The sequence below is a fragment of the Glycine soja genome, chromosome 9 (genome assembly GCF_004193775.1).
Source record: "Glycine soja cultivar W05 chromosome 9, ASM419377v2, whole genome shotgun sequence".
NCBI lineage: Eukaryota > Viridiplantae > Streptophyta > Magnoliopsida > Fabales > Fabaceae > Glycine > Glycine soja.
The window spans coordinates 27,027,783-27,099,871 of record NC_041010.1 but is presented as its reverse complement, the minus strand read 5'-3'; the positions used below and the strand labels follow the sequence as shown (position 1 = coordinate 27,099,871).

Genomic DNA, 72,089 nt, shown 5'->3' with positions numbered 1-72,089 from the left:
TGGCATCAGCGATTAACTGAGCCACGTGAATGCTCATCCGCGTCAGGATGGCGTACACCAGCTGACACTTCGGCAGGGGGAGGTCAGAATTATGGTCGCTGGGCTGGATGTTGCTGAGCAGCAAAGTCATCCAGATCTGAGTCAGGGTGGTCATGTTGGTGCGCATGATCCGCACCCGTCTCCCGGCAACAGTCCGAGCAAAATCTTGCCCCGGTATACATAGCAAATGGGCAATGGCCTCCTCATCGAACCCATCAGACCGGTTCCTCCTCTGGCCATACTCGCACTCCTAACCCTCTTCCAGCACTAAAGGGTATCCCAGGAACTGGCCGATAGCATCTGAATCAAACGGGATCCACTAACCCCTCACCCAGGACCTCATATCTCGCACGCCCTCCTCTGTAGGCCAAGCATTGGCATAAAATTCGAGGACTATGTCGGGATCGAACTTGGCTATGGGGGTGACTAGTGATGCCCACCGCCGACGAACTATCTCCTCCTGGAAATCGGTATACTCATCATCCCTGAGCTGGACGCGTCGCTCCCGGAGAAATGACCATCCCTTGATGGCCTCGAAGCGCTGCTGGTGTTCAGCGCTCCTAAAGCGATGACTGTCATACTCGGGAGCGGAACTGGTTCCTTCGGCCGCTTTATCCTTCCTGGATCTCTTTGAGGCAAGTTTCCTCGGGGCCATCTCTTGTGGGGAGTGAATTAAAGCGTGAAAAGGGAAGCAAAAACTCAACAATGGAAGCTTGGGGGCTGCTGTTCCCGTAGTTCCCGTGAGCTTGGGGGTTTTTGAAGTGAGGGGGAAGAGTTTTGGGTGAAGAAAATGTTTCCCCTCCACCTCTTTATATTTTCGTACAGGGGTTGCTCGCCCAGGCGAGCTCAGCTCACCCAGGCGAGCTCAGCTCACCCAGGCGAGCTAACCTGTACTTTTTTTTTTTTTGAGGGAAGCCTTAACCATGTCTCCTCCTTCCTTATTATGGGTTAGCGTTTTGCCTACTTGAATCCACTTAAGTTAGAATTAGGCGCCAATTACTTTATTTAAAACAAATAATAGTAAAAGAAACTGCGAATGCAAAGGATACTGGGCTGCCTTGCAGCGACGTTCTCCGCTTGTTTAGCGTCGGGAAGGGGCAACGATTGGTCGGTCGCGACCCTATCTCCACTTGTATCCGTTCCTATGTACCTGTAAGTAGGAAACAAAAAATCCAATGGCCAATCGTGTCTGGTCATCGTCTTACCTTGGTTGGTTTCCGCAGTCAACTTGTCTCGAATTCTAACCGTGACCTAAGAAGGCCCTATCCCTGTTACCACAAAATATGCATGTGTATGTGCATGTATGAATGTTCCTAATGCGATGACTTTCTTAGTGAAGGCTGGTTAGATTCGATTTTAGATAAGCATTTGGGGCACCCCATACACCGAGCGAAGAGGGCTCAAATTATAACAAATCTAAAACACAAGGTTTGAAACCAAAGGGACGACTGAAACCTCACCCATCTTTTCTTTTCAAAGAAACGAGACAAATACAGTGAATGGGAATCCCTAGAGGAAACCAAGAAGAACGAGAAAAACTCAGAAATAAAAACATGCTACGGTCCTCTCGATTGCCCCAGATTTCAAGCGTAATATCGTTTAACTACATCGGAGTTCATGGGCGAGGGCAACTCCTCTCCATCCATGTGGGTGAGTACTAGAGCACCCCCAGAAAAAGCTCTTTTCACCACGAAAGGTCCTTCATAATTTGGGGCCCACTTGCCTCGATTATCTTTAATAGCATGGGACATTTTCTTCAGCACGAGGTCCCCCTCGTTGAACTTGCGCGAGCATACCTTCTTGTCGAATGCGTTCTTTATCCTTCGTTGATACAAACGCCCATGGCTCATGGCGGCCAAACGCTTACCTTCAATAAGGTTAAGTTGGTCGTAGCGTGCTTGAGCCCATTCTGACTCTTCTAGGCCTGACTCCGCCATTATCCTCTAAGAAGGAACCTCTACCTCAAATGGGAGCACTGCTTCCATCCCATAAACCAAGGAATACGGCGTTGCCCCAGTAGAAGTTCGTACCGAGGTTCTGTATCCGTGTAGGGCGAAAGGCAACATCTCATGCCAATCTTTGTATGACACTGTCATCTTCTGAACAATCTTCTTAATATTTTTATTCGCAGCCTCTACAGCCCCATTCATCTTTGGCCGATAAGGGGTAGAGTTATGATGCTGGATCTTGAAGTCCTCGCACATTTCCTGCATCATCTTGTTGTTCAGATTGGTGCCATTGTCAGTAATGATCTTCCTGGGGAGTCCGTATCGACAAATCAGCTCCTTCTTTATGAATCTAACTACCACATTCCTTGTGACATTAGTATAAGAAGCTGCTTCGACCCATTTGGTGAAGTAATCTATCGCCACAAGAATGAAGCGGTGACCATTCGACGCTTTGGGTTCGATGGCCCCAATGACATCTATTCCCCACATAGAAAAAGGCCAAGGGGCAGACATAACATTCAGAGGATGTGGCGGAACATTGACATTGTCCGCGTATGCCTGACATTTATGACATTTCCTGACATGAGCGCAGCAATCGCTTTCCATGGTGAGCCAATAATAACCGGCCCTAAGGATTTTTCTGGCCATAGCATGCCCATTGGCATGTGTCCCAAAGGAACCCTCGTGGATCTCCTCAATCATGAAGTTCGCCTCTTTGGCATCTACGCATCGTAGGAGGGTCATGTCGTGGTTTCGTTTGTACAGGATGGTACCACTTACAAAGAAACCAGTAGCCAATCTCCTCAACGTCCTTTTGTCATTGTCAGAAATCCCTGGTGGTTATTCTTTGTTCTCGACATACTACTTGATGTCGAAATACCACGGTTTCCCATCCCGCTCTTCCTCTATTGCATAACAATATGCCGGCCTGCCTTGAGATTTGAATTCGATGTACGGCAGATCCCCGTGTGGGGCAAGTTGAAACATGGATGCCAGGGTGGCTAGTGCATCAGCCATTTGGTTCTCTTCCCGAGGTATGTGGTGGAAGGAAATGTTGTCAAAGTACTTGGCTAACCTCAAGATGTGAGTTTGATAGGGTATTAACTTTGGATCCCTAGTTTCCCATTCTCCTTTCAACTGGCGTATCACCAAAGCTGAGTCTCCATACACCTTGAGTAATTTTACATCAAAATCAATGGCCGCCTGAACCCCGAGGGCGCATGCTTCGTACTCGGCCATATTGTTGGTACAATCAAAACCTAGCCTAGCCGTGAAAGGAATACACTGATCATCCGGGGATACAAGGACTGCCCCTACTCCGTGGCCCAAAGCATTGGATGCCCCATCGAAGCAAACAATCCATTTGTCTATGTCCTCGTGCGTCCGCTTCTCTTCAAACAGGGCCATGATATCTTCATCTGGGAACTCGGGGTGCATCGGCCGATAATCCTGGAGGGGTTGCTGGGCCAAATAATCCGCTAAGGCACTTCCCTTTACCGCCTTTTGGGTGACGTAAACGATATCGAATTCAGATAATAGTACCTGCCACCTAGCGATTCGTCCCGTGAGGGCCGGTTTTTCAAAGATGTATTTCACGGGATCCATTTTGGAAATAAGCCACGTGGTATGGCTGAGCATGTACTGCCTAAGCCGATGTGATGCCCATACCAGAGCACAACACGTCCTTTCCAGCATTGAGTAATTCATCTCACATGCGGTAAACTTCTTGCTCAGATAGTAGACGGCTTGCTCCTTTTTCCCAGAATCATCATGCTGACCCAACACGCACCCCATAGACTCGTCCAACACGGTCATGTACAGGAAAAGAGGTCTTCCTGTTACAGGTGGCATGAGCACCGGGGGATTTGCGAGACTCTGTTTGATCTTCTCGAAGGCCTCTTGGCAGTCACTGTTCCACAGGACCGCCTGGTTCTTACGTAAAAGCTTAAAAATGGGCTCACAGGTAGGGGTGAGTTGCGAGATAAATCTCGCGATATAATTCAACCTGCCCAAAAACCCCCGAACCTGCTTCTCTGTGCGTGGTTCCGGCATTTCAAGGATGGCCTTCACTTTCTCGGGATCTATCTTTATCCCTTTCTGACTTACGATAAATCCTAGCAGCTTCCCCGACTTTACTCCAAAGGTGCATTTGGTTGGGTTTAGTTTTAATTGGTATTTCCGCAACCTTCCAAACAGCTTACGCAAATTGACAAGGTGTTCATCCTCAGTCCGAGACTTGGCAATCATGTCATCTACGTAGACCTCTATTTCCTTATGCATCATGTCATGGAACAACGCCACCATGGCACGCTGATAGGTTGCCCCAGCATTTTTCAACCTGAAGGCCATCACTTTATAGCAGAATGTCCCCCATAGGGTGACGAAAGTGGTCTTCTCTACATCTTCGGGTGCCATCTTTATTTGATTATACCCCGAGAAACCATCCATAAATGAGAAAAAGGCGAATTTGGCTGTATTATCTACCAATATGTCAATGTGTGGCAGGGGAAAATTGTCTTTTGGACTGGCTCGGTTCAAGTCCCGGTAGTCTACACACATTCGAACCTTGCCGTCCTTTTTCGGGACTGGGACAATGTTGGCCACCCACTCCGGGTAGCGCGCCACAACTAAGAATCTTGCATCAAATTGCTTCCTTACTTCTTCTTTAATTTTTAAATACATCTCGGGTTTCATTCTTCGTAACTTTTGCTTAACCGGAGAAGACCCAGGATTCAAAGGCAACTTATGCTGCACAATGCCGGAATCCAGACCGAGCATGTCTTGATACGACCATGCAAAGACATCTTGATACTCTTCAAGAAGGGTTATCAAGCCTTGACGGATAGGCGCGGTCATACCGGTTCCTACCTTTACTTCTTTCTTTTCCTCCGTGGTCCCCAAGTTTACCAATTCGGTTTCTTCTTGGTAAGGCTTCATTTCACGTTCTTCCTGAGCGACCAACCTCTCCAACTCTGGTGACAGGACATCCTCTTCCTCTTCCTCGTTTTTGGCTTATATCTCAATCGAAATCGATTGTCAAACCCTCGTTGTTAGGATCCTCAAAGAATCGACCCTCATATCTATACCAAACAAGGCAAAAGAAACAAAAAACATGCAAAATGATATGAGAAAGGGTGGTACTGCAAGAACAGATGAAACAAGATCTCTTTATTTATTTAATAAGGTAGGTTTCACAAAACAAAAGAGAACGGAAATCTATAGGCTCTAATTACATTGAATCAGCGGTATAGACTTCTGACTGGCTTATCACGTGCCAGTCCCCCACTTGGGAATCGGGGTGGCATGGTTGCACAAAACTTGGTGGGTCTTGAGGGAACTCCTCTTCTATTGCGGCCACCTCCTCCTCGGACACCATTCCAGCGCTGGTGAAACACTGGCTAATACGGCCGGGCCATACCCTATCCGCTCGAAATCTTGACGGCACGTTCCTCCTCCTCGCATCCCGGGTTCATACCCTAATCCATACTTGTATGGATTCCCCTTGATATCGACCATGTCGGCATTCCCGAGGCAGTCCTTGCCTAGACCCATTCCGGGCTCAAATCCATTCCTGAGCATAACGCGCGCCACCATTATGGCCGCCTTGGAGAGAGAAGGTAGCGACGGACTTGGTTCCACAAAGGCACAGCTCACGACCTCAAAGGATTGGAAAGCCATTTCCAATGATTCTTCCGCCGCTTCTACGTACGGTGTGGAGGAGGGGCAGCTCACTAACATATCCTCTTCACCCGACACTATCACTAAAAGTCCACCCACTGCTAACTTCAATTTCTGGTGAAGCGTTGAAGGGACCACTCCCAGGGCATGAATCCACGGTCTTCCCAAGAGGCAGCTATAGGCGGGATTTATATCCATTACTTGAAACACCACATTGCAAGTGTGGGGGCCTATCTGAATGGGAATGTCGATTTCCCCTATTACTTCCCGCCGAGTACCATCAAAGGCTCGCACCACCATCGAGCTCGGTTTTAAACGTGACGCACTAAAATGAAGCTTTTCCAAAGTGGTCTTCGGCATTACATTTAAACTCGATCCATTGTCGATAAGTACCTTTGCAACAACGTGGTCCATACATCTCACCGACACATCTAAAGCCTTGTTGTGTCCTCTCCCCTCAACGGGAATCTCTTCTTCCGCAAACGCGATGTAGTTGTTGGCGGTTATATGATTAACGATGCCTTCGAAACCCTCCACTGAGATATCATGTGCTACATGGGCATCGTTAAGGACCTTCATCAGCAGCGCACGATGAGGCTCGGAGTTTATGAGTAGTTCAAGCAAAGAGATCCTTGCTGGAGTTTTGTTCAGTTGCTCGACTACCTTAAACTCGCTTTGTTGGATGAGGCGGAGGAACTCATGGGCCTCTTCCAAAGTCACTGTTTTTCCTTGAAGACTTTCTTTCTTTTTGGCCCCTTTTCCCACTGGAGGATCTACTTCTTTCGAGGGGGTGGCTATATCTGTGGGCCCTGGGACCATGGGCGCTTTCCCTTTAGAGGGCAATTCCGCCGGGTGAGGGGAAGCGAACACTCGACCACTGCGGGTTACGCCACTGAGGCCGGTGATGTTGGTTACCTTAGCTGATAGGGAGTCAACTTCGGTTGCAACTCTTTCGCTGGACGCGGGAGGGGTATACTTCCACGGAACGGCCTTATTACTTTGATATGCAAATGGTGTTGGCTTGGGTGCCGTCCGGGGGTATATGGGTGTGGAGCCGGTCCCTTTCCTAGTAAAACATATTACTAGGGCCTTGGGGGTTAGAGGAACCTTCTTCTCTTCCGACTGCATGCAAATTTGTGGTTCTTCCCTCCCTCCTATGGACACTTCAAGCTGCCCGTAATCCATGAGCCGCTGAAGCAATTCTTCCACCACGGGACAGGTTTCCATGTCATGCGACTCCCCGAGGTGAAACAAACATTCATCCCTTTCGTCTCCACCTCGGGAGACCATGCACGCCGTTTGCAGTGATTGATAAATGAAGCGTCTAGAAGTAACCACCTCTCCTAACCTCTTTGCCCGCGATGGCCCGTCCTTTTCGACGGCGTTCACGCTAGCCCCTTCCGGACTAGCTAGCGGGTTGTTTTTAACATTTGGGCCTTCCTCCTGAAACGCTAGCCAACCGACACTAATCAGGTGCTGCACTTTATACTTGAACGGGATGCAGGAGTCAATATTATGTCTGGGAACTCCACTATGGTACACACACTTGGCACCCGGGTCGTACCACTTGGGGTAGGGTGGCTGGAAGACCTTCCCGGGTATGGCCACCACCAAATGATTCTCCAATAATGAAGGCCATAACTCAGAGTATGCCATGGGAATAGGGGAAAAGTTATCTTTTCGAGGGCGGGTGCTGTGCATATTTATAGCTCGCGCCGGGGGCTGTATTATTAATTGGCCGGGGTGCGGCTGGAGCTGTGCGTTGGGCCGACACTCTTTCTGCTGCGGGTGGTCCTTTTACTTGAGTCGGGAGGGAATTCCCGGCTCGGATTAAAAAATTTGGGGGATTGGGCTGGTATGAGCTTTGGATATTTTGGGGTGCTTTCATCCATGTTGGGGCGGTGGTGACCGCGTGGGCGTCTCCTTCCTTTTTCCTCGCGCCCACTACTGGGGCTTTTCTATTGTTGTTGGGGGCCATATTGGCAACATATTCGAACTTGCCTTTTCGTAGTCCAAATTCAATCCTTTCTCCGACGAAGACGAGATCCGCAAAGTTAGCTGGCATGTAGCCTATCAGCTTTTCATAGTAGAACGTGGGTAACGTATCTACCATAATTGTGATCATCTCCCTCTCCGTCATGGGCGGTACGACTTGGGCTGCAAGATCTCTCCATCTTTGGGCATATTCCTTAATGGACTCATGCTCTTGTTTAGTCATACCCTGAAGCTGGTTCCGATCGGGAGCCATGTCCGTATTGTACTGGTATTGCCTAATGAAGGTAGTTGCCAAGTCCTTCCATGATCGGATCTGGGAAGCTTCCAGATTGGTATACCATGCCACTGCTGCTCCGGCCAAGCTGTCTTGAAAGAAATGGACCAACAACTTTTCGTCCGCGGAATACGCCCCCATCTTTCGGCAATACATCCGGAGATGCCCTTTTGGACATGTCGTCCCTTTGTACTTATCAAAGTCTGGTACTTTGAACTTGGGAGGAATGACGATATTGGGCACGAGACATAAATCCGCTAAGTCCGAGAACGGGTAATTGCCAAGGCCCTCGACTGCTCTTTAACCTTTCTTCAAGCGCCTCCATCTTCCCCTTATCTTCCACGAAGGGAACAGATTCTTTTACAGGTGTGGGTGAAGCCGGGGTATGGCGGACTATGTTCGGTTGGGGTAGTTCATGGGGGGACGGATCTTTGAGGTGGAGCAGGGGGCCAAGATGGGTATCTCCTTCCTCTTGCCCGGGATAGTTTTCATAAGGCGGGAGTTGCCCCTCAAAAGTAGGGGCTTGGCTTAAATCTTCCGGGGCGGCACGGGGAGTGAAGTCCGGAGGCAAGCCATAAGGATAAGCTTGCGGACTATACCTTCGACCAAACACGGCCGTGTTTCTGTCTCGGCCCGGATTTAAAGTGGGTTGCAGTACCGGCTCCGCTTCCCTAACCGTACTGGAGGCAGTTGCCGTGACTTTATCCTCTATGGTATTTTGGATTTTTAACATGACCTCCGAGATGGAAGCCATTTGATCTTTTAAGGCCGATAGATCGGCCTTCATCTGTTCCTGCACGCCTTCTTCATTATCCATTTTTCTGGATCGAGGGTTATAGGGGTGCCTTGGTGTTTTCTTAGTTATGGATGAATTCCTAAAGAAATAACAACGGTGAGTATGCCACCAAAACATGAGTATGCAAATGGATGACCGGAGCACTTGGATCCACCCCAAGGTTTTTAGATAACGTGATGAGTTCAGAACTTCTCATTTTATAAAAAGAACAAAGCTTTCATCTAGCCAAGATTATACAAAGGTGTTACAAGAGAACCTAACGATTCCTAACTATATGGGCCATCAAATCTATCATGTGTTGACAGTAATTGATTAGCCCATGAATCTCCTCGGGGGCCGTACACACTTCGGCCATGGCTTTTGCTTTGGCTAAGAGACGCGGGAGGTCTTGACTTCCATTCAAGGTCAAGGCGAACCTATCCATCCACATAGTCGCTTCTTGATGCAATGCATCAATCACCCTCCCTCTTGCTTCTTTTTCGGCATACACTTGTGCAAAATCCTCCACTAGCTTTTGTTCATGGGCCATAGACTGGTTCAATTCTTCCTTGTATTGCCCTATGATAGCTAGCATGCTTTGCTCCGTGGCTTCCAAGTGTTGAGCCAAACTCCTTTTGGACCTCGCGCAAGCAACTAACTCTTCTTTTAAAATCATGCCATGCACCCGTGACCGATCTCTCTCCTCTCTTCGGAGCTTGAGCTCATTGTTGCTACCCCATAATGCTCCTCGGAATTTCTCTTGGCCATATTCCTCCTTGCGGGCCTTTTTAGTTTTCTTGTTCGAGGGCTCTTGCAGTGGCCGCGTTTTCCTCTTGTAACTCGGTGCACTCCTTCCGGATGTGTGTAGCAGCTGATTTGAAACTTCTCTTGGCGAATCTTGCCTTCCCTAGCTGTAATTTTAGAGCTCGGACTTCTTCATCTTCCTCCGAAGCTTCGAAGTTCTCCTCATCGATAAAATTTCAATTTGGAGAGCCAATCTAACCCTCGCGTATGAATTCTTAGCCATCCATGATAACTCCGATGACGCCATTCCGGATGCCTCTAAGCTCCTTGTCTTTCTTCAACGGACTCCTCCACGCCTTGTGGATTCTTTGTATAACTTTGAGACCCTTGCGCGCCTAGATCCCTCACAAGGAAAGGCGAGAGACTTTCTTCGGTTGGCGCTCCCCTCATGGGATACCCTAGCTGTCTTATGGCGAGTGCGGGATATAATTAATACAACCCCTAGTCCTATCAGTGGAACATTAGGGTAGTCCCCACACGAGAAAAGAACTCCTTCCTTGCCTTCCTTCCAACGAGGAAACCAATTGATCACGCTGCCCCTATCCTAGCCAAATGTTGTCCCAATCGACTCTTCCTTTTTCGGCGCATGAGCGATAGCTTTGAAGTGGACACGGGTGTCTCGTGTCTTGTCGCCTCGTTGTTAGGATCCTCAAAGAATCGACCCTCATATCTATACAAACAAGGCAAAAAACAAAAAAACATGCAAAATGATATGAGAAAGGGTGGTACTGCAAGAACAGATGAAACAAGATCTCTTATTTATTTAATAAGGTAGGTTTCACAAAACAAAAGAGAACGGAAATCTATAGGCTCTAATTACATTGAATCAGCGGTATAGACTTCTGACTGCTTATCACGTGCCAGTCCCCCACTTGGGAATCGGGTGGCATGGTTGCACAAAACTTGGTGGGTCTTGAGGAACTCCTCTCTCTATTGCGGCCACCTCCTCCTCGGACACCATCTCAGCGCTGGTGAAACACTGGCTAATACGGCCGGGCCATACCCTATCCGCTCGAAATCTTGACGGCACGTTCCTCCTCCTCGGCATCCCGGGTTCATACCCTAATCCATACTTGTATGGATTCCCCTTGATATCGACCATGTCGGCATTCCCGAGGCAGTCCTTGCCTAGACCATTCCGGGCTCAAATCCATTCCTGAGCATAAACGCGCGCCACCATTATGGCCGCCCTTGGAGAGAGAAGGTAGCGACGGACTTGGTTCCACAAAGGCACAGCTCAACGACCTCAAAGGATTGGAAAGCCATTTCCAATGATTCTTCCGCCGCTTCTACGTACGGTGTGTGGAGGAGGGGAGCTCACTAACATATCCTCTTCACCCGACACTATCACTAAAAGTCCACCCACTGCTAACTTCATTTCTGGTGAGCGTGAAGGGACCACTCCCAGGGCATGAATCCACGGTCTTCCCAAGAGCAGCTATAGGCGGGATTTTATCCATTACTTGAAACACCACATTGCAAGTGGGGGCCTATTCTGAATGGGAATGTCGATTTCCCCTATTACTTCCCGCCGAGTACCATCAAAGGCTCGCACACCATCTGGAGCTCGTTTTTTAAACGTGACGCACTAAATGAAGCTTTTCCAAAGTGGTCTTCGGCATTACATTTAAACTCGATCCATTGTCGATAAGTACCTTTGCAACAACGTGGTCCATACATCTCACCGACACATCTAAAGCCTTGTTGTGTCCTCTCCCCTCAACGGGAATCTCTTCTTCCGCAAACGCGATGTAGTTGTTGGCGGTTATATGATTAACGATGCCTTCGAAACCCTCCACTGAGATATCATGTGCTACATGGGCATCGTTAAGGGACCTTCATTCAGCAGCGCACGATGAGGCTCGGAGTTTATGAGTAGTTCAAGCAAAGAGATCCTTGCTGGAGTTTTGTTCAGTTGCTCGACTACCTTAAACTCGCTTTGTTGGATGAGGCGGAGGAACTCATGGGCCTCTTCCAAAGTCACTGTTTTTCCTTGAAGACTTTCTTTCTTTTTGGCCCTTTTCCCACTGGAGGATTACTTCTTTCGAGGGGGTGCTATATCTGTGGGCCCTGGGACCATGGGCGCTTCCCTTTAGAGGGCAATTCCGCCGGTGTAGGGGAAGCGAACACTCGACCACTGCGGGTTACGCCACTGAGGCCGGTGATGTTGTTACCTTAGCTGATAGGGAGTAACTTCGGTTGCAACTCTTTCGCTGGACGCGGGAGGGGTATACATTCCACGAACGGCCTTATTACTTTGATATGCAAATGGTGTTGGCTTGGGTGCCGTCCGGGGTATATGGGTGTGGAGCCGGTCCTTTCCTAGTAAAACATATTACTAGGCCTTGGGGTTAGAGGAACCTTCTTCTCTTCCGACTGCATGCAAATTTGTGGTTCTTCCCTCCCTCCTATGGACACTTCAAGCTGCCCGTAATCCATGAGCCGCTGAAGCAATTCTTCCACCACGGGACAGGTTTCCATGTCATGCGACTCCCCGAGGTGAAACAAACATTCATCCCTTTCGTCTCCACCTCGGGAGACATGCACGCCGTTTGCAGTGATTGATAAATGAAGCGTCTAGAAGTAACCACCTCTCCTAACCTCTTTGCCCGCGATGGCCCGTCCTTTTCGACGGCGTTCACGCTAGCCCCTTCCGGACTAGCTAGCGGGTTGTTTTTAACATTTGGGCCTTCCTCCTGAAACGCTAGCCAACCGACACTAATCAGGTGCTGCACTTTATACTTGAACGGGATGCAGGAGTCAATATTATGTCTGGGAACTCCACTATGTACACACACTTGGCACCCGGGTCGTACAAATTGGGGTAGGGTGGCTGGAAAGACCTTCCCGGTATATGCCACCACAAATGATTCTCCAATAATGAAGGCCATAACTCAGAAGTATGCCATGGGATAGGGAAAATTATCTTTTCGAGGCGGGTGGCTGTGGCATATTTATAGCTCGCGCCGGGGGCTGTATTATTAATTGGCCGGGGTGCGGCTGGAGCTGTGCGTTGGGCCGACACTCTTTCTGCTGCGGGTGGTCCTTTTACTTGAGTCGGGAGGGAATTCCCGGCTCGGATTAAAAAATTTGGGGGATTGGGCTGGTATGAGCTTTGGATATTTTGGGGTGCTTTCACCATGTTGGGGCGTGGTTGACCGCGTGGTGCGTCTCCTTCCTTTTCCTCGCGCCCACTACTGGGGCTTTTCTATTGGTTGTTGGGGCCATATTGCATATGCCTGACATTTATGACATTTCCTGACATGAGCGCAGCAATCGCTTTCCATGGTGAGCCAATAATAACCGGCCCTAAGGATTTTTCTGGCCATAGCATGCCCATTGGCATGTGTCCCAAAGGAACCCTCGTGGATCTCCTCAATCATGAAGTTCGCCTCTTTGGCATCTACGCATCGTAGGAGGGTCATGTCGTGGTTTCGTTTGTACAGGATGGTACCACTTACAAAGAAACCAGTAGCCAATCTCCTCAACGTCCTTTTGTCATTGTCAGAAATCCCTGGTGGTTATTCTTTGTTCTCGACATACTACTTGATGTCGAAATACCACGGTTTCCCATCCCGCTCTTCCTCTATTGCATAACAATATGCCCGGCCTGCCTTGAGATTTGAATTCGATGTACGGCAGATCCCCGTGTGGGGCAAGTTGAAACATGGATGCCAGGGTGGCTAGTGCATCAGCCATTTGGTTCTCTTCCCGAGGTATGTGGTGGAAGGAAATGTTGTCAAAGTACTTGGCTAACCTCAAGATGTGAGTTTGATAGGGTATTAACTTTGGATCCCTAGTTTCCCATTCTCCTTTCAACTGGCGTATCACCAAAGCTGAGTCTCCATACACCTTGAGTAATTTTACATCAAAATCAATGGCCGCCTGAACCCCGAGGGCGCATGCTTCGTACTCGGCCATATTGTTGGTACAATCAAAACCTAGCCTAGCCGTGAAAGGAATACACTGATCATCCGGGGATACAAGGACTGCCCCTACTCCGTGGCCCAAAGCATTGGATGCCCCATCGAAGCAAACAATCCATTTGTCTATGTCCTCGTGCGTCCGCTTCTCTTCAAACAGGGCCATGATATCTTCATCTGGGAACTCGGGGTGCATCGGCCGATAATCCTGGAGGGGTTGCTGGGCCAAATAATCCGCTAAGGCACTTCCCTTTACCGCCTTTTGGGTGACGTAAACGATATCGAATTCAGATAATAGTACCTGCCACCTAGCGATTCGTCCCGTGAGGGCCGGTTTTTCAAAGATGTATTTCACGGGATCCATTTTGGAAATAAGCCACGTGGTATGGCTGAGCATGTACTGCCTAAGCCGATGTGATGCCCATACCAGAGCACAACACGTCCTTTCCAGCATTGAGTAATTCATCTCACATGCGGTAAACTTCTTGCTCAGATAGTAGACGGCTTGCTCCTTTTTCCCAGAATCATCATGCTGACCCAACACGCACCCCATAGACTCGTCCAACACGGTCATGTACAGGAAAAGAGGTCTTCCTGTTACAGGTGGCATGAGCACCGGGGGATTTGCGAGACTCTGTTTGATCTTCTCGAAGGCCTCTTGGCAGTCACTGTTCCACAGGACCGCCTGGTTCTTACGTAAAAGCTTAAAAATGGGCTCACAGGTAGGGGTGAGTTGCGAGATAAATCTCGCGATATAATTCAACCTGCCCAAAAACCCCCGAACCTGCTTCTCTGTGCGTGGTTCCGGCATTTCAAGGATGGCCTTCACTTTCTCGGGATCTATCTTTATCCCTTTCTGACTTACGATAAATCCTAGCAGCTTCCCCGACTTTACTCCAAAGGTGCATTTGGTTGGGTTTAGTTTTAATTGGTATTTCCGCAACCTTCCAAACAGCTTACGCAAATTGACAAGGTGTTCATCCTCAGTCCGAGACTTGGCAATCATGTCATCTACGTAGACCTCTATTTCCTTATGCATCATGTCATGGAACAACGCCACCATGGCACGCTGATAGGTTGCCCCAGCATTTTTCAACCTGAAGGCCATCACTTTATAGCAGAATGTCCCCCATAGGGTGACGAAAGTGGTCTTCTCTACATCTTCGGGTGCCATCTTTATTTGATTATACCCCGAGAAACCATCCATAAATGAGAAAAAGGCGAATTTGGCTGTATTATCTACCAATATGTCAATGTGTGGCAGGGGAAAATTGTCTTTTGGACTGGCTCGGTTCAAGTCCCGGTAGTCTACACACATTCGAACCTTGCCGTCCTTTTTCGGGACTGGGACAATGTTGGCCACCCACTCCGGGTAGCGCGCCACAACTAAGAATCTTGCATCAAATTGCTTCCTTACTTCTTCTTTAATTTTTAAATACATCTCGGGTTTCATTCTTCGTAACTTTTGCTTAACCGGAGAAGACCCAGGATTCAAAGGCAACTTATGCTGCACAATGCCGGAATCCAGACCGAGCATGTCTTGATACGACCATGCAAAGACATCTTGATACTCTTCAAGAAGGGTTATCAAGCCTTGACGGATAGGCGCGGTCATACCGGTTCCTACCTTTACTTCTTTCTTTTCCTCCGTGGTCCCCAAGTTTACCAATTCGGTTTCTTCTTGGTAAGGCTTCATTTCACGTTCTTCCTGAGCGACCAACCTCTCCAACTCTGGTGACAGGACATCCTCTTCCTCTTCCTCGTTTTTGGCTTATATCTCAATCGAAATCGATTGTCAAACCCTCGTTGTTAGGATCCTCAAAGAATCGACCCTCATATCTATACCAAACAAGGCAAAAGAAACAAAAAACATGCAAAATGATATGAGAAAGGGTGGTACTGCAAGAACAGATGAAACAAGATCTCTTTATTTATTTAATAAGGTAGGTTTCACAAAACAAAAGAGAACGGAAATCTATAGGCTCTAATTACATTGAATCAGCGGTATAGACTTCTGACTGGCTTATCACGTGCCAGTCCCCCACTTGGGAATCGGGGTGGCATGGTTGCACAAAACTTGGTGGGTCTTGAGGGAACTCCTCTTCTATTGCGGCCACCTCCTCCTCGGACACCATTCCAGCGCTGGTGAAACACTGGCTAATACGGCCGGGCCATACCCTATCCGCTCGAAATCTTGACGGCACGTTCCTCCTCCTCGGCATCCCGGGTTCATACCCTAATCCATACTTGTATGGATTCCCCTTGATATCGACCATGTCGGCATTCCCGAGGCAGTCCTTGCCTAGACCCATTCCGGGCTCAAATCCATTCCTGAGCATAACGCGCGCCACCATTATGGCCGCCTTGGAGAGAGAAGGTAGCGACGGACTTGGTTCCACAAAGGCACAGCTCACGACCTCAAAGGATTGGAAAGCCATTTCCAATGATTCTTCCGCCGCTTCTACGTACGGTGTGGAGGAGGGGCAGCTCACTAACATATCCTCTTCACCCGACACTATCACTAAAAGTCCACCCACTGCTAACTTCAATTTCTGGTGAAGCGTTGAAGGGACCACTCCCAGGGCATGAATCCACGGTCTTCCCAAGAGGCAGCTATAGGCGGGATTTATATCCATTACTTGAAACACCACATTGCAAGTGTGGGGGCCTATCTGAATGGGAATGTCGATTTCCCCTATTACTTCCCGCCGAGTACCATCAAAGGCTCGCACCACCATCGAGCTCGGTTTTAAACGTGACGCACTAAAATGAAGCTTTTCCAAAGTGGTCTTCGGCATTACATTTAAACTCGATCCATTGTCGATAAGTACCTTTGCAACAACGTGGTCCATACATCTCACCGACACATCTAAAGCCTTGTTGTGTCCTCTCCCCTCAACGGGAATCTCTTCTTCCGCAAACGCGATGTAGTTGTTGGCGGTTATATGATTAACGATGCCTTCGAAACCCTCCACTGAGATATCATGTGCTACATGGGCATCGTTAAGGACCTTCATCAGCAGCGCACGATGAGGCTCGGAGTTTATGAGTAGTTCAAGCAAAGAGATCCTTGCTGGAGTTTTGTTCAGTTGCTCGACTACCTTAAACTCGCTTTGTTGGATGAGGCGGAGGAACTCATGGGCCTCTTCCAAAGTCACTGTTTTTCCTTGAAGACTTTCTTTCTTTTTGGCCCCTTTTCCCACTGGAGGATCTACTTCTTTCGAGGGGGTGGCTATATCTGTGGGCCCTGGGACCATGGGCGCTTTCCCTTTAGAGGGCAATTCCGCCGGGTGAGGGGAAGCGAACACTCGACCACTGCGGGTTACGCCACTGAGGCCGGTGATGTTGGTTACCTTAGCTGATAGGGAGTCAACTTCGGTTGCAACTCTTTCGCTGGACGCGGGAGGGGTATACTTCCACGGAACGGCCTTATTACTTTGATATGCAAATGGTGTTGGCTTGGGTGCCGTCCGGGGGTATATGGGTGTGGAGCCGGTCCCTTTCCTAGTAAAACATATTACTAGGGCCTTGGGGGTTAGAGGAACCTTCTTCTCTTCCGACTGCATGCAAATTTGTGGTTCTTCCCTCCCTCCTATGGACACTTCAAGCTGCCCGTAATCCATGAGCCGCTGAAGCAATTCTTCCACCACGGGACAGGTTTCCATGTCATGCGACTCCCCGAGGTGAAACAAACATTCATCCCTTTCGTCTCCACCTCGGGAGACCATGCACGCCGTTTGCAGTGATTGATAAATGAAGCGTCTAGAAGTAACCACCTCTCCTAACCTCTTTGCCCGCGATGGCCCGTCCTTTTCGACGGCGTTCACGCTAGCCCCTTCCGGACTAGCTAGCGGGTTGTTTTTAACATTTGGGCCTTCCTCCTGAAACGCTAGCCAACCGACACTAATCAGGTGCTGCACTTTATACTTGAACGGGATGCAGGAGTCAATATTATGTCTGGGAACTCCACTATGGTACACACACTTGGCACCCGGGTCGTACCACTTGGGGTAGGGTGGCTGGAAGACCTTCCCGGGTATGGCCACCACCAAATGATTCTCCAATAATGAAGGCCATAACTCAGAGTATGCCATGGGAATAGGGGAAAAGTTATCTTTTCGAGGGCGGGTGCTGTGCATATTTATAGCTCGCGCCGGGGGCTGTATTATTAATTGGCCGGGGTGCGGCTGGAGCTGTGCGTTGGGCCGACACTCTTTCTGCTGCGGGTGGTCCTTTTACTTGAGTCGGGAGGGAATTCCCGGCTCGGATTAAAAAATTTGGGGGATTGGGCTGGTATGAGCTTTGGATATTTTGGGGTGCTTTCATCCATGTTGGGGCGGTGGTGACCGCGTGGGCGTCTCCTTCCTTTTTCCTCGCGCCCACTACTGGGGCTTTTCTATTGTTGTTGGGGGCCATATTGGCAACATATTCGAACTTGCCTTTTCGTAGTCCAAATTCAATCCTTTCTCCGACGAAGACGAGATCCGCAAAGTTAGCTGGCATGTAGCCTATCAGCTTTTCATAGTAGAACGTGGGTAACGTATCTACCATAATTGTGATCATCTCCCTCTCCGTCATGGGCGGTACGACTTGGGCTGCAAGATCTCTCCATCTTTGGGCATATTCCTTAATGGACTCATGCTCTTGTTTAGTCATACCCTGAAGCTGGTTCCGATCGGGAGCCATGTCCGTATTGTACTGGTATTGCCTAATGAAGGTAGTTGCCAAGTCCTTCCATGATCGGATCTGGGAAGCTTCCAGATTGGTATACCATGCCACTGCTGCTCCGGCCAAGCTGTCTTGAAAGAAATGGACCAACAACTTTTCGTCCGCGGAATACGCCCCCATCTTTCGGCAATACATCCGGAGATGCCCTTTTGGACATGTCGTCCCTTTGTACTTATCAAAGTCTGGTACTTTGAACTTGGGAGGAATGACGATATTGGGCACGAGACATAAATCCGCTAAGTCCGAGAACGGGTAATTGCCAAGGCCCTCGACTGCTCTTAACCTTTCTTCAAGCGCCTCCATCTTCCCCTTATCTTCCACGAAGGGAACAGATTCTTTTACAGGTGTGGGTGAAGCCGGGGTATGGCGGACTATGTTCGGTTGGGGTAGTTCATGGGGGGACGGATCTTTGAGGTGGAGCAGGGGGCCAAGATGGGTATCTCCTTCCTCTTGCCCGGGATAGTTTTCATAAGGCGGGAGTTGCCCCTCAAAAGTAGGGGCTTGGCTTAAATCTTCCGGGGCGGCACGGGGAGTGAAGTCCGGAGGCAAGCCATAAGGATAAGCTTGCGGACTATACCTTCGACCAAACACGGCCGTGTTTCTGTCTCGGCCCGGATTTAAAGTGGGTTGCAGTACCGGCTCCGCTTCCCTAACCGTACTGGAGGCAGTTGCCGTGACTTTATCCTCTATGGTATTTTGGATTTTTAACATGACCTCCGAGATGGAAGCCATTTGATCTTTTAAGGCCGATAGATCGGCCTTCATCTGTTCCTGCACGCCTTCTTCATTATCCATTTTTCTGGATCGAGGGTTATAGGGGTGCCTTGGTGTTTTCTTAGTTATGATGAATTTCCTAAAGAAATAAACAACGGTGAGTATGCCACCAAAACATGAGTATGCAAATGGATGACCGGAGCACTTGGATCCACCCCAAGGTTTTTAGATAACGTGATGAGTTCAGAACTTCTCATTTTATAAAAAGAACAAAGCTTTCATCTAGCCAAGATTATACAAAGGTGTTACAAGAGAACCTAACGATTCCTAACTATATGGGCCATCAAATCTATCATGTGTTGACAGTAATTGATTAGCCCATGAATCTCCTCGGGGGCCGTACACACTTCGGCCATGGCTTTTGCTTTGGCTAAGAGACGCGGGAGGTCTTGACTTCCATTCAAGGTCAAGGCGAACCTATCCATCCACATAGTCGCTTCTTGATGCAATGCATCAATCACCCTCCCTCTTGCTTCTTTTTCGGCATACACTTGTGCAAAATCCTCCACTAGCTTTTGTTCATGGGCCATAGACTGGTTCAATTCTTCCTTGTATTGCCCTATGATAGCTAGCATGCTTTGCTCCGTGGCTTCCAAGTGTTGAGCCAAACTCCTTTTGGACCTCGCGCAAGCAACTAACTCTTCTTTTAAAATCATGCCATGCACCCGTGACCGATCTCTCTCCTCTCTTCGGAGCTTGAGCTCATTGTTGCTACCCCATAATGCTCCTCGGAATTTCTCTTGGCCATATTCCTCCTTGCGGGCCTTTTTAGTTTCTTGTTCGAGGGCTCTTGCAGTGGCCGCGTTTTCCTCTTGTAACTCGGTGCACTCCTTCCGGATGTGTGTAGCAGCTGATTTGAACTTCTCCTTGGCGAATCTTGCCTTCCCTAGCTGTAATTTTAGAGCTCGGACTTCTTCATCTTCCTCCGAAGCTTCGAAGTTCTCCTCATCGATAAATTTCAATTTGGAGAGCCAATCTAACCCTCGCGTATGAATTCTTAGCCATCCATGATAACCTCCGATGACGCCATTCCGGATGCCTCTAAGCTCCTTGTCTTTCTTCAACGGACTCCTCCACGCCTTGTGGATTCTTTGTATAACTTTGAGACCTTGCGCGCCTAGATCCCTCACAAGGAAAGGCGAGAGACTTTCTTCGGTTGGCGCTCCCCTCATGGGATACCCTAGCTGTCTTATGGCGAGTGCGGGATTATAATTAATACAACCCCTAGTCCCTATCAGTGGAACATTAGGGTAGTCCCCACACGAGAAAAGAACTCCTTCCTTGCCTTCCTTCCAACGAGGAAACCAATTGATCACGCTGCCCCCTATCCTAGCCAAATGTTGGTCCCAATCGACTCTTCCTTTTTCGGCGCATGAGCGATAGCTTTGAAGTGGACACGGGTGTCTCGTGTCTTGTCGGAATAGGTGTGAAATCAACCACACACAGAGAGCGGGTAGACAACAGACAATCCGTGCACTGTTTTTCTCACACCTCCGGTCAAAGGTGTCAAACAAATCTGCCAAGATAGCCACCATTGGACTTTCCTTGCTATGGTGGTATGCGAGGAAAGCATCAATGGCGGCTAAGTCTACCAAACCGTCAACGTTCGGAAAGAGGACAACCCCAAAAATCAGCAAAGCTAAAATATCCGCAAACGGGCCCCACTTCTCTTGGCTCGCCATATCCCTTGCCTTGCATTCCAAGTATTTCCGAGGCAGGCCCACTACGCCGTTCCGAGTTTGCGATCCAACTCTTTTACTGAATCTCCAACCACAGCTACAACCTTGCTCAAGGAAGAAAGAAAACCGGAGAAAAGATACGGTTTTCTCCCCCCAAGAGGGCATCCTAATATTTCCTCAAACTCTTCAATAGTTGGTACCATTTGGAAGTCCCCAAACGTGAAACATCTCAACGGCTGGTCATAGTATTGGGCGAGGGATACGGCAGCTTCCGTAAATACCTCCGCTGTGGTCAAATCTAGAATCTTCCCGTACACTTTGCGGAAGACTTGCCTTTGGAGAGGTCCCATCAATCGTCCCAATTCCTTGAGGCTGGTGACATCTAGACTTTTAACCTTGACTTGATAAAACCTTTTGCCGTTTTGATTTGTCCCCATCATTTACCTAAAAAAGGGGTGGATCAAGACTCCGACATGAATGATGCAATGCGTATGCATGAAACATAAAGAAAACAACACAAAGGGGTAATTCACACATACGAGACCGCATAGATCCAATTTTAATGATGGCGCCTCGACGTAGCATTAAAAAGGTTACGTATTACTCTAAAGAAACCAAACACCACTAGCAAAAAACTATAAACTAGTGCTATTTATCAAAAGATGCATGAGAACAAATGGCACGGAGCGTGTTTGCTCTTTGCCCCTATTTGGGAACCTATAGGATAATATCTAGGGGTCTCTAATAACTACTTCCCAACAATTCATAACTCACACGGCTGTTCTCTAGAGGTATCATCACTCAAGATAATAATATTGTGGCGGTATGGAATACCAGCGACAACACATTATAAAGAGAGAAAGCTCTAGACGAGGTCTCACTATTATCAAGCAAGTCGGAGACCTAGCATGATGATAGATTCACCTCCACTCCTTAAATTCCCATGAACCCGGGTGTAGGGCCCCTTTTTTTTACTCAAACCCGTGGGTGCTTAGAATGCAGTGTAAAGGAATGCAAAAATAGACAACAGTTATTTACATTTTACATAGTTCAATAAAAGCACACCCAAAATTCACAATTCCACAATTCCTAAAATAGGCCTAACTCACAAAAACAGTCCCCAGTGGAGTCGCCAACTGTCGCAACGTGCCCTTCGCGGGCGAGCGAGGGCGAGGCTCACGGGTGCGCTTTCCCAAAGGAGGAAAGGTGCGCGGAGTTGCCACCAACATTTATTTGTGGAAAACGTCGGAAAAACCGAAGGAAACCGGTCAAAATGAAAATTCTAAGTTCGGGAGTTGTATTTACGTTTGAGGAAGGTATTAGCACCTCTCACGTTTGTCTCAAAGGACAACAGCCTATTTTTTAGAATTGTGGAAATTGTGTTACCTTAAATTTTATTTCTTTTTATTTTTTGAGGTCGACAAAAGCGGGGCTTTTGCTCCTACGTACCCTCCATCGAAGAGGAAATCAGACCTACGTAGTTCTTTCTTAAGCGTGAATCAAGTGATTCTTTTTACTTGAAAGGTGATCATTTTAAGGCGTTGAACTTTAAAAATGATTCATTTTACTTGGTAAGAAACTGAAATGATAAACTTTCAAAACCCTATTTTTGTGGACGAGCTTGACTAGGCGAGTTGATTTTAGCCTTAGTTTCACTTTAGTTATTAGTCAATTCAATTAAGAATGAGAAATCCCAAAGAGAAAACGTTCGATTGATCTTTCACTTTATTCTACTAAAAGGTATTTTTTTATTATTATATTATTATTTTACCTCTTTTTTTATTTTCAACGTGGTTATGGCACGACCGAACGGTCGGAATTCATTTTAACCGAAATTAACGGATGATACAATTTAAACGATCGGTGGAAATTCATTTTATTTTTAGATTAGGCGAGAAATGACTTAAATAAATGGCTTAAGCACATCAAAAGGGGTATAAAAAGCAAATGAAAACGAGAATAAAAATACATGAAACAAATGTGGACCACCACGGGTACATAGAATGAACTGAAAAGCTCAGTTTGAGGTACTTACCCGTTGAAGACTGAAGAAAACGAAGAACGAACGATGAATGTTGAAGAACGGTCGAGAATCTTCGCGTAATTACTCACGGAAACGTTACGGAAACGTTACGGAAGCGCCTCGGCTTGGATTTTCTTCACTGAAATAATTTTCCTCAGCAATTTCGAGAGAGGGACAAGTGCCAAGAAGGCTGAACCCTTTTCTTCTTCACTCCTCCCCCTATTTATAGCAAAATAGGGGAGGAGCTTGTCACCCAGCTCGCCCAGGCGAGCAAGGTTGCTTCCTCCAGAAGTAACAGCCTTCTGGAGGAAGGATCTGGAAGGCCCAAGTGGGCCAGATTGCTATTTGTACCCCCTTTTTTACTAAATGCACCCCCTTCTATTTTTTTGGTAATTCTTTTTCCGTAACGTTACGAAACTTTACGAATTTCGTAACGATACTTATTTTCCTTCCGCAAGGTTACGAATCCTTACGGATTATGTATTTACTCTTTTTTAGCTTTCGAAGAAGTTACAGAAACTCACGAATTGCGCGAAAACACCTCTTTTCGATTTCCGTCACATTACAGAATTTCACGGATCGTGCAAGCCTGCTTCCTTTTGATTTCTGACACGTCTCGGGACTTCATTCATTGTGCAACAAAGGACGCCAAGTATCTCAAAGCGGCTAACCAAAAGTTGCATGTCATCAAGTAATAATCCTCGAACGAAATTAGGGTATGACAGAAGAGATTCGAATGCACGATTTCTTCCTCTTCCTTCTCCCTTTAATCATCAAATCAACAGTTTGATAATGTCGCATCCTTGATAGACTTCGAATTCTGATTCAATATCTTGAGTTTGAGATCTTTTGTATTCTTTTTTTTATAATTAGGAGCATTATGACAATTTGAGATGATCATGGTTACTTTGGAGTTTGGAGTAGAAAGCCAAGGAGAAAAAAGAGATGTGGTTTGGAGATGATGCAGATCCATTCTAGAACTCAGGAACCAATACAACAAAATAAAAATTGCTAAAAAAAATAGGAACATTATGACAATTTCATTTTTTTATTTTATAAAAATAAACTAATGTTTTATGTCCTTGTTTCAGGTTTCCCGTCACTGAGTTTATGAATATGTTATTCTTTCTTTTATTTTAACTAGGAAAAGACCATATCCGATAATTATAAGTGTAAAGTGTTTTTTGAATTGGCAAAACCACTATAGATTTGAGAAGTTCTATTTTTATCTTCCTTATAAATTAGGCATAAAAAGTTACGAGTAAAACACTATTTTGATACTTAAAAGTCTAAAGCATTGTCACATTAATATCTTAAACAGAAATTTTAAAATAAGCAGCGAATGCGAGATGCAAGAAGGCCATTGAATCAAGAGGAGGGATTCGCAAGGGCAATGGTAGCGTTAAATTGGAGAGGGTGGTGGCGATGTCACAATGGCAAGGTAGTGGCGAGAGTGGTTGACTATGACGATGGTGTCATAAGGGTGTTTAGGTGAAAATGAAAGGTGCAACAAGGGTTTCGTAGGACAAGAGCAGTCAGAAGAATGCATGGAATGAAAATTGACAACTTTTAAAACCTATATTGCATTGATTATTTTCTGAACCGATGCAAATGAAATAGGTACCGATGAAAAATAGTTAATTTAAAATTCTAAAAATTGTATTGCTTCACATTTTACCTCAGTTATTAAACAAAAGTTAGGAAATCCCCCTAAGAAGGGTTTCCTACCAAAGTAAGGGAAGTGTCGCCAAGAAGATTCAAACCCACATCCATGAAGAAGGTGAAAGTTCGTTACGAATCCTTAATCGCATGTGTCAATCCATGTTAGCTTATCGCACTGCTTTTATTCAATATTGTTGTCAATCCATCATTATCACCACCATAACCGTTGTCACCATCACTGTCACCATCATAATTATCGTTATCATCACCACTATCCCCCTAACAATTGTGTATGTGTATGTTTGACTTGAAAAGTGTTTCAGAGGTTATTTAAGCAAAATTATAATTTGTTTATCGGTTAGCTTATAAACCTTTTTTACTAAAATAAAAAGCACAAATTACACTGACATCCCATATATTTAGGACTTATTATACTTAACACCCCTCCTTATTTTCACCCTACACTTGTACCCCCTAATTTTTTGTCTTTTGTTACACTATGACCTCCTAATGTTCAAACACTGTCAAAATCATTAAAAGAAGCTAAGCATGTGACTTGCACATGTTTTTTAATGATTTATTTTTCCCAAAATAGCCTACCATTTGCAAAGAAATTTTGGGTAATTAGAAAAGGCTAATGTTTTTGTGAAATTGAGGCAAAATGGTGAAATGGGTCAACCCTGGAAGTTCCATTTGAGGAAGGTTCAAAAGATTAACGATTTTGGGGTTGGAAGGAAAGAAGATTTGTGATTTTGGGGTTTGAAGGAAAATCGTCGATTTTGGCGACCACAATCTCTCCCTTTTTTCTATATTGGTATTGAAATCATTAATTTTATTAATTAAATGTTGTCACAATTTGATCTCTTTTGAGTACATTTAGTCACTACTTGCATAGCTTGAAGAGCAACAACACCGACTCAAGGAGCAGCGACCATAATCTCTCCTTTTTTTTCATATTAGTATTGAAATCATTAATTGTATTAGTCAAATATTATCATAATTCAATCACTTTTGAGTACATTTAATCATTACTTATAAAGCTTTAGACAAAAACAAATTTTTATTTTAAAAAAAGTTTAATTTTTACAAAAATATAAAATATTTTTAAAATATTGAGACTCGATTAATCTAACTTGGCCCAACCCATTTATGATCAGGTTGGATTGAGTTGGACATATAAAAATTTGGTACAAATCTGACTCAATCCAACCCATTTTTGTTTTTTTATCAAATTGGGTAATAGGAATAGCTAAACTCGACCCAATCCAATCCCTAAAACCCTATTATGAGGTGCATGGTAGCTAGTGATGATAAAATGAGAAAACCTTCATTTCTAAGTAATTGAGGTTTAACGTTTTAGCAAAAATTTATTAAATATGAGTTCATTTGATAACTTTAATTCCTCATTTCTTGTTAATATTTTTTATTCAACTTATCAAAAACATCAAACAAGAATAAAATTAAATGAAATTATATATTTTTATTAATAAATTATATTATTAGTGTAATGTAAAAAATTTGACTAAAATTTTCTTTCTTAACCATTTTTTATTATCTACAAGCCATACATTGGAGATATTATTTAAAGAATCCGACTTAACTCCATTGGAATAAATGATAACTTGGTATATTTATTTAGTAATTGTTAACCTTAATTGTACTTTTTACTTCAACTTTTCTATTTTTGACTAATTTTACTCTCAACAAATTAAATTGGCACATTTTATCTCAAACATTTAAGAAACTTATGAATTTTATCCTCCATCAATTTACTTATAAACATAATTGTACTTTTTACCTCCAATTTTTTATTTTTTATTTTGAGAATTTCACATCCATTTCTTTTTTTTTTGCAAATTTTACTCCTAACTTTTTATTTTTCTAGCAAATTTTACCCTCAATTTTTGTGTGTTTCAATAGATAAATGATAGGGGATAAAATTCGCAAATTTTTTAAAAGTTGCAGATATTATGCGCCAAATAATTTATTTGGGATAAAATTCGCCAAAATAAAAAAATTGGAGGCAAAAAGTGTAATTAAACATAATTGTTATTTGTTAACGAGTGTGGAAGGAGATTTAATTGGATGTAGGTGGCTTCTGAGGAGGGGAACTGGACCAAATCTCCCACTATAGGAAAGAAATATGATCCATAAGATATAGATTTATTTCGAGATATGTGTGAAGTTATCGTAGGGATACCCATACGAGAAGAAATTAAAAAATATATTAGAATATATTAATCCCTTACATAATATTTTTAGGATAAATAGTCATTTCCGTTCCTGAATATGTAGGGTGTTAACAAATTCGTCTTCGAAAGATGAAAATTCAAATTTTAGTTCTCAAAAGTAAAAAAAAGTGCAACAAATTTATGTATCCGTTAATTTATGTTCGTTACTCTTAATGAAAGAGTTTATGTGACACATTTAGGGACGAATTTGTCAGCGCTCTATACATTCAGGACGAAAATGGTTATTTACCCAAAATATAATTTAATTTTCATCTTCCCTCCTTTTTTAATTATTGCAAGCATAACATTACAAATTTACAATAAGCACTTAAAAAATAGGAAAGCAAACATAAGTTAGAACAAACATAATAATAAACATAATATTGATTAATAAACATAATTTGTCTAGTGCTATGAATTTTCTAATGTGATAATACCTTACCCAAGATATGAGACTCAAACAAAAATGTATCACCATTAAGTTAATCCTTACAAAAAAATGAGACTCAACTTGATTTTGTCATTACCTAATGATGTCACTAGAAATTTTGGAGCAACAGACAGACTATGTTTATTAATCAATATTATGTTTATTATTATATTTGTTCTAACTTATGTTTGTTTTCCCTTTTTTTAAGTGTTTATTGTAATATTATGCTTGCAACAATTAAAAAAGGGGAAAGATGAAGACTAAATTACATGTTGGTAAATATTTTCGTCCTTAAATGTGTAGAACGCTGACAAATTCATCCCTGAATGTGTTATGTAGGCTCTTTCATTAACGGTAACAGATGAAAGTTAATAGATTGATGAATTTGTCACACTTTTTTCACTTTTAAGAACTAAAATTTGAATTTTCATCTTTTGAAGATAAATTTGTTAGCACCTTACACATTCAAGATAAAAATGACTATTTACCTCTAATTTTATAAAGAGAATCCCTTACACAATTAAGCTGAGATAAATTAGTTTTCTACATATACCTTTTATCTTTAATAAATTAGTTTTTCCATCACAAAAATATACGTAGAATTATTTTTTTTCCCATTAAAAAAAACTTATGATATTGCACACCACAAAATTTATAACAGATCCATCACTGAAACCATTTCATTTGGAACTGATAAATAAAAATAAACATAAAACTGATCCCATTTGCATTAACAATTGGTTTCCAATCTGGGAATAAATCTGGAAAAACATTAAGCTTTCTGTCTTACATACCAAATCACTTTGCTCAACAGAAAGATTTCTCCAAATATGACCTTTCTGAATTATGAGTTGTTGTGGAGTAATTAAAATAAAAAAATAAAAATAGTCCCCTCTTCATGAACCCGGTGGTGGAGTGTGCTCGGTAGTGTGGATTCATGCTTCTTCGAGTCTATTGACAGGATTTGGTACGAGTTGTTGAACTTGTCAAAGATGAGTAAGCCCGAACTGATGCACCTGATTTTGTTTGAAGAGTTGTCGCAAAGGAGAAGCCAAGAAGAGCTTTGTAGTCTCCATTGGTGTCTTCTAATTTCTTATGTTTTTTTATTTATTTTATTCTAATATAGACATGTCTACATTAACCCTGCACATATTTCGAAAAAACATATCTTACAGACTAAATTTGTTTCTCACAATGTGAGATTTGCTCCCACCCCCCACCCTAAAAGTCGTCATTGGATGTATAGAAACTGCTGGTTGAAGTCAATCCCCTCAGAGTCTCTGACACAGATGTGTAGAACATGATGATGTAGGCCATAGCCATAATAAACAAAACCAAAGCTAAGGAGAAACCTTACAACAGTTTCCCTTTCTTATGGCAAAAGAAAACAGCTAAGCTAAGCAGTGGCTTCCACTATTTTACTGATCATTCTTGTTTGTTTTTGGTAGATGAAACTATCCGACAGATGTGTTCTGCATAGGATTAAATCAGCAACAAATATTACGGTTTTATTTCGATACATGTACATATACGCAACAGGTAGTCTTATGTTTGAAAGAATTATTTTGGACTGTCATCGGAAGATATTCGTGAAACAACACTTGAAAAATTTAACAGGGAAAAACTTCTTCTCGTTTTTAAAAACTAGACCACAATATTACGACAATTAAAATTTAAAAGAAAAAGATAAACCACTTGCCAATAAAAATACTTGTATTTGTCCCATTGTGTTCACACGTGGAAGAATGGTTTAATTTTAGAGAGAATCAAATTCTTTCAGTTTATAAAGTTTTCTTAGGTCGGTAACTGTCATGCACTGCGAGTGAAAATATTTTCTTTGATCAAGTGGCTTGGGAACACCAATAATTTCTGACAAAAAAATGCTTATATCTAAGCCTAAAGTAATGCCATCTCATTCACCTCTGTTAATATTACAATCCCAATTAGTTATTAAATTTGTTTTCGTAAATCAGACTGGATCGTAGTTACCAGCGTTTGTTTGAACCCGTATTTGGCCTAATGCTGCCAAACTAGTGCGAGGCTCAAATTCACATACAGAGAATCATGACTTGTATTTGTGGGACAACAAACATTAGTCTTATAAAATGCATTATTTTATACAAATAAATTTGTAGCATATTTGCGCAAACAAAATTTGTTCTCTATATAAAGGGAACCACTTCTTTTAAAGACGTATAAATTGGCACCCCAAAATCTGGTCCCAGATAACAAGATAGAGAGTTCCTTGTTCCTCTTTCTCTCCCCCCCCCCCCCCCCCCCTTATACATATATAATTACTCTTCTTTTATTTTTCTTTGTTGGAAGAACCAAAGAAATGGGAGTTCTTGATTATATTTCAGAATTTTTCTCAGTGTCACCTGCCACTGGAAAGAAACGCAAAGCAATGCAGGTTAACATTAGATTTTTGTTGTGAGTTTCTTATTATATGGTGTGTCTAGTCTCAAGCAAATTCTGAATTTTTTTTGTTCTCCTTTTTCTCTTACAGACAGTGGAAATCAAAGTGAAAATGGACTGTGATGGCTGTGAAAGAAGAGTTAGAAATTCCGTTGTCCACATGAAAGGTGTCCTATCTATGTCCTTTTATTATTCTCTCATATTTTCATACACCACCAAGGTTTGGTCATTTTTATAGCCAGAAATGGAATAATAAACCAAACTATTTTAATCTTCTTATTGTAGGAATTACAAATGAAAGATGAATAGACCAAGGTCTGTTTTCAGACTAACATTTGCTGATAATAAAACCTTCTATTGTAGGAGTAGTAAACTAATTAATTTTGTTTTCAACTCGATAAACAACAATTTCATACACCAAGATTTGATCATCTTTTGAACAGTAGCATAATTTTGTGACACAAAAGAGTCATTTAATACAGTTCCACAAACTTAATTATGTGACACTGAGAGATTATGAGAAGTAGGTCTTGTTAAAGATGGGGAAGTACATTTATTTATGACTGTTTCTTTTGTGAAAAGTACATACTCCTTATAAGAAAAGAACAACAAAAACAGGACTTTTTTTTTGTTTGTTTTCATTCTTTTCTTGTTTCTCAGCTATTCATGGTCACAAGGTGGCATAATAACTACAACAGCAATATGTTGGTAAACGGTAAACCTAACTGCAGTTTCTATTTGTGATCCGCTAGAAACCTTCACAGTATCTATTTGTATACCAACTATAGTTTTTTTTCAACTTCTTTCTTATAAAAATTTGCATTATTTTTTTGTCATCTTTTTCATCTATTCTTATATTATAAATTAAATTACACGATTCAAAAAAATAAAATAAATTACAATGACTATAAAAAATACAACAAAAATCCCTAAATTAGATGAAGGAAAAAAAGGTATTTAAGTCTATATTATATGACTTGAGCTAAACCAATTTGGAACAATAAATGCAGGTGTGAAGCAAGTAGAGGTGAACAGAAAGCAAAGCAAGGTAACTGTTACAGGTTATGTGGACCGAAACAGGGTCCTAAAGAAAGTGCAGAGCACAGGAAAAAGAGCAGATTTTTGGCCATATATTCCTTACAACTTGGTGGCTTATCCTTATGTGGCACAGGCTTATGACAAAAAGGCACCATCAGGGTATGTGAAAAACGCTGCACAAGCACTACCTGCCTCTAACTCACTCGATGAGAAACTCACCTCTCTCTTCAGTGATGAAAACCCCAATGCATGTTCAATCATGTAAAGCATCACTCATAGCTCATAATATTGTACCACCAAGCCTTGCAAGTTAATAGTGGGGTTATATTATGCACATTAATCAAGTTTGGGGACTGATACTGTAAGAATTTTGAAACTGTTTTTGTGCTCTTGTAAGTTGTGTGTATTTAAAGGACTAGGCACCAAGTTTAGTTTTGGTATGGAGGTAGAAGAATGTAAGAGGATTATTCTGTTTAATTAATCACCATTATTATATTGCATGGTCTCTCCTTGTACAAAGACATTTATCTTATTTTTATGGTTATAACTTATTTATTAAGCGTTGTATAGGGTCTTCTCTAAGCAAACTGAGATTAAATATTGGTATGTTTGGAACATTATTGAAGCGTCATAATAAACAAAACAATAATAACTTGTTTTTATGCATAATAATAAAATAAGGAGACAAAATTCACCAAAATGGAGAAAAGAGAATAAGGAGAAACCCCTAATAAACTACTATTTTAGTTAAAATGCCAATGACATGTTTGGATTAATTTATCAATAGAATTTCTTCTAAAAAATAATTGCTTAGTCCTAAATTGTAAGTGTGTTGTTAGATTTCTGCTTAAAACTTTTTAAACATAAATTTGTTTGAGCGTTCAAAGTAATAAATGTAGAAGCAACTTCTTTGTTACTTTAGTGAGAATATACAATGAATGTAACTTTTTTTCAAACGCATCCAGGAGCCAATCAATTAGTTTATATGTAAGAGATATAAAATGGATTTCATGGTTAAGAAAGAAGAAAAAAAAGAAAAAACAGAAAATATTGTGAGTTTGATTCATACTAACAAAAACTAATCATCTAACAAATTAACATTTTCCTAAGCAAACCAAGATTAAATATTAGTATGTTTAGAACATTGCTGAAGTGTCATGATAAACAAAACAGTAATTTCTTTTTATGCATAGTGGTAGAATAAGAAAACACAATTAAAAAGAGAAAAGAATAAGGAGAATATCCTAACACTATTAGGTAAAATGTCAATGACATGTTTGAACTATAAGTAGAATTTCATCTAAAAAATAATTTCATAGGTCTAAACTGTAAACAATATCCACTCAATCAGTTCATGTGAACTACAAAATCATCCCATAGAAGATTATACACCAAACAGAATTTCACCGACATAGAGAATTGACCCCAACATTTGGATCTCATTTTATTAAATAACTTTTGGTCACATTGAAGACAGAAAGTCACATTTTTTATCAAATATAATTACTGAATTTTAACTCCAGTAATTTTTTGACAACATCACCAATAATAGTAAGTCTTTTATTTGATTAAAAAATGTGTCTTTGTTTCTCTAATTAGATCATTTCGTATTACTCTTCAACGTAAATTCATTAACCAAAACTTATGTCATTAAATAGAATCATTTGCATAAATCAATCATCCCCATTATACTATCATAAATTATTAATCGGTGAAATCCATATGATATTGATGGATGGCCTTTAAAAACTAATAAACAGCGACCTTATGCATAAGGAAATTAATTATTGAATTTTTTTCCAAAACAGTATTTTCATACCCTTTTTTTTCGGGTAATACTTTCATCTTCTCTTCCACCGTTAACAATACCTGATGAGCACGGCCTCACTTTCACGGCTTCACCCCATTTCAATGTATCATTGACAGCTGGACTAGAAAAGTAGAAAACAATTCCAAAATGAAATTCCCTGACCTCCTAAAGATAATAACCACCATACCTAGCTAATAAAGTTTCAGTTTAAATATATTTTTCACTTCAATAATATAGTTCTTTTTTTCTTCTTTATATTTTTTTTTTCACTTTAAATCCTGCAAACAGTGATGACCCTCAGAACAGTCTAGGTGGACGACCTCCCAAAGGTCTATTTTTAGAGGAGCACCAAAAAAATTTATTCAGTTTATATAAATATTAACAGAAATTTTTTAATATAATTTTGAAATTATATACAAAATTTATTATAAAAATAAAATAAATTTCAATAGATTTCTTTTAGAAAAACATTTGCCAATAATTAGTCAATTAATTGTGATATTTCCACTTACCAACAAAATCTATTCATAATTTTGAGACAAAAAGTCAACAATTTAGATGCAATGTTAAATGTAAAAGAGAAAAATATGACATTTTATTTTCTTCCATTTCTATTAGCGTTAATATAATTACATAAACAAAGTTTTTGAACCCAAAAATTTATAATGGTTATGATCCAAACTTCAACAATTAAATCAAAACCAAGGTTTATGATATTGAGTTATTTAGAAATTTTTAATTATTTTCTTAATGCATGCATACAACATATAAAAAATATTATCTATTGTTGCTACTATTGCACACACTAAAGTTATGTTTGAAAAAACTAGTTGAAAAGCAAACTCTGTAGTTGAAAGCTAAAAAAACTAATTAAACTGAAAGTGTCTATTAAAATTAATTGTTGAAGTAGCTGAAAAATATAAAATAACATAAAAGTATAAAACCATGATTTATTTTAAAAAGATGATGAGAAAATTTTATAAATATATTAAAGATAAAAAGGAAAGAAAATACAAAAAACTAGAAGCTATCGTTTTAAAAAATGTTAGAAACTACTAAAAAAGTTTGGTTGCCAAACAATCAAATAAGTTTTTTAGCTAGTAAAAAAAGTTAGAAAGTAATTGAAATGTCCTGCCGAAGGTAACCATAAGCCAAGAGTTGAAAAGCTAGAAGCTAGCTAAAAGCTTATAAGTTAGTTGATTTAACTTAAAGTGTTTGGTGACATTAGCTAATAAGTTAATCAATGAATGTCAACTCACGTAAAAAAATATATTCAATTGTATGTATGATTTAGTTAACAAAAAAGGGAATTAGGTCATAAAATTTTAGAAAATACATAGAATAATTGTAAAGTTGATATGATTAAAAAAATTTCTAACCTTAAGAAATGGTGTAATGATGACAATTGATGAGTTGATTGTATGTGTGTGTAAAAACATAAAATTAGATATAAGAATTTATTCATGGAACAAAAAAGATAAGAGGGTTTATAAATTGAATAAAATGGTAAAATAGAATTTCAAATAAAATAGTAGAGATAAAATTGAGAAGAAAAAAATTTAGTGGTTTATAAGTTAGCTTATTTTCCATAAGTTACTTCAAGTAGCTTATTTAATAAGATAAGCTACTTGAAGTAACTTATGGAAAATAAGTTACTAAGATAAGTCTAACTACCAAACAAGTATTTTAGTCAGAGGAACTTATAAGCTAATCAAGTGGACTTATAAGCTCCTCAAAGGCATTATCTAATTTATCAAATTTGAAAACTAGTAGATTAATTAAATAAATTTACTTTGATAAATATGATTATTTAAAAACCTTGACTATGAACAAATTATTAATGATTTTGTCACATAAAATGCAAGAAGGATAAAATTCAAATAATTAGAAGGGTATAATTTTCTCAATTTGCCCAGGGCACTAAAAAACTCAAGATTGGCCCTGGTTTGCTTTGCTTTTGGTTCTTGTCATTAGTATTTGTTAGAAAAAAGATGAAGTGACAAACAAAATAATGACATCATCATGACGTATGAGTACTCAATGAAGTCATCCTGCCACAAGAACATGAATTGTCATGTCATAATTAATTTGCAAGGGCTATAGTCAAAATAAACATAATTTACAAGGATTAAAATAAAAAAAAGACATATTTGCATGGACAAAATAACATTCAAGTTTTTATTTACATATTAAAATAAAATAAATGTTTTAATATTAATTTATTCGCATCTCAATCTTTACACTCCCTCTACCTTTAAACTCTTATTCTTATCCATATTTTCTCTTGTATCTTCCTTCAAGCTCCATCCTCCATTATCTTTCTCACACCTCTCGCCGCCTTCAAGCAATTGTGATATCTAGCAACAATAGTGACAATGAAGGCAACAATAGCAACATTGGTTGTGGTGATGGTAATAGCTAAAACAATAATGATATTAGTGGTGACAATTACAGTAGTGATTGTGTAGTAGTTGTTGTGTCGAAAGTGTCAACAGTAGTGATAATAATGATGATTGTGGTTGTACTAACAACTGCAACAACATAGATACAGTGGTCGCGGCAATAATAATTGTGACAAGTCATTTGTTTATAGTAGGAATTTACAAAAACTTCATATATAGTGGTTAAGTTATCACATTATTAAATATACAAATTTTAATATTTACTTAAAAAAAAATTTTATCCCTACAAATAAATCATTTTCTGATTTTAGTCGCTTTAAATTATATTTGCTTTAATTTTAGTTCCCGTAAATTGAGGATGACTTGATATTTTAGATGATATGATATGATGACATCATCAAGTAATAATATGACATGATTATATTATTATTTTGTTTGTTATATCATTTCAGGAACTAAAATAATTTTTTTGGAAGAAAAAAAAATATATAGCCTAAAATTTATAGTAGAAAATACCAATGTTCCACGAGTTCTCATTCCTCGTGTCCAACGGAAAACGTAACAATAAAACTATAATAAAAGTTCATTGTTTAGGATTTGCTCCCTTAAAAAAATATTTTTTCCTGCGATTTATCTTTTTTAGTCTCGATCCCAATATTCATGAAATATGTTTTTGTTCTTCCTTACTAATTTTTTACAATTTAGATATATAATTTGTGAGAATTCAAGGATTAAAATATGTAAATTTTAATTTGAGAAACTAAAAAAGATATACTCTAAATATAGCAACTAAAAACATGATTAAATTTTTTTTAATAATTATACTGGTAAATTTTGTTACCTTTTTAATAACGTGTGTTATTAAGTTTTGTGAAGGAAATTAACTAAAATTCTCTTGTAAATATTAAATAATTTTAATAAAATCGTCTAATTAAGTTCGAAATATAATAATTTAAGTTACTATTTTTAATTTTTAATTTAAATTTAAATTAAAAATACATAAATATCTCTTCTATTATATTCTATTATATATATTTTGCCCTCTATCACCTATGATCTTCGCAAAAGACCTTAAAAATTCACTAAAAAGTTGCTTGAATTTTATTATTCTCTTCTTTTCCGAAAGCTTCAATCTCAGTTCATATTTTGATTGGGACATAACAATTAGAATAAGTCATGTCTCAATAGAAGTTTTCCACGTCCATTGGTCCCAAAAAAGTAAGGGATGTGTATCAGGACCTTTTACATTCCGCAACCATGCATGAGCTCAGGGATTCGACATTATGAAAGTAGTGTATAACTATCAGAAATAAGACCCAGAGAATAAATATATCATTGAAAGATTTGATTTTTTTAAAGCGAGAAATTTATTTTAAAGTAGAATGAAGATTGATTATTGATTTAAATACTAACATTTCATCGTTTATAAGTAAAAGACTTATTTTAAAGAAAAAAATTGAATAGTTATAATTATATATTAATTAAAAATTAGCGGTTAAAATTTCAATAAATACATAATTATTATACATGTACATATATTTAATCATAATTTTAAGTTGGCTGATTGTAATTTTGGTCCCCTAGTTTTTTAAATCTATGATTTTGATTTCATTGATTTTTAATTATAACATTTAGTTTACTAATTTTATAAATTTGAGATTTTGTTCTCCTTATAGATTATTAACTAAAGATTCTGATTATTAGAGATATTAAATTAAATAAAAATTATTAATCATTAAATTTTTTAATAAAAGACTATTAATCTTAATGTGATGTTATTATCAGTGCAATATTAATGTGCAATAATGAAGGTAGAAGAGGTGTATGCAAAAAAGAAAAGGAGCACAGTATTTTGAAAACTTAGGATTACTAATTTTTTTATTCAATTTTTAATAATTAATAATTTGGATTAATGTATAATTAATTTAATAACTCAATTAATCATAATTATTTATTAATAATTTATGAGGATAACCAAAATCACCAATTTATAAGATTAGGTATCAAATGTTACAACTAAAATTCAAGAAATAAAAATCATAAATTAAAAAAATTAAGAGACCTTTTAACTTTTGATGTTTTAATCATCAATAACTATATATTACTTTAATTAACATTTAAAGTAAATCTATTTAAATCCATCTTTATAGTCATATTTTATTTTTGTGTACATATATGTCCAGAGATCAATCAGATATAAGGATTCATACATATATATAGGTTTAGAATGTTATCTTTTTATTTACTTTTTTGGGTCATGCTTAATTTCAATCCAACTGGCACAGCCATAAGTTATCCATTTTTTTTACGAAATTTAGAATTATATACTTAACTATATCCTAAACTTGGTAAGGATTGACCTGATATAAAATTATATTACATTCACACCAGTAAAAATGTATATTTACTAAGAAAAATTATATTCGATTTTTATCATATGCTAAATTTCTTTGAATTAATGACATTTATGTATCACGAGTAACATTAATTTGAAACCAAATGAATTAGAAGAGTTGTCTAGTAAAAAAAATATATCCTAAACTTGATTTTAATAATTTGTATAATTTTTTTTTCTTTTGATAAGGGGGAACGGAAAGGAAATGGGTCCATATCTTTATAATTTATGTTCCATATAGGCTAAACTTCAAAAAAGAAAAAGAAGGTGGGGATATTATTTGGCACAGGATCCCACCCCTAGGGATTAGAAAGAACCTGGGGAAAGCATTCTTGTTCTCTATCTGGCCAGTGCATGGCTTCGTTTTTCTTATCAACGAAGAAAGAATGAATTAGTCGCATTGTGGGCGCACGTTCTTTAGGATATGTGTCGAGTCCAGTTTCACGATTCCATTTTTTGTGGTGTGCTATACAAATCTTCACAAACGATGACAATATTAATTAATCTCCATGGAACACATCAAGGGTGTGTTCATTTGTATGAAAAACAATGAGACAAAAGTTTTAAAATTCGGATATAGGTATTATATTTTTATATTGTACTTTAATTTAAATTTTTTTATCTTAATTTTATTTTTTTTAATTTTTCATTCCATCGAATGGAGTCTAAGATAAGGATAATATTGATTATTTTCCATTTCAAGCTTAAAACTAATGCTTCTCCCCATGCATTAAAAAAATGAAAATAACCCTTAAATTTTTTTTATCTTACTTTTAATTAAATGTATATCCATTGCTTTTATGGAAAAAGAGACAAAATAATCTTCACTTTTTGGCTTGATGAGATAATTAAATGAAAAAAGTTGAGGTGTTGCTAGGTGCACTCAACATTATTGCTGGTGCACCCAGCATTTTAAGTGAATGGGCGAAAATATTATTCACTTAAAATATAAAACTTGTACACCCAATACTGTTCATGCGTTCCATACGTTCCTCTTCCCTATGTCGTTTGGTTGTTTTTGTGATGACGTTCGAGCTTCCTCTCCTGTCGGCGCCGTTTGCTTTCCATGGAAGTTCGTTTGTCGCGCATTGGGTGGTTCATTGTTAGCATTGAGGACTTGCAACTCCATTTTGTTGTTCCATCGTTGAGGTAAGCTTCGCGTCTCCGTTAATGGCTGCATTTTCGTTTTTCCTTTTGTGCGTTCGTACGGATCAACATGATCCGTAAGTGTTATATGATTCGTATAACGCATACGGATCAAATTGATCTGTATGACTCATACGGATCAAGTTGATCCGTATGATCTTTTTTAATTCAAATAAAAAAATTAAAAATAGGTATTTGTTTTTTGAAAAATGTTTTTAAATAGATAGTTTATTTGTTAGTTTTGTTTTAAAAATAGGTATTTTTTGTGTTTTAAAAAAATAATATGTATGATTGCATGGTGTTATGAAATAGTTATAAATTTTAATAGTAAATATATGAATTTTGTAGTTGTTTATGTTTATTTTATTTCAATGAAAAATAGTCATATATTATTTAATTATGTAGTTGTTATTTTATTTATGAATTTTGTGTTTTAATTATGTAGTCATATATGTTGTTATGAAATAGTTATAAATGGTGTTATTTTATTTTAATGAAAAATAGTCATATATTATTTAATTATGTAGTTGTTATTTTATTTATGAATTTTGTATTTTAATTATGTAGTCATATATGCTGTTATGAAATAGTTATAAATGGTGTTATTTTATTTCAATGAAAAATAGTCATATATTATTTGTTACTTTATTTATGAATTTTGTGTTTTAATTATGTAGTCATATATGCTATTATTTTATTTCAGTGAAAAATAGTCATATATTATTCAATGAAAAATAGTCATATATTATTTAATTATGTAGTTGTTATTTTATTAAGAATTTTGTATTTTAATTATGTAGTCATATATATTGTTATGAAATAGTTTTAAATGGTGTTATTTTATTTTAATGAAAAATAGTCATATATTATTTGTAGTTATAAATTTTGTAGTTGTTTGTGTTTATCTTAATAATAAATATTGAATTTGACCAAAAAATGCATGTGTGTCAAAATTTACAAATTATGATTAGAACTAGAGGGTTAGGTCGTGTCTTAGGAAAGATTATAGGTAGAGCCCTGGGGAGAGAAGATCATCATCATTCAGATGATGTTCCTCAATGGCAAAGGCCTACAACATCTGCACGTAGGCAATGAGAAACTGCCTCTATTGCTGAGGATGCTCTTGACTGACTGAAGACGTACATGCACATGCTAAAGAAATTGTTGATGATGCTGAGGGATTTCCAGGTGGGCCGTGTGACCCATCAGTGCTGACTGTCTATGGTGATCATGTTGTAGTCATCGTATGGAATAGAGATGTATTTAAAATTTTTAATTAAATTTATTTGTTAATTATTTGGTATTATTTAAATTTGTCATAATTTTAATTATTATTTTTATAAGTTGTGGAATCATTTAATTTTTTTTTGCAAAAACGTCCTGAATTGAAGTTATCCTCTCAAGGAAGGAAGGTTCATAAAATTGGTAGGCCTGTTCCTGAAATTGAAAGGCTAGTCGGCGCCACAGGATTAAGTCCTTTGATCGCATGTTCAGTGGAAACTGATGATCGGAGAGTTATATCCACTTTTATGGAGAGGTGACATAAGAAAACTAGCAGTTTCCATCTTCCTGTGTGAGAGCTTACCATCACCCTGGATGATGTGGCCTCTCTGCTTCATCTTCCTATTATAGGCGCATTCCACAGCTTTGAGACTCTGCATGTCGACGAAGTAGTCTTGATGTTGGTGGAGTTATTTAAAGTCTCCGGAGAGGAAGCTAGAGCTGAGACAACACAATGTCATGGGGCATACGTACGCCTATCGTGGCTACGAGATATGTGAGGTCGGACATTGGACTGTTGTAGCTCGTGCCTATCTGTTGCATTTGTTAGGTTGCACTCTTTTAGCTAACAAGAGTGCAACACATGTTCATGTTGTTTTTTTAGACGCTTTCTGATACTTGAGTCAGAGTGAAAGCTACGCATGGGGAGTTGTCGCTCTAGTTCATATGTATGATCATTTGAATGATGCTTGTAAGAGCGACAGCTGACAACTTGCTGGTTACATCACCCTATTACAAGTAATTATTGTCAATTATTGTAATTTAATTGTTTTTAAAATGTTATTAATATGTTTTTAATATGTTAATTTGACATTTGTTTTATTTTGATATAATCTTTGTAGTGTTGGATATATGAGCATTTTCCCTCTATTGTTGAGTCTTTGAGTGATCCAGACTATGATGAGATGTCACCACGTGTCTGTTTGTGGATTGCTACGAAGGTTTCTTCGAAGTCATTACCAGCATCGACGTACCAGAAACATCTAGATGGACTGACGATTGTTAATATTTGTTGGATGCCTTACGGTGACCACCGTGTAGTGCAAGATTTTGATTTGATTTCATGCTTTTTAGGTCATACACGATGGGGTTCTATTTTCGTCAGACACCGACCAGAGAGGGTGGTGCGTAAATTTGGATATGTTTAGACCATTCCTCCATAGACTATGAGTTCAATGTTATCATTTGAAGATATTGACGACAGGTGGATGCATTTCTCTGATTATCTTGTAGCAGTGGGGCAGATTTGTGTTGTGCCAGGACAATGTGCATCAAACTACATGCAATGGTTCTTCATGATTTCTCATCTATTCATGACACTGGCATAGCCTGCTGATCCGGCTAGACATTAACCTGTGACACAGGATGACACATGTGTGGAGCCATATATCCCTGAGGTCCCAGTGGCACCAGCAGCAGCACCGACACATGCCTCTTTTAATGTGGAGCCGCCTATACATGCAGTGGTAAATAATGTTGCATTAATGCTCTATTATATGTCATTTAGTTTAATTTTGAGATAATGTAATACTTTATCAGTTGTTTTCAATGTCATAGGAGGCTTGCCAAGCAATCTGTTTGGCTTCCGGCAAGTGTACCAGATCGCACAAGTAGTATAAAACGGTAAGAACCAAATATCGAACACTTGGGGAACTTGTGTTATTTGGTAAGCTATTTTAACAAATAGATGTCTGGTGTGTAAAGGTAAGTGTGAATATGAACAGGTGTATAAACTATTTGTGTAAAAATAAAGAAAATCACTCGAGAGAAATGATGTGTAAAAACAAGTAGAGAACACGGTCTTCCTAATAGGTGCCTGATGCTAAAAAGATATTCTCTATCTAACAATGTTTATGTGTTCTTATGGTGTCTCCTGAGATACTAAACCCCGATTCCTCATGATAGTTTAGCCTAATCCTGATCAAACATCGTCCGCATATTCCTCTTGTAAGAATAAACTCAACCAGTACCGCATTAAGACACATATACTCAACTAAATTATCGTACCCCGATTCCTCGTGAAAGCACGACAACTCAGCCTTGCACTATCAAGGACTTTAGAGTCAGACTAGTTTCCACTGTTGAATGACCCTAACAAAGCATGCATCTACATGATCAAGGTAAAGGGATACTGGAATGAAAAGCAGATAGCACAGAAAACACACAAAACATCATTAAATAGATAGAAATATATTTACATCAGGTACCTACAGGGAAGATCCAACAAAGGATTTAGCTTTCCATACCAGGAAGTCTTCTTAACAACAAAGAGAAGAACAAGATGAAAGATTGCAAAAATACAAGTGGTGAGGATGTCTCATTCACCTCTAGGATCTCACAATCACTCACAAACTCATCTCAAGCTCTCAAACCGGCTCCTGCTTCAAGCTCTGGTCTCTGCAGATCTTCACACAGCAAAATCTCTCAAAACTCTCTAGAACTTGGACCTTTCTCTCTCTAGAAAACCTAGACATGCAAAGCTTCAAATCCCAGTCCAAACTCCTTTTCTAAAATCTGATTTAAGGCTTAAATAGGTGGCCTTGTTCGTGCTCGTGCGCTTAGCGCACTTATGGACCACTTAGTGCATGTTAGTGATTTTTGGCTTAACGCGCCTTTCTCGCTTAGCGGATGAACTAAAGCAGTGCGCTTAGTGAGATGAAGCGGTACGCTTAGCGAATCTGTACAACTCATCTTCTTCCAGAGTCTTCCTCGTGCTTAGCCAAGGAGTTTTGTGCTTAGCGGATGCTCGCTAAGCCAACAGATTGGCTTAGCGAGAAGGTGAAAAACAACACTTTCCAAAGCTTGCCTAATTAACCTGAAATTGAGAGAAAATGATTATTAAACACACAAAACGAAAATACTAAGTATTTATTACCTATACTTAAAAGAAAATACTTATAACACTACAAAATAACCATAATTTGGAAGAGTTTGATATAATTTACACAAGTTTTATACACAAAAGTTAGTCGTTTTCACCGACTAACACAATCGTAGAAAGGTTGGAGCATTTGCTCAACCTAAGGATAGTCACTACAGGCACAGAAATACACGAGGTCATGGAAGACTGCTTAAGGATCGCTAGGGGTGTCACAACAAAGGGCAATGTTTATGTCAGATCGCAACAAAGGCGGTGCACGGATCAACCGTAGACATCATCCATAACAATGTTTTGCCTGAGGTTGACAATTCCTAGACCATAACAATGCTAGAGGCGGTAAAAGACAATGGTCTTTTAAATAAACTTGTTGTACATGCACAAACAATTTTACGTTATTATAACACAAATGATTGCATAAATTTAAAAATAGGACTATCTTGAATCTACCTGAACAAAATGATTGTCATAGACGTGATCGATACATATTATGCGATGTACAAAAGAATCTGTTGGTGGTTGACTTCTAAGAGAAAAGAACATCATGCTTTGTTGTAGCAACAACGATACAAGGATTACATTATACCTTGATGCAATGACATATCCCATCTCGGTTATATCCATCCACTTATCCATAGTAACCTAAATCAAACAAATTATACACATCACATTTATTTAAAGTTAATTCTTAAAAATCAAAACATAAATTACATACCATGGATAATCCATCAACAAGTAGGGACCTCCTTAATTCCTCGAATCTGTTTGTGCCACCAAAGAGCTTGATATAATCATCTGACCACTTGCCAAGTTCTATAAGCAAATGGTTTCGCACCAAGGACCAAGAATCTTCACCCATACCTAATAAAGAAACAAACGCACGATATCCACAGTTACCGTCAGCTTTGACATCCACAATATTGTCAATGAAATCATGTATAAACAGATGAAATTGATCCAACATCGGCATGGTCCTTCTTGGAATGGGCTGGTCAGAAGATGATGCACTACGCTTCACTGAAAAATTACTATTTTGCACTGAATGTAAAGCATCAACATACTCCCAGTAACACGGATCTTGCTTGGTTGATCTTTGGTTTCTGTTCATGGGTTTCTTTTGTGCACCTTTAGTGTTGACCTTTTCTGGAGGAGGACACATAGATTTTTGATCAGGGTATGTAATTTCCTGAAGTTTACTCTTTAGAGTTACTTTACCACAAACATCAAGTTCCTTAAATTGCTTAGATATAATTTTCATCTCTTCCTTTATGGTCACTTGGGGCTCAGATAACCCTTGGTCTAAAAAACTTAGTCTCCTCCAAAACATATGGATTGAATCTAGTGGGATGCTACCAAGAACATATTTAGATAGCTCACATGCACAAGGAAGATCGTGTGTAGTTCTCATGACATAACCACAATGAGAAGGATTCTTGTCAGCATAATGTACACACTCATACTCAGCAACAATCTGATATAAAGCATACCTTGAAATCATGCCAAGAAGCCTCTCATATAAGGTAACTTTAAAACATGTCCAACCACATGTGTACTTGTTTCAAAGGATGCTTTAATTTCAATGTGTTGCAGCGTGATCATGTTGTTCATGGCATCACAAACACTACATAAGTCTCCAAGGCTATTCTGTAATACTCATTTTAAAGCCCAATGAGCATATTCAGCCCTACATTTGAAATACACAAAAAACAATAAACAAATACAATAATTAAAATCCATCAATTCATCAACCCTAATAGAAAAACTTGAACATTTTCATACATGTGTGTTGTTGTGTTTCCTAAGTGCATCACCTTATTCGTCCAGGCTGTAACAAATTTTTCCTTGTGGGGGATTATCCATGTTTTGTTAACATATTCAACAAACATTGGCTAGGGTGAACAAGCAATTTCAAACTTCTTAAGGCAATCATCGAACTGATGTTCCAAAGGACAATCAACCAAACTTCCCCAGGCATCCATCACATACTCCCAAGCTTTTTTTTTACCAATTAAGGATTTACATTTTGCCTCGACATTCTTGTTGATGTGAAACCTGCACAACAAGTTTGTACAGTCAGGGAATACAGTTTTCACTCCATTCATCAATGCTAGGTCTCTGTCAGTCACAATAACTCCAGGAAGGACATCACATCTTAGAAAAAAAACCTCAAAACTGTGCTAAAGTCTATACCACATTGTTAACACATTCACCCTCCAGATATGCAAAACCAGTAGAGAATGTCATCCCCGTTGGTGTCACACCAACAAAGTTAAGTAGTGGGAGTCTATACCTGTTTGTTTTGTAGGTACTATCTATCAAAAACACCAAATTACATGCATTGCATAACTTCACTACATCAGGGTGACACCAAAAAATATCACGTATCACATCTTTATCCTTTAATATGTGCCAATGAATATATTGATCCCATTCAAGAAGCTTCATTAGATGTTGCATTTCAGTATCACTTCCTCCAATGGAAGAATGGTATGCACTTCTTGCATTATATATTTGTTTGATTGTTGTACAATTATTGACATTTTCTGCTCCTTCAACGTTAGTAGGATGTTTCTTGGTCTAACCATTGACTTTGTCATATCAGCCATAATTGTCTTTTCATCCTTAGTCAATCGCCCAAAGTATGGATATATAACTAATGACTTCGCCAATTCATGATTATGACTCCTACGCATCAACTTCACCATCCAACCTTACCCTTCAACCATTGGTTTCCCACAAAACTTGAAGGGACACCCACATTTCCTACTCCCAATATCTCTTCTAACAAAATCTTTCTTCCTAGACCTATACTGACCACTCCTCTCACAACTAATTAACACAAATGAAGTCATTTCTCTAATACCAGTGTTTGTGTCTGACCTCATAATCACCGCCACAAATCAGTTTTCATGAGCAACTGATCGAGCCCATTGCAAAACATCATCTCGGGTAGCAAACACCTACAACGCAACCCACACAATTTTAGTCTTCAAAGGGACATTCATTTTATCAATTTAATAATAATAATGAAGATTATTACCTGAGAAGTATTGAACGCATCTAAACAATCAACATGTTGTTCATTCACACCACATTCTTGTTCATTTTCATCATCCATATCAACTTCTTCAGACATTATACTATTATACATCCATTGATCTTAGTCCATCTTAACAACAAATTAAAAATTTTCACATGACAAGCATACAACACCGAACCGCACTATAAATATAATATCATACAAAACTCAACATAATCTTTCACTGCATACTATTTTATAAACACTACAATTCATAACCATATATATTAAAAACCAAAAACCCTATATCAATCTACATACAAATTATTTCAAATACACATATAAACAAATAATTTTTTTTACAAATTTACATACAAACATATTTATAATTAAAAAAATTAAAAATTTAAACAATTTTTACAAATTTCAAAATCTGTATACCATACAGATCAACTTGATCCGTATGTTGAAATTAAACATACGGATCAACCCACTCAGGGAAACCAGCGTCACCAACTCGCGTACCTAGTGTACCTTTGACGACGAACCAACCACCACAACAACTACCACCCACTGGTAACACTTTCACTTCCACCCAAGCGGCACCTCACTCAACGACAAAAACCAACAGAGCAGAAAGCAAAGCGCAAATGCCACAAACCAGTAAAAAAAACTTAAAAAAGGAAGAAGAAGATGTAGGAGTAATTTTGGAATTACCAAAAAATGTTGGGTGCACAAGCAATAATGTTGGTGCACCTAGCATCACCCAAAAAGTTGGGAAGCATTGGGCTTAAGTAATTGATAGGTTAATTTAATTTTTTAATCCTTTAATTTATTATTTATGTTCAGTTTGATCTTTTAATTTTTTTTGGATTCAATTTAGTCTCCATGCATAAATTAGATCAATGATGTTAACAAATCACACCACACTTTTTGGAAGTTTAAAACCATCACTAAGTAATTTTAAATCGTTACAAAATACATATTTCCTAACACTATCAGTTAGATGGTAGTTGGACCAATTTGAATTGATTTTAAAAATTAAATAATGAAATTTAACATAAATAATAAATTAGAGAACTAAAATACTAATTTAACTTAATAGATAATGTAAGACAAGTTTAATGATTTTTTTTAAGATCATACAGTTATCTATATAATTTCCATTTCCGATGGTTGTGACTATCTATAATATTTTTACGACTAATACTACTAATTATATAGCACAATTGTGGAGACTAATTTCGTGTAATATCACTTCTCATTATATGAATGTAAAACCTATAATATTAAAAGTTAGTGAATAATTAAGAATCATATGACTATTTATAAAAGTCACACACACGCGCCCCCGCGCGCGCGCACACACACACACACACACACACACACACACATATATATATATATATATATATATATATATATATATATATTCTCTTTTAATTTTAATTATTAAATATGATATAATAATTTATATTTAGTATTCTTATTTTCTTTAATAACCTAAAGTTCTTACATGATACATTTTTAGTTATTATGATACATGATATATCATTTTTTGGTCAATTCATGTTATATCATTTAACTATTACTATATATTATATTAAGATTAATATTTCAAATTGTGTATTTTATTATGAATTTGACATGTTTTACTTCTTCTTTGAATAAAGATCAACTTAAGATTTCTAATTTAGACTGTTTTACTCTTATCGTAACTTTGTTTTTTACAAGATTCTATTATCATAACTAAAAGTTCTAACACCCCCCCCCCTCCAACGTATACACTCCTTCATCACTTTCTCCCTCACGTTTTTCATCAGGAAAAACACATGTATAAATGTGTTTATACATGTGCGTAATGCGAGTGTGAGAGGAATTAATTTTTGTCATATAAACATATATAATAATTTCTCCTATTTGCTAATACACTCTTTTTTTATTTTCCTTAAATACCCTTGTAAATGCACAAGGCCCCTCCCCCTCATGTTCTTCAAGAAAACACACTCCCCTTATCTGCAAATTTAGCAATTGCATCATAACCTCAACAAAAGTCTTTCTATTTGAGTTTTATTCTCTCAATACTTATAACATTTTTTTTTTATCGTCATTGATCATTCCAACCCCTTCTCTTTTCAATTTCCCTTTCCCCCTAATTTGAAACATATTTTTCTTTCTTTTTTTCCCTGGAATAAATAATTATGTGGTTTGATTATTAATTGGTAAATTTGCAGTTGTAGATATGTAGTTGGAGGGTTCTTGATTTCTTTTGAAATATCCATGAAGCTTCTAGCACACCTTGGTTGTATAAACAGGTTTGTCACAATATTGACAAAACACCTTTGAGGAGTTGGAAAAGTTGGATCATTTGGAGGATGATCCATGATTTGGATTGTAGGACTTTTAGTGGAAAAGTTACTTACCCTTGTGTGTTGCATGAGCAGTGGCAACAAATGAGGTATCATTGTTGTTGTCATCTCTCTTGAAATAACTCTCAAACTCAGAGAGAAAATCATGAAGCTCTTCAAAGTCAATTGGGTTTTAACGAGGGAGGAGAGCTATAGAAACCTCCTTGTACTTAACTCCTAGCCCATTTAGGGTATGAATGACAAGGTCTACATCACCTAATGGAGCATTGATGATGGCTAATTCATCAACCATGGATTTTATTCCATGGAGATAATCAATCGTGGATCGAGAGCCTTTGGTGAAATGAGTGAGGCGTTCTTTCATATACATGATTTGGCACGAGTCTTGTTGGCATACCTTTTGTTGAGAGTGTCCCATGCTTGCTTGGAAGTCTAGACATGCCCAAGCAATGTGATCACATTTTGATCAATGGATGAAACAATGGCATGAATGATTAGTTGATCCTGGCGTGTCCAGCATTGGAAGTCATGATGGTTGGAGGCTAGGCACATATTTGTGTTGTCAACATAACCGATTAGGTCAAAGCCTACTAGGAGGGCATATAGTTGGACTTTCTAGGCAGAATCATTCGTACGTGCCATTTAGTTTGGTAGAAGAATGATTACTTAGGACTATAGCCTATTGAGAGTCATTAACTTGGATGGATCTAGGTGAGGAATACATGATTTACATTCATTCGTACGTGCCATTTAGTTTGGTAGAAGAATGATTACTTAGGACTATAGCCTATTGAGAGTCATTAACTTGGATGGATCTAGGTGAGGAATACATGATTTACATTATCAATATGATTGCTCTTAAGCTAAACTTTTGATATCATATAGTAATATAGAGAGAATGAATGAAACTGATTTATTACAACTCAATGATAAATGATAATTACAATAATTGAAATTGAGAAACAATAATAATTATCTACTGTTAAACTAGTACTAATAATAATAATAATCTATTGTTACAAGTTTATCACTGCATAATAATAGGAAGATATTATTAAAGAAAGAAAGAGAAAACATAATTAGAGAAAATATGGAGATGACTTAGTCAAAGGAAAAATCAATTACTCGTAAAGGCAATAGTCACACAGCGAATGAGAGAAAATAGTGAGATAGCAGAAATAAACAATTACATGTTTTTGGCTATTTAAACAACCCACAATGTAGAAAAAGGGGGAGAAAAAAAGGAAGCACTACTATAAAAATAGCATTTTACGACACGGGCACTACGACGGTTATTGGGGAACCGCCTTAAAAAGATGTGCGGTGGCTTTTTTGTAATTATTTGAACAATAATAGGATTTTACGATATTAAATCTAAGACGGTTATTAAAACCGCCTTAGAATGTTTGGGTTAATAATCCTTTCGCACTTCCTCCTCTTTCCCCTTTCGCGCTTCCTCCTCTTGCCCTTTCACCCTAGTCTCGCTTCAAACCCTTTCGAACCCTTACACGAACCTCTCGCTGGACCTCTGGCTTCACCCTAGTCTCGCTTCTAAGCTGTCAGCACCTCTTCACCCTAGTCTCGCTTCCGCTGCAAAGTGAACCTTTTAAAGGTTCGAAGAACCTCCCCCGCCGCCGCCGTGGAATCGTAGCCTCAGCTCCCTCGCCGCCTTTCGCCGGAGTATCACCCCAACGTCGTCGTCACTGGTGAGTTGTTCTTTCTCGTTACCACTTGCCCCTAAATGTTCTTCTTACTCAGAAATTAGGGAACATAAAGAGAACAGATTTTGAGTACAAAAATGAGACGAAGAAATAAAAATAATAATCAATTTACTAGGATTTGCTAATTCTACCCACTTAATGGAGTGGATACAGATTTAGTATTTACCCGTGAAAAATGTTGTGCTGTGCCTTTCTGTTTTTGTTTTTTGCCTTAATAGCTTCCTCCCCTTTTTGTGATTTGAGTGTGTAAAGTTTCTGATGAAGGTAGACTCCACTTTCTCCAATAGAAAGTTAACCTAAAATCAGATGAAACAGATAGCATCACAAAGATGGTTGGGGATGTTAAGGATTAAGGAAGGATAACACTATTTCAAGCCTTAATATGTAACTGTGAATGACTACAAAAGTTTTTAGATAACAGATTCATTTTAAAATTATGGCAAGCTATTTTTCTAGATCAGAGTATGGAAACCGGACATTAACCACAAATCACAATTACAAACAAATAAGAAGAAAGGTGCACAATAGTCATAATAAAGGAACACTTAATTCCAAGGATATCTTAAGAGCAGTATGAGTTCAGAGAAAGCATCTTTATATGGTTATTTAGTGAAATAAATTTGTCTTGTCTATCCATTTTAAACTTTAGAAAATGCATCAATGAATCTATGAAGTTCTGAGAAAGTATCTTTATATGGTCACATTATCTGTAAATTATAAATTTGTGTCCTCTTTTTAAGATTAAAATGCCTAGGTCTATAAATAGAGATTCTTGAGATGAGAAAAATTACCCCACTTGACCACTCATGCTGAGAGAGGGGTCATGTGAAGATGAATAAAATATTAAAGAAGCTCCTCTACGTAATATATCTCCTTCTTTTACATATATATATCTTGATACACACAAAAAAAAAAAACCATCACAAGAAGTAAAAGGAAGAAATAATCATGATTGAAGCTGTGAATATAGCAAACATATGATTCAAACTAACCTCATCAGAACTGCCCACATAGGAGTTATCCACTACTGTCATGTATGCTGCAGATGCTGCCCTTGATGTATGCTTTTCCGAGAAAAAAAATGAAGTTAAACAAAACTGTCATAATTCTGTTTCTGAACAGAACGATGTTTTTTTTAAAATGCCATCATTTGAATTTAAATTGTGAAGAATGTAACGAATAAAACTGAAGTTTCTGTAGTACTTGGTATACTTCTAACCTTTTCGTACTTCTTCATGATCTTGGAAAATGCTGAGAGGTTCATAAAACTGTCGCATCCATTTGTATAAATACAAAGGCACATGGCAAAATGGCTTTTAGAAATGGAAGAACATTTGGCTTTATTAGTAATTATAAGGTCCATGAAATCTTTGTTTATTACCTGTAATCTTTGAGATGGAGGAGTTTTTGATAGAACTCAACAAACACAAGTCTCAGTTGCTCTTTAACTTTTCTCAGCTCTTCTTTGCTGAAGCTCAATTCATTATCACTGGAATCAGTAAAAGCTTTTTTAATTGTTGATATTGGAGATTGAGGAACATTATCAACCTTTACGTGCTGTAGGATTTCCAAGGGATCTTTTGTGATGTAATTATTGTTTGCTTCTGCTTGCTCCTCATAATGAGTATTTCTATTGGCCTGTTGAAGAGGATTATCTTCAGGTCCAACCATAGAATCTTTTTGTTGATGACTTTCATCCATGGTCTCTTTAGGTGAGGAGATAATCTGTTTCAATCCTACAGATTCAAGTCAAACTCAGTCTTCTAGACAATATTTACTATAGATAAATTAATTCTACCGATTAATAGCATCTAAATTGCCACTATGAGTGTCAGTGAGTTATTTTGAACAATGCCATTGGTCGTCCAGAGCATCCTGGACGTGTTCGTGTCGGTGGACATGGTGTGACCATAACCAGCTACTTTGGACATGCTTCCTGTGGGTCCCACAGTTCTTCGCTTGCGATCACCGCCGAAAGATTGGTTGAAATCATACAAACTATAAAGCAAGAGGTGAAGAAAGAGGTAGAAGACGAGAACAAAGACCGTATGGACAAGATGAAAATGGAGTTGGATGCGATCAAGAGTGAATTATCCCAAATTCATACGCAACAGTCAGCTCCCCCAAGACCGTCTAACCCTGACATATTTGTTGCACATGTTAGCACGAAAGAGAGTTGTGCTGAAGCTGCTAATAATGTTGTTGGTAACGAGCGGTCTACATTTGATACATGTAGTATGGGCTTCTACATTGTTTGTGGTGACAGTACACAGCTGGTGGCAGGGGGAAAGGTCTTTGGAGTAGGTGGCACGATACACACTGTTGCTTATGGAGATGATGTAGTAAGGGTGTGTGTTGACACTGTATACGATGCTGAAGCCATTGTCCCGTTACCCACTTCAGAGATTCAGTATGTCAGGGACGCCGTGAACTCATTCATTGGATGGCCCAGACATCTAGTGAAACCTTTATCTTATGTAAGTAATATAATAATCCCCCTGCCAAATTGTCATTTGAATACACACTTGTAATATTTGTTAAGTTGTTGATTAAATTTAATACTTATTTTCTTGTACCACTTAGGATTCTGACCTTAATGTGTGGAAGCCAGTTGAACATAGTAGTGATGCAAAGCTTGCAGGTGAATCCGATCCATTGGGAGAGTTGATGAAGATATTGTTTTATGTGTACCAGAATCCAGTGGAAGTGCCGTGGGAGGCTCACCAATTTGGACTTCCTGAGATTGGGGCAAAATTTTACATCACACATGCAGATCTAGCAAAAATAATATCAGGTGACAAGTGTTTAAACATAGCGATACTACAATTGTGGACCATGTAAGTCATTTTCCTGCAACCTTTATGTTTCATTACCTGATAACCATTATTTTTAAATCTAAAACATTTAAAATAATCATGACTTGTCTTCCAAATAGATTTATGAATGAGTGCGGTAGAAGCAAAGCTGATCAGTCACTATATGGTTTGCTGGAGCCTCAATCTATACAAAATGCTAAGGAAAGACGTCAACAATACATTGAAACATGGGTCAAGGAATCACAAAGGTAGTTGTATTTAGGAGCTTACTTGCATCAGTAAATTCAATTATTCTTTGAATTTAAGTTTTTTATGTTGTTGTACAATTCTGTTATTATAATTGTCCAATTTAGGGCACATTGGCAACTATTTGTTCTCCACCCAAGGGAAAACACGGTCGTTTGGTTTTGTTCTCTGAGGAAGAAGCCTGATATTAACATCAAAGGCGCAATTAACAGGTTCTATTCAAATATACAAATCATGGCATCCTTTAGTTGGTAATTGTTGTTACATATACAAAAAAAATGGTTGTCATATATATGCTATTTTTTTTAACTAGTGCAATGAAGACAATAACCAGTTCTTTTGAAGGCATGTCTAATCAAGGTGCACCTCGGTGGGTTGAACCCAAGGTAATCAGTAGTTGTTTGTAATGAACCGTTTGTACATCTTTAAGTGTTAAATGTTAAGTAACCATTAAAAATGTTATATGTAGACTAATGTGCAAAGTGGAGGGTTTGAGTGCGGATATTATGTCATGCACTGGATGTGGTGCATCGTGACTGCCGGTTTGAAGGATGACTGGCACAAGGTAAACATAATGCATGGAGTTACAATTGTAACTTTGGTTAATATTTGTTAAGTTACTAATAATTTTATCTAATGTTAATTTTGTAGTGGTTTTCTGATGGCTCATCGTTAGATGTGGAGGCCATCACAACAGTTCGACAGAAATGGGCAACTTACTTTTTATCTTTTAGGAAAAGCAGTTGCTAAATTTGATTTGTATTATGTAAAAGTGCATTTTTCCTGTGGTTTCATCAAAGAATTAGAACAATTATGGCTACAACTTTGTATGTTGGATACATTAGAGGATCATTACTTCAAAAAAGGGTATTCAATTTGCATGGACTTATATATGTAGGATGCATGTCATTTGATGCTATTGTTCAGATTTCATTTGATGTTATTATTTAATTTGCATGGTCTGATTTAATTTATAGGTACCAGAGATCAATGTAAAAAAAAATGCATCAATAAAACGAAGAAAATAAAAAAAAAACTTAGACATACAAAGACGGTTTCCGAAAACGTCGTAAAATGACAACATAATATAGACCTACAAAGACGGTTCCCATAACCGTCGTAAATTTGCATAACATACAAAGACGTTTCCCATAAAACGTCTTAGTATGCAGTCTTGACATGCCATCTAAGACGGTCATAAAAACCGTCTTAAATTGGCATAACATACAAAGACGGTTATAAAAATCGTCTTAAAATGTAAATTATGATTATTACAATTAAGACGGTTTTTCAATAACCGTCGTAGACGATTCGCACCTATTAAGACGGTCATCGTAACCGTCTTCATATCGCAAATTTATCTGTAGACTTTAAGACGGTTATGGAAGAAACGTTGTAATATTTAGCATATACTAAGACGGTTATGTTTGACCGTCGTAGTATTCAAAACTTACAAAGACAGTTCCCATAACCGTCGTAAAATAGCTTATATATTTTACGACGTTGGCATTAACGACGTTTGAAAACCGTTGTGACATGACCATAAGAACCGACTTAAAATCCAATTTTTCTAGTAGTGAAGATACAAAAAAAGTCTTTCCAAAAAGTGTTTCTCGGCATCTTGCTCTCACAATTCATTCTGATACTGAGAGGTTATACTTGCACGTGAAGATTATTGGATGAGTGGGCTCAACGGTCCATCATTTTTTAGGCTTTTACTTCTTGCACCCTTTACAGATCCAAACTGATAGAAATACCTCTGCCTCCACCCAATATCACCGTTGACCCCAACACCACTACCGCAACCACCTTACAGCATCAAAAAACCACCCTAATGCAGGAAAGAAAACACAAAGTTGCAGATGGAGTCGGGAACCAAAGAGAGGCGTAAAAATTGTACTATTCCATAAAGGCCTTTTATGGAATACACTTATTTGAATAAAAGTGAGCAAGGTAGTCAAAATCATGAGTTGAAGCATAATATAGTACGCTTTGATGATCTTCTTCCCCCTCTCAGAGTGACATCTCATTTGGATCACATTTTAGCTAGATTGTCCTGGTTTGTTGTTCAAGATCAAAGATCAAAGCGGTGTGAGCTCTTCTGCGTGCTTGTGTTTGGTTGTTCATGAGTTGGGTTTGTGACTCGATATACTGATGGACATTGCTTTGTGCACCCAACACAACAACACAAATTCCAATTTTTCCCTTCATTAAAACTGATATAGATTGACCAATCTGTAAGCCTTATAAGGAAAGAAGGCACGATTTTTTTCAAATTTTTTCAAAAATATTTTTTACAAATTAATTTAAAATTAATGGCCCATGCAAGAATCAAACCTGTGACTTGCACGCTATTAGCACGATATTCTAACCAACTGAGCTAATAGTGTTATAAAATAATTAATGTCGTTATATATAATACTAAAATTTCTAATGTATATTTAATGACACATGTAAATTTAGATAATAAATTTTGTGACAATTAATTTTAATTTAATAGTTAATTTGTTTACATATATAAATTGTAAATAAAAATCATAGGTTTATTAACATAAATTTATTAATGTATTTTTTTACCTTATTATAATTAATTTTGATCTAATAATGTATTTTTTTACATATATACATTTTAAATAAAAATCATAGGTTTCATAAAAATTTATACATGTAAAAAAAATAGTTATTAGATCAAAATTAATTGTCACAAAATTTATTATCTAAATTTACATGTGCATTAAATATATATTAAAAATTTTAGTGTTATATATAACAACATTAATTATTTTGTAACATAATTGGCCTATTAGCTCAGTTGGTTTGAGTATTGTGCTAATAATGCAAAAATCACATGTTCAATTTCCGTATGAAGCTTACGGATTGGTCAATCAATATTAGCTTTACAAAAAGATAAGATTGGAATTGTACTATTATGCTAAGTGTACTAGCAATAACAATTGTACTGGGTGCACAAAGTAATGCCCTATATGATGTAGTTCCATGTGGAGCTTATAGGCCTTGGATTTTCTTCATCAATGGAGTCCTTTGCTTCTTGAATTTTAATGACGGTAGAATGGAAAAGAAGAAGAGTTGGGAGGAGACGCCATTTCAAGAAGAAGATGAGTCTAGAAGAAGTTCACCACCATAGGAAGCCATGGATAAGAACTTGAAGGTAGGAGAAGATGAATGGAGGGAGAGGTGCTGGATCAAGTGGCCTCGGAATAATTAAGAAGGGGGGGTTGAATTAATTATTAATAAACCTTTACTAATTAAAAAAAATTATCCTTCTTAATGTTACTAGATTCAGTTAGGCTTTTTCTATAATGTTAAGAAATTAAAGAACAAAAATAGAATCTTAACCAAAAGTAAAAGCGATAATTAAAGTGCACAATGAAAATTAAAGAATGTAGGGAAGAAGAAGACAAACACAAGAGTTTTATACTGGTTTGGCAACAACCCGTGCCTACATCCAGTCCCCAAGCGACTTGCGATCCTTGAGATTTATTTTCAACCTTGTAAAAGCCTTTACAAGCAAAGATCCACAAGGGATGTACCCTCCCTTGTTCTCTTTGAACAACCAAGTGGATGTACCTTCCACTTGAACTGATCCACAAGAGATGTACCCTCTCTTGTTCTCAATTACAACAACCCAAGTAGATGTACCCTCTACTTGTACCACAAAGGATGTACCCTCCTTTGAAATCTTTTGTTTAAGGAAAAGGGAGGAATCAAAAAAATTCTCATACTGTGTCGTTTTGAATTCTTTGAAAAGGGAGAAGGGAGACACAAAAGAATTCAGGCGGTTAGTCCTTCATTCTTTTAGAAAAGGGAGAAGAGAGACACAAAAAGAATTCAGGCGATTAGTCCTGGGTGAATTCTATTTGGCAATGGGAGAAGAGAATGAAAAAGATATAGCTCACTTTTATTTTTTGTGAAATAACAAGGTTTGGAAATCAGAAAACTCAGAAAGCTTTTGACAAAGGAAGAAGAAGAAGAAGAAGTTCAAAATGATGTTCAAAGAGATTCAAAGGTTGTAAAAGTATATATGAAAAGTTATATCAAGTACTTAAAATGCAAGTCAAGGTCTTGCTTTTATAGACTCTTCATGTCTGGTCAAGAAAACATTGGAAGAGTTATAACCTTGAGAAAATCTTGAGAAAACCATTGGAAGAGTTACATCTTTTGATTTTTATTCAAAACTTGTCACTGGTAATCGATTACCAAAACCATGTAATCGATTACACAAAGCATTTTATGAAAAGATGTGACTCTTCACAATTGAATTTGAATTTCAACATTTAGATACTCTAGTAATCGATTACCAATATATTGTAATCGATTACACCATTTAAAAAACAATTGGAACGCTGCAAATTCAGTTAAAAGCTTTTGAAATTAAACTTTGTCACTGGTAATCGATTATGGGAAACTTGTAACCGATTACTAGAGAGTAAAAACTCTGGTAACTTAGAAAATTTTGAGAAAAACTCTTTTGAAAAACAAAACTATGCTATGTTTGTTTTTTGAAAAATATTTTCAATACTTCCCTTGTGAAGTCTTCTTGATTTCTTCTCTTGAATCTTGAATTCATCTTCTCTTGAATCTTGAAATCAAACTTCTCTTGATTCTTAAATCTTCTTGATTTCTTCTCATGAAACTTGAAATTAAACTTGATCTTGAACTTGTTGACTCAATCTTGAAATCATTCTCTTAGGCTTTTTGTCATCATCTTTGTTATCATCAAAACTACTTGAATCAACTTGATTCATCATCATGAAGCTTGTTTCTACAAGAGGGAGAGAAGGAGCACGAAATTTTGTACCTCAAAAGAGGTTTGAACTTTGAAGTTTAATTCTCAAATGATCAAAGTTGAAAAAATACACACACATGGCCTTTATTTATAGCCTAAGTGTCACACAGAATTGGAGGGAAATTTGAATTTCTATTGAAATTTTACTTGAATTTGAAATTGAATTTGTGGAGCCAAATTTTCACTAATTATGATTAGTGAATTTTAGCTATGGTTCAACCCACTAATCCAAGATCAAGTCCAAGATTCTCCACTAAGTGTGCTTAGGTGTCATGAGGCATGTAAAGCATGAAGGACATGCACAAAGTGTGACTATATGATGTGACAATGGGGTGTAGCAAGCAAATGCTCACTTCCCACTCTAAATTTTAATTGGATTGGGCTTCTCCCAATTCAATTAAATTTATTTACCAACATACACATCAAATATTCACTCAATGCATGTGAAATTACAAAACTACCCCTAATACAAAAACTAGTTTAGGTGCCTTAAAATACCCCTAATACTAGGATTGAAAAATCCTACATGTCAAGGGTACCCTACCTATATTATGAAGCCTTAAATACAAGGCCCAAAAATAATGAAACCTTAATCTAATATGTACGAAGATAAGTGTGCTCATACTTAGCTCATGGGCCCGAAATCTACCCTAAGGCTCATGAGAACCCTAGGGCCTTCTCATGCATCTCTGGCCCAATCTACTTGAAGTCTTCTATCCAATGACCTTGCGAGATAGGATTGCATCATTCCCTCCCCCTTGAAAAGGATTTGACCTCAAATCCCGAAATTCTTGAAACTTTGGGCTTTTTTCTTGAACACCTGTAAAAAAAACAAAAACATACATATTAGTGGTGTTTGGGAAGTTGAAGTAAGGTAAGGTCTGAAAACCCATTTCCTGGGCATCTTCCCATGAAGGAACATGGTTCCTCACCACCTCAATGAGTGGTACTACAAGTATAGAAAAATATGGGTGGGACAAACCTTTTGTAAAAGCTTGTTAAGTCATGGAAGCCCCAAATTTTCCTTATACTTGGTGGAGTGGGTCACTCAGGAATGACCTTTATTCTCTTAGAGTTCATGGGAACCCCTTGATTACTATTTAAAAAATTAAGAAAAGTAATGCAATAAAACATACCTTTTCTGTATTTTCATGTTGATTATTCCTACCAAAAAGTATGACAAACCTAAGGTGTCCCATATGAGTACCTAAGTTTGTATTGAAACTAAAAATAAGAACAAACCTACCTAATGAGTCCCTATGTACACAAATCATGAAGATGTTGGGTGCACGAGTGATTTTACAAAAGAGGGTTGCACCACTCAAAACATTCATCATACCACCTATTTTAGGGATTTGGTGCCTAATAATACCTACTTTGGGCACCAACAAAGCACAAGGATTTAAGCTCTTGCGAACCAAACCCTCATCCAACAACTCCTTTACTTAAGGAATAAACTCAAGCCCAAGAGGTGTGGCAATGCTAACAAGTGTCTTTTTACAAAGGAGAAAATGTGGAGGTTGTCTAAGAGGGGAAATTTATTTAATATTTGTCTTTATTTCAAAATGTCTTTCCTTCTTAGCTAACCTCTTGGAGGAGACACTTACCTCCTTACACTCCTCCTTAACCATTAAAGGTTGTCCTTCTTCTTGGGGGTAGATTTTTTCACTAGATTCTTCCTCGTTTGCTTCCTCACTTTCACTAGAGGAAGGTGAAGTAGTAGCCTCATAATCATGGTTTTCTTGGTGGGGCATTGAGAAGTAATGTGTCATCTTCCAAGACATTTAAAGCACTTCATGGAGCTAGTCTTTTCTTGCATACTAGCCTTAAGGGGTTGCTTTTCTATTGTCTTCCCCTTATCATCTTTGGGCTTAGAAGGAGTCACCCCTAAGATGCCTTGACCTTGGTCTTTCTTTGGATAAGAGTGAGAGCCATAAGATTTTGAAGTAGACTTCTTTTAAGTTGTTGCTCTACCCTTATTTCCCAATCTAAGTTAGCCTCTACATTGTCCTTCCCATGGAAGTATGAAAGGTCAATGTTAGCCTCTTGAGGCTTTCTTTCCTTTTCTCTCCTATGGGAGTGAGGTCTAAGATATGACCTATGTCTTCCTTCATAATAGTCATGAAGTTCTTCACTTAGGCTTTTGCAAGAGTTATGACTACTATAGGAGACATGCTTTTCTTTTCTTAACTCTTTTAGTATTTTCCTTCTTTCTTCCTCTCTTATTTTCTCTCTTTCATCTTAACTTATTTCTTCCACTCTTTTTTTCCTTTTTCTTTTCTCTCTTGTTTTTCTTTCCACAACTTAAGGGATCTCAACTCATCTAATAATATCTTATACAAGGGGTCCTTAGGAGTAGAAGCCTCACCATTAACACTAGATGAAGAATGAAGACTCATGTTGGTTCCTAAGTTGTGGTTCTTTCTTGTTGGGGGTTTGAAAGTAAAAGGTAAAAGAAACTATGGTTGAAACTAGCCAAAATAAACATTAAAAGAGGTGGGAAAGATAAGGTAAAAACTAATTAGTTAAAGGCAAGCTATCTAGGCGGTTTGACAATGGAAGGTAAAGGAAATAAGCTATGAAAGTAAGCAAGAAATGTAAACTAGGCGAATCCTAAGAGTGTTTGGATGACCACATTTAAGGTTCCCAACAAAACACTCACAATCCTAAGGGAAAATTGCCTAAAATTATTACACACAAATGGAAGTAGGGTGGCCTATTGGAAGCTCCCAACTTACTTCCAATGAAAGGCCTTTTTGTTACAAAATTTGAAAGCAATGAAAGTAAGTAAATTGTCAATTACAAAATTACAAAAAGGTCTTCAATTTTGGTAGTTGTTCTCTCTTTGGTGATTCACTCAATTTGGAGTGTTTCTTAGTCCAATAACTCTTAAGGTGGTTTTCCCCTTGCATCATGACTCAAATTCTTCAAGGGATGACACCAATCCTCCTTTCCAATTTCCTATATGGCAACTCACAAACAAGGAAACAAAGAGACAAGCAATAACCAAAGACCAAAAAAATGAAATGAAAGCTAAAACAATAGAGTTTTATCAAGACAAATTTTCAAGGATTATTCAACAATTAAAGCGATGAAAAGCATATAAAATCAAGCTAGAACTCAAAGAGAAACTTTGAATGACTGTTAAGTAGAGTAAAAAAAAACTAAAAAAAAGACTCAAGAAACCTCTAATTTTGAAACTTGTTTTCACACTAATTTTCAATTGAAATTTCAGAACTAAGATTTGTATAAAATAGGCACCAATTATAGAACAAATTTTGAGCCAAAACAACAAGCACACTTCCCTTTCACTTTTTTTTTCCTGGACACTGATGTTTCTGCCAACTTGTGTGATTTTTATTATTTTTTCCTAAGATCCAAATCGCTTGGTTGTTTTTTTTATAATTTTGGTTCAGATGTCTAGAAAATTCAGTAAAAATTTCAGCTGAAAATTCAAAGTGACCGATTCCCAGTAATTTATACAAGTTTGTATGTTCAAGCTGCCAGCACCAGCGATTTCAACCTAGAAATCAAGAGTAGTGTTTATATTGCTTAAGGCTTGGATAGTTACAATTTGTTTTTGCTTATGCTCAATTATCTTGAATAACACAAATCAAGAGAGCTTAAGACTTATTTTTATTCACAAATCCAGCCACAACTCAGCACCACAACTCAACTTCATTATGGGCATCATGTAGGAAACTTAGAAAACAAAAAGAAAGTTGAACAAGACTACTTCTAGGAATTGATTTAGAACATATTATGAACTAAATAACATGCATGAATTAGACTCAAAATTCAAAAGATAGGCTAAGAATGACAAGGATACATGAACAAATGTATCTGGAATTCAATCAACAAAATAAAAATTCAACACAAACTTAGAACATATTGTGACAATTATTATGACTAAACATGACTCTAAGACAACATGGATTTAGTGATTTACACTTAGATTTTTGTGTTTTTTTTTCTAATCAATATTTTGGAAGAAAATTTAGATCTAAATGTTCAACATAAGAATATTATGACTGAAAAATGATAGAACCTAAAATCAACACAAAAACATGATTCAAGAGTAGATCTATAAAATTTGAACCATAGAAATACAAAAACAAGTGTAGATCTAAGATTTAATCGGCTTATTTTTTTGAATCTACTCAAAACAACACCAAACCACAAGACAATGGAGGATATACATGGAGAATAAGAAAAATAACAAGGAATTAAAGTGAATTGACCGAACAAAAAGCTAGAGAAAGCAAAAGAACATCACCTAGATGAAGATGCTCTTGATACCACATGATGTAGCTCCATTAGAGCTTATAGGCCTTGGATCTTCTTCATCAATGGAGTCCTTTGCTTCTTGAATTTTAATGGCAGCGAAAACCACTATAGGAAACCATGGATAAGAACTCGCAGGTAAGAGAAGATGAATGGAGGGAGAGGGAAAGAAGGAGCACAAAATTTTGTGTCTCAAAAGAGGTCTGAACTTTGAAGTTTAATACTCAAATGATCAAAGTCAAAAAAATGCACACACATGACCTTTATTTATAACCTAAGTGTTACACAAAATTGGAGGAAAATTTGAATTTCTATTCAAATTTTACTTGAATTTGAAATTGAATTTGTGGAGCCAAAATTTCACTAATTATGATTAGTGAATTTTAGCTATGGTTCAGCCCACTAATCCAAGATTAAGTCTAAGATTTTCCACTAAGTATGCTTTGGTGTCATGAGACATGTAAAGCATGAAGGACATGCACAAAGTGTGACTATATGATGTGGCAATGGGGTGTAGCAAGCAAATGCTCACCCTCCCCCTCTAAAATTTAATTGGATTGAAATTCTCCCAATTCAATTGAATTTATTTACCAACACACACATCAAATATTCATTCAATGCATGTGAAATTACAAAACTACCCTTAATACAAAAACTAATCTAGGTGCCCTAAAATACAAGGGCTGGAAAATCTTACATTTGAAGGGTACCCTACCTACATTATGGAGCCCTAAATACAAGGCCCAAAAATAGTGAAACCTTAATCTAATATGTACAAAGATAAGTGGGTTCATACTTAGCTCATGGGCCCGAAATCTACTCTAAGGCTCATGAGAACCGTAGGACCTTCTATTGCATCTCTGACCCAATCTACTTGAAGTCTTCTATCCAATGTCCTTGCGGGATAAGATTGCATCATTATACTAGTCTGTAAGTGTTACGGCCCCAAAAACCAGCCCACACTCTTTTTAGTCTTTCTCCTTCTGTTCTAAGTGCCAAGTTTTAACCTTAAAACAAAAAATTACTATCCTTTTTTTCCTTCTAAAATGAAAATTATTCTTATACCACCCTTTTTACCGCCCAACTTATATAAGCAACCCAACATAATTGAACCAGTTTATCAGAACTTACTTTTTTAAATAAGTACTTATTTTAATAAAATAAATAATTTTTTATTTTTTTAATGTGTTTATTTAATCTATTTCTTATTTAAAAAAATCAATTTTCTACTTATTTTAAAAAATAAGTCCTATTTATTTCTTAAAAAAAAAACACATATAAAAACACTTACTCTAATTTTTTTTTCTTTTTTAAATTTGAACAAACCCACCTAACCTTTTTAGCCTCCAGTTAAGCCAAAAATAAAAAATAAAAAAAAAATCAGGATAAACTCTTCATTAGCCAAGACAGAAATACTATGCCTCTCACTAATTAGACAAGAGTTTTCTTAATGGCAGTGCTATTTGTTTCCTCCTTTGTTTGAATCATCACCTACTTACACAACAAACTAGTAATTAACAACAATTTGTGAGTCTGTGCTGACTGAATGAACAAGAAATTATGGCATTCACTTTGACCACCCTTCCAACGCCCAATGTGTCTGTGACGTCCTTCACCCGACGCACCGTCTCCAACTCCAAACCAACCCTTTCATGCACCCTCTCTTCCCACCCTTTTAAGGTTTTTCTCTCTCTTTTTTTTCTTTTCTTCTTTTCTTGCTTCAAATAAATAAAAGTGTGTTATGTTATTGTTTCAGAGAGAGTACACGAGCGTGATGATAGTGCCGACGGGGATTGGCGCCGCTATTGGAGGATATGCCGGTGACGCTTTGCCTGTGGCTCGCGCACTCTCCTCCGTCGTTGATTGCCTTATCTCTCACCCTAACGTAATTAATTACCCATTTTCTCTCTCTTATTTACCACTTCTCTAAGTATTATCCCTTTGTTTGCATTTCTTTTTTCATGGTTACCATATGCAAGACACTATCTTCAAAATTTGTTTAATTATTTGGTAAATAAATTTTGTGTAGCTTTTTTTAAATGCATTTTAGGAGTAAATTTTCTAAAACGCTAGTTTTTTTTTTCTTTTTAATCTTTAATATATTTATCAATTTTTTTAGTTATCTTTTCTAAATAAATCATCATTTTATTTTATGTCATTTTACACATTTAGCTTTAGCTTCTAGTTTTTTCAATTATTTTTACCTAAGATAAGATAGCTTCTATCTTCTTTGCTTAAAAAAAAAAAAGCCTATGTCTTCAAAAATGAGGACTTGTTGACGTAAAATATTCCGCTGTTTGTTTTTTTTTTTTTCACAAAATAGCTGAGTGAGTGTCTGTCTCTCTTTACTTGTTAAAAGTTAAGAACAAAAGATATAAAAAAATAAATTGTATTGTATTAATTATTTCTAAATTTTGTAACCAGTACTCATGGCTAGTTTTTTTTTCCTTTCTATAAAGGTGAGGAAAGGCATCGTAGGTTAAATTGTTGCTGAATTTATTCATATATTTCAATTACTTCAACCTCAAATAATTGACAACATTTTTTTAAAGGAATAATTGACAACATATTTGATTACTATTTCCTCCGTCCCTAATTATAAGACCCTTTCAATTAATTCATATTTTTTAAGAAAAATAATTAGTTTAATTAATCAAATTAAATATGTTAATTATTTGTACTATCATTTCAAAATTACTCTTTTGTTATTTCTCTATCCATTTAACTGTTTCTTATTAATATTTGGAGAGAAAATAATTAAATAAGGGTATGTAGAGAAAAAAATAATTAATGCATCTAAAAATTAGAAAAATGTCTTATAAAGAGGATAAACAAATTTTTGAAAAGAATCTTATAATTAGGGACAAACTAAGTATAATATTAGAGTTTACAGGATATAATCAACAAATCAAAGATCATCTGAAGCATGATTTTAAAATAGTAGTTATTATAGAAGTCAATAAACTTATGAATAAATGACACTGCAATTTTTTCTTACAATGTGAACACATTCTCATTATATCAATAAAATTATCTTTAACCTTTTTTTTTCATTTTTTCCTATACAATTATTTCAAAAGTACTATGCAAAATCAAAACGGACAACAAAATTCTGTCTCACTTTAATTATACAAAAACATTTTCTGTGACTGATGACTTGATTCTGCAATTCCTAGAGATTTTATGCTAAGTGCTTAGTTCTTGGAATCTTAGACCTGCTTGTCTATTTTTATTTGTATAGTTTAATTGTGTTTTAGGATTGTTCGTTTGTTCTTGAATGTGTGACCTACATTATTTTTAATATGCAATCTGAGGGTATCCACCTCCATAGTGTCTATTCACGTAGAATGATGATAGACTGCTTGTTTGTTTTTACACAGCAGAACGACATTGCTGTTTGAAGTTTGAACATTCGTGTATCAATAAATTAGATTTTATCTCATTTTAAATCATTTTCACATGCTACTGAATTTCACCACTATGGTTGTCTTGAATGATAATGTTGAAGATATAAGCATTCCATTTTGTAGGTGCTTAATGCAGCAATGCTATACTGGCCAATGCCTAATGCATTATATGTGGAAGGTTATGCTCTTGACCGTTTTGCAGAAGGGTTATGGGCATTACAGCCTGTTCACCAAAACAGGGTATGACTAATATATATATGTGTGTGTGTATATATATATATATTCTGATTTCTGAATGTGCTGCATTAATTACAAGTTTATGCCATGCAGTGCATATTGCAACTTATATGTTGCTTTCTTAGTCATGCTATTTCTTTCCACTTCAAATTATGTACCAAGTTTTATCGTGTAAAACAGGTGGGCTTAGTTCTTGATGCAGGAATAGAGGATGAGCTCCGGATTCGACAGTTACAAGTAGCTGATGCTGCAAGGGCTTCCCTTGGATTGCCTGTTGTGGAATACATTGTCACAGACATCCCGCTGAAGGTATCTAGCATCATCTTATTTTAACAAGCATTATAAACTGTAAACCATCCATTAACCAAGCCAAATGGCGTTGTATGATCCATGTAGTTAATCTCACCTAGTGAGATAAGGCTGTTGTTGTAATGGAATGTAAACCATCATATATTTTCTGCCAATTTTAGTTTCACTAGACATACCTTTGCTTATCAAGTCTCACAGTTTGGACTGACTGAGTGACATATAATTTGGTCCTTCAGCAAAAGTTCGAAAGGAAGATTTACAGCTTGAGATGTGAGTGCTGTTGATCTCACTTCAGGGGAGCATCATGAAGTTATATAAAGCTTGTGATGCCCCATAAAAAAGTTTACTATTTTGCTTGTTTTTTGTTTTATTTTAATTTAATCAAATTTGTCATTGTTATAATTGCTTATTTTTCATCCAACAGGGGGAAAATTTTGCATGAATTCTTACTTGTTAGTAGAATAAACCATATACAAATTGAAGTAAATAGGATTTGTGGTTATAGATACTTAACAAGATATGCTATGTTGTGCACTAGAAAGAAACAAATGAGAGAGTTTTAACTGGATGAAATCATGCCAGGTTATCTTATTGTTGTGTGTTTTCTTTCATTTTCTCTAAAAAAAATTGTCTAATTAAAATTGGATTAACTTTTTTCTCATTTCAGAATGACTTAAAAAGTATATGTAATTTATTGTTGCCTCTCAGACTTGGTTATTTCTTGAAGCTGGATATAGGAAGCTCTATGCATGTCTACCCTATAATTTCAGGCATCTATTTTCATGATCAGAAGCAATTTAAAATGCCTAGCCAAAGCCAGAATGAGCTTACCATCCAATGTAATACCAGAGTTTGACTTGCGTCAAATCTTATAGGTAGAGAAGTGGGTTGATCCAGAAACGGGCCAATCAACTGGGAGGATTAAGCACCCTGATTCTTTACTTAGAGCTGTGCATACTTTACTCAGCAGGTCAAAAGTGAATGCCATTGCTGTTGTTGGACGTTTCCCAGATGATGACACTGATGATGTAGATGACTATCGGCAGGGAATGGTATGACAACAAAATCTAGAAGAATATATTTTGATTAATTGTGCAAGTTCTATTATATTAAAAGAAATCATGGATGACATTGTTCTTTCTCTTTCTTGGTTACTCATCATATCTTTGATATTTGTGCATCAAATCCAACAAAGCTAACTAACTTTTGTTCCATAATTTTTGAACTTTCCTCATTCATACCTTTGTGTGGTCAGCAGTTCAGGAACGAGTCTTGTAGTTGGTTACTGACATCTGCTTCCTACTTTTTACCTTATTCAGGGAATAGACTTATTGGCGGGAGTTGAGGCAGTTATAAGTCATCTAGTGGTGAAGGAGTTCCAAATTCCTTGTGCACATGCTCCTGCAATGTCTCCACTTCCCATGAGCCTATCTCTTAGTCCAAAATCAGCAGCTGAGGAGGTTGGTAAACTCTAAATAACAAATCATTTGACAATTGATTCAATTATATTAGAATGGGGTAGCTACCACTTTTTGAACAAAAATGTTATGTTTTAAAGTATTGTGCCAAAACAATTACATCTATCAATTATATATATATTTTTTATATTACTTTGAAGTTTGAACTGTCTTTTTCTCTTATCCATGCTTAGTAACCCTAGACTTACAATTTTTTAACTAAGAGTATGACATTTTGATTCTTTTGGTGACTTAGCACGTATGCCACATGTTAAATGTGCTATAGATATGCTAAATTTTCTGAAGCTAGTATTTTGATCCATTTTTTCATTAGTTAAAAGAATCTGAAATCATATATTTTAGTGTATATTTTAAACTCAAGATTTGATGTGTAGTGTAGATTTGGTAATTATGGAGTTGATAATTTATGCCAAATCAAATCGGTATGTAAAATTTCAAGTGGATTAGGTTCTTAGTTGAGCATTAACTGTTTTAACAATTTTGTTCTTCATCTATGCCTGCACTGTGTTGATGAGATGGCAACTAAGATTCAGAAGTCTGTATCTTTAACACATCTTACTGATCCACTGTGTACTGTATTGGTAGACCTCACAAGTGGTTTGTGCTAGCATTTTACGTTGAATATTTTTTCCTCCTGTTTCAATGATTCATGTTGATTCTTTCATACCTTTTACAAATAGATATTGGTTTAAAGTGGACCTGATAAACAACCAATTTTTAGTTAGAAAAACCATTTAGAGTAAAGTCACTTTGAAGTTTAAAATGTTTGCACTAAACTGTTCCTCATTCTTCCCCTGCCCATTTTTACTGAACTTTTTTCGATGTCATTTATTTTCAGAGGTTGATTTGTCCATTAAATGCATGGAAGTGTAACATTTCTAGAAGATGCTTTTTGACATTTCTTGTACTAAATGTCTAAATTATTAAGAAGATTCTGTTCTCATTATAAATTGGATGTTTCTCATTCTCTGCATTTTATTGGGTAATAAGAGTACTTGTGGATAACTTGCTCCTGTCAAATAGATTGGGTATACCTTCCTACCATGTGTGCTTGCTGGCCTGAGTAATGCTCCACAATACTTGGTCATGGACTCCAAATGCTTGGAAAAAGGTTGCATATTGGCAAGTGATGTGGATTCTGTAATCCTTCCCAAAGATGCTTGTGGAGGGGATGCATCTCTTGCTTTTGCTAGAAATAAAAACAAAAAGGTATAAATGCAAACATACTAGTTTTTTCCTTATTTTTATTTTTGGTTTGATCAGCAAACAATTATTGCCGTAGGGTATTTTAGCTTTGATCCGCAGCAAAACAAACTGTCTAACCATAAATTTTTATGACACCGATGTTTCATTATAAATGACAGTATAAGATTTTCTTGCAGCCACTTATAATTACTGTGGAAGAAAATCAAACTGTTCTTGATGACACTGCAGATAAATTTGGTCTTGAAGTGGTACGTGATTTTTCATTTTGTACATTTGTCATTTTAGAAGATGATAAGAAAACACAGGATCTTTATCTATTTGAATCAAAATTCTGGAGAAATCAATTGGCAAAAATTCTAGTTATTATATTTACAATTATGTCACTAAACTGACAGATAAATAGATAGTTAGAAAACTAAGTTAAACATGATGTCCTTTTAGGCTATTCAAGAGCAAGTTTTGTATTGTTGATGCTTACAAGACAAAATTTAAATAAATGTGTAGGCTCCTTCTAAACAGTCCATATTTTCTATTGCAATTGAAATGAGAACATTTTGGTTGATAAAATTACCTATTTGGCAGCTGCATGTATCAAATTATTGGGAGGCTATTGGAGTGATTGCAGCTCACAAGGCAGGGATAGATCCATTTTCACTTAGACGAGATAAAATTCTCAACATTGGGTGCAGTTCTTTTATGCCCATCAATGGTCACTCCATTCCAAGAGAAAGAGTTGTTTCATGATTAACATTTGGTCTAGAGTCTAGACTACAGGTATCCCTTATGGGAAACAATTTTGTTTGAGTCAGAGGACTTAGCATTCACAATGTGATAGGGCTAACATTCCCAGTGAAGATATTTAACCATTGGAGGGAATAGTGTATTTGGATTGTCTTCTAGGCTTATAGCCAGACATGTATTTGATTCTAATATATTTTTGGTCCTTATAATTTTCCTATACTATGGTTTTGGTCCCTATACTTTAAAAGTTTAGTTTTTAGTGCCATAACTTTATTTCTTTTAGGATTTCATCATATAGTTTCATTTTGTTTAAATTATTTTGCTCCTCATATCTTGATGCTTGTCTCTTGAAGAATACATGTGGTGACATATTGGCTATTGCTGATTTTACAGACCGAAACGCACAATCATGTAGGCACACACATACATACATAGAAAAACTATAAATGAAACTTTTGAAACAGGACCAAATTAATCAAAATCACACACACAATAAGTGTAGAAACTACAAATCAAGCTTTTAGAATATAGGACCAAAACCAAAATCATACATAAACACACGTGCATCGGTGCATGAGTATTCTACCTAATTGGTTTCATGGCAGGTATATCACTCAATACAATCTGGCTTCATACCTTTGTGTGAGTCTTTAAACTGTTTAGGCTTTATTTGTTAAACCTAAATCAAAGAAAGAACTACCTTTAAACCTATATATTTTCAGGAATGAACTAAATGTTTTAACTTTTTTACTATCCTCTAACACGGTGGGTCAGGTTTGTGATATATACTACTAAATTGGTTTCATACAGGTTTAACACTTAGTACAATCTGGTTTCAGATCTTTATTTGGGTCTCTAAACTGTTTAGTGGATCCCAAGCCTCCCAGGTTTCAGAATCACATTCCATGAATCAGTGAATATAAGTCTAGATATGGTAGTGGCATTAATTACTCAATAATGAGGAGCAGAAACAGTGGAATAATTTAATCCACAATAAACCAGCAATGAATTTCCAGCAGGGTCTATCAAAGACCTGGAACTAAAAGCTTGGTCCTGTTAATCAATGTGAGGAAAGGAAAGCTCAAGACCCATCCACATGGAGGTGCCCCGGGGTGGATTGCATTAAAAACAATTTTGATGCATCCATTAAAACACATATAGGCTCTGGTTTGGTGCTTGTGGCCAGGGATCATGAAAGATCTGTGCCGTAGGACTGGTCCTGAGACCTAAAAGAAATTTTTTATTTTTTAGAAATGACATGTGAGGACCATAAAAAGTAACTTTAGATGTGCTAAGAAATCCACTTAAGAAATTTGCATTGGAGATGTCCTTAGGGTTTCCTAGGTTTGGTGTTGTTTTTCAATATATTTTTGCATTAAAATAAAGATATTTTCATTAAATGAGAAACAAAAACTATCAAAAAATAATATTTTCTGATAAATTTTAACTAATAGAGTATTGGGAAAAGAGTGTCAGAAAGTGACTTAAAAAGAGAGTATCACTACTATCTCTCTTAAAATAATTATTTCAAAATTTAAAGTTAACAGAACTATAATCTTATTGATGAAAAAATGCAAAAAAAAAATACTATAATAAACTTTTAAAACTTGATATATCAAAATATAAAAGCAATAAAATATAATAGATGAAAAGTGGCACGCACGTGCGCGCGCGCACACACATATATAACATGACCATTTTTTTAAAAAAATACACATTATATCATAAAAACACCATATATATTTAATTTAACATCAAAGCCCTGCCAGTCAAATTTCACAGGAAAATAAAGAATCTTCGTAAATATAGAATGCATGGATCAATGTTACAACATTCTTTTGCAAATTGCAAGCATTATGCATTATGAAACTACTTGAATTCTAAACTATTGTTTCTAAATTACCTTAAAAATCGACAAGAATGAAAAGCTTTGGTGGTTTTTGCTCATTGGTTTTGAACTTTTTATTGCAAAACATACCTATATATACTTTTCTCATATTTTAGGATGTTTTTTTTTCTTTTCTAGAATGTAATGTTAAAACATATTTTAGCATTACATTCTAGAAAATAAAATAAAAAATTCTAAAATATGAGAAATGTAGATAGATATTTTCTCGAATGTAATGCTAAAACATATTTTATAGATTATTTATTTTCTGGAATGTAATGATAAGTTTAAACTATCATTGGAAATACTAAGATAGATGACTCATTGTTACTATAATTTTGTTACCAAAAAAATAAGGTTGATAATTAACTTTTTTTGGTTTAACTAGAGATATCGGGAGTTTTTTATTTGATGTTCAACTAATCTTCTCCTATTAGATCGGCTCATTTTGAGGTAAAATAGTACACCTCTAGTTGTGATTCCTTGCCCAAGCCTAGGAAAATAAGGTTGACAAACTTTAAGTGACATTAATTTAGTCATAGGAAAATGAAGTAATATTTTTTTTTAAAGAAAAAAGACATTGATTTGATTATTCAATGAAAATAAAATAAGTATCGATTTATGTTATAAACTATAGGAAGTTTGCATTATTTTTTTTACATGGAAGTTTACATTAATTTAATCTTTCAGTAATGAGAAATGATAGACTAATTTTGATGCCACTTTATTATTTGATAATTGATATCACCTATTCTTGAGATAAAAAAATAATGTCAACATAACCTTCCAAGGACTAATGCGGTCTTTATCCAAAGAGAAACTCTTCTACTTCCCCCCCCCCCCCCCCCCCGAGTTATACCTAGCAATGGAAGTAGTTCAGGGCACCTGTCTGATAGTTGGACCAGGAATCTAGAAGGGGGGAGTTGAATAGATTCCTCAACTTTTTGAATTTTTTTGATGGAATCAATTCAAATCCAAATACTCTCTTGAACAATTAAGGTTTTCCTCAAAATCTTTTATTAGAAGGATAATCTTGCTAAAGAAAAACAATCACTTCTTGTTCAAAAACAGAGTTTTAATGACATATTCAATTACAATCACAAATACCAATTCAATTCAATAAAAAGATAAGAGATAGAGAAAATCAAGACAAGGATCTATACTGGTTCAGTTCACAAGAGAACCTACATCCAGTTTTCTCTAAGAACCCTTAGAACAATCATTATAAAGAA

General features: G+C 37.3%; 2 protein-coding genes and 1 long non-coding RNA gene across 3 annotated transcripts; all 3 read left to right on the top strand.

Annotated features, from left to right (window-relative positions):
- Window positions 1-29,187: 29,187 nt before the first annotated feature.
- LOC114367177 (heavy metal-associated isoprenylated plant protein 22-like) lies at window positions 29,188-30,936 on the top strand. The gene is made up of 3 exons (XM_028324303.1): window positions 29,188-29,374; window positions 29,471-29,546; window positions 30,390-30,936. The coding sequence occupies exons 1-3, from the start codon at window positions 29,300-29,302 to the stop codon at window positions 30,680-30,682; spliced, it is 444 nt and encodes a 147-aa protein (XP_028180104.1). The 5' UTR covers window positions 29,188-29,299; the 3' UTR covers window positions 30,683-30,936.
- A 21,544-nt stretch (window positions 30,937-52,480) lies between these two features.
- On the top strand, window positions 52,481-53,451 carry LOC114425533. Its single transcript, XR_003669239.1, has 5 exons — window positions 52,481-52,532; window positions 52,608-52,712; window positions 52,814-52,886; window positions 52,970-53,065; window positions 53,152-53,451. It is a non-coding gene; the product is annotated as an uncharacterized LOC114425533 (long non-coding RNA).
- A 9,530-nt stretch (window positions 53,452-62,981) lies between these two features.
- LOC114366936 (uncharacterized lipoprotein syc1174_c-like) lies at window positions 62,982-69,208 on the top strand. Its single transcript, XM_028323974.1, has 9 exons — window positions 62,982-63,271; window positions 63,348-63,476; window positions 65,122-65,238; window positions 65,416-65,544; window positions 66,420-66,596; window positions 66,864-67,004; window positions 68,046-68,231; window positions 68,405-68,476; window positions 68,811-69,208. Exons 1-9 carry the CDS (start codon window positions 63,152-63,154, stop codon window positions 68,970-68,972), a joined length of 1,233 nt encoding a protein of 410 aa, XP_028179775.1. The 5' UTR covers window positions 62,982-63,151; the 3' UTR covers window positions 68,973-69,208.
- Window positions 69,209-72,089: the final 2,881 nt, after the last annotated feature.

What these genes read in the sequence shown, in the direction of transcription:
- LOC114366936 (XM_028323974.1), top strand. Translation starts at nt 63,152, where the DNA reads ATGGCATTCACTTTGACCACCCTTCCAACGCCCAATGTGTCTGTGACG. An exon ending in GCCTTATCTCTCACCCTAAC is followed by an intron (nt 63,477 to 65,121) that starts GTAATTAATTAC and finishes TCCATTTTGTAG; the next exon opens with GTGCTTAATGCAGCAATGCT. An exon ending in ATAAATTTGGTCTTGAAGTG is followed by an intron (nt 68,477 to 68,810) that starts GTACGTGATTTT and finishes CCTATTTGGCAG; the next exon opens with CTGCATGTATCAAATTATTG.
- LOC114367177 (XM_028324303.1), top strand. Translation starts at nt 29,300, where the DNA reads ATGGGAGTTCTTGATTATATTTCAGAATTTTTCTCAGTGTCACCTGCC. An exon ending in AGAAACGCAAAGCAATGCAG is followed by an intron (nt 29,375 to 29,470) that starts GTTAACATTAGA and finishes TTTCTCTTACAG; the next exon opens with ACAGTGGAAATCAAAGTGAA. An exon ending in TTCCGTTGTCCACATGAAAG is followed by an intron (nt 29,547 to 30,389) that starts GTGTCCTATCTA and finishes CAATAAATGCAG; the next exon opens with GTGTGAAGCAAGTAGAGGTG.